The sequence below is a fragment of the Diadema setosum genome, chromosome 4 (assembly GCF_964275005.1).
Source record: "Diadema setosum chromosome 4, eeDiaSeto1, whole genome shotgun sequence".
NCBI classification, from domain to species: domain Eukaryota; kingdom Metazoa; phylum Echinodermata; class Echinoidea; order Diadematoida; family Diadematidae; genus Diadema; species Diadema setosum.
This window is the reverse complement of record NC_092688.1, coordinates 6,126,544-6,189,909: the sequence shown is the minus strand read 5'-3', so window position 1 is coordinate 6,189,909 and position 63,366 is coordinate 6,126,544. Positions and strand designations below refer to the sequence as shown.

At 39.4% G+C, this 63,366-nt stretch overlaps 1 protein-coding gene across 2 annotated transcripts; it reads right to left on the bottom strand.

Moving 5' to 3' along the window:
• Positions 1-8,921: 8,921 nt before the first annotated feature.
• On the bottom strand, positions 8,922-62,913 carry LOC140227534 (uncharacterized). 2 transcript variants are annotated; one of them, XM_072307937.1, is made up of 15 exons: positions 62,760-62,913; positions 45,695-46,102; positions 31,497-31,625; positions 29,093-29,247; positions 28,194-28,412; positions 26,172-26,247; positions 24,935-25,078; positions 22,957-23,108; positions 22,025-22,336; positions 17,504-17,624; positions 16,329-16,480; positions 15,602-15,763; positions 14,372-14,723; positions 12,406-12,929; positions 8,922-9,044 (listed from the first exon to the last, which is right to left on the bottom strand). In XM_072307937.1, the coding sequence occupies exons 1-15, from the start codon at positions 62,776-62,778 to the stop codon at positions 8,922-8,924; spliced, it is 3,048 nt and encodes a 1,015-aa protein (XP_072164038.1). In that variant the 5' UTR covers positions 62,779-62,913. The 2 variants fall into 2 exon arrangements, 1 of the variants encoding a protein (XP_072164038.1); XR_011901059.1 differs by lacking the exons at positions 14,372-14,723; positions 15,602-15,763; positions 16,329-16,480; ... (8 more) ...; positions 45,695-46,102; positions 62,760-62,913 and having other exon boundaries at positions 8,948-9,053; positions 12,406-12,473.
• Positions 62,914-63,366: the final 453 nt, after the last annotated feature.

The following is a 63,366-nucleotide window of genomic DNA, read 5'->3' as shown; positions in this document are numbered from 1 at the left end:
ATACACATGTACCAAACGAGATGTCATTTTCAAGATGATTAACGACGCTTTCATATGATGTCATAGTAGATAATGCCTGTATAAGATAACTATGATATATCAAACTTTTTGAACTTATTTTAAGGGGTTTAAATATACATGTATAAATTATACACACACACACACACACACACATACACATACAGGTGTAAATTGACAATATTTTCACACATTTCAGATGTAACTTTTTCATTCCCTCATATCAGATGCACAGAATGAAACTCCAGTTCATAGTTCACTATACTTTATTTCACTACATGTATTCTGTACATTTTTGCATTTTGCTGCAATTCAATGATTCAATGGTTCTAACACACCCCTCCAACATTTGTCAATTTACAAAATAGTACTCGTTGTACACATCTTAGATTACTATCAACAATCATTTCAGATGTTCTCAGTCCATTCCTTCAGTATGGTAAGACTATGCCTGTCGTCATTACATCGTTCACAAAGCTGATTCATAGTGAGACCAGCAGTTAAGACTGAAATAACACACAAACATACCAGCAGTGGACAGCAACGCAGATATTATAACATCACACTCCTATTATGACAGAATACTCCCAAAACTCGGGGGGGGGGGGGCATTTCATCAAGGAACTTGTCGGATAAAATATCTGATATGTCAATTATATCCAACAAGTTCTGAGAAATTCTTTAGTCTGATTGGCTGATTTCTCTGAACTTGTCGGATATAATTGACTTGTTGGACATTTTATCCGACAAGTTCCTTCATGAAATGCCCCCCCTGGGGGGCGTTTCATGAAGGAACTTGTCGGATAAAATATCTGACAAGTCAATTATATCCGACAAATTCAGAGAAATCAGCCAATCAGACTAAATAATTTCTCAAAACTTGTCGGATATAATTGACTTGTCAGATATTTTATCCGACAAGTTCTTTCATGAAACGCCCCCCTGGTCTTACTTGCATTTCTTTTCTGTTCATATATTTCTGCATCCTTAAAATGACGGCTGTAAGGCAAATGCAATGAAGACAGTCATAGAGCAGTACATGGTGTATGACGAACTTTGATATTACTTCACAAGAATTGATATTTTCAGTAACAATGCCTCAGTAACATTCCATTGACATTGAAGTTAAACAGCAGCTGACTGGCTGATGATGTTAACCAATGCTGCTGTTACTCAGGGGAAAAACTATATTTGTTACAAAATGTCCGATGCTATGGTTTAAGGGGAAACCTGATAATGTAGAGCACATAATTCGTACGATGATGATCACGTGGTAAAACATAAGCTCATCTCTGCATTTTAAGAAAAGGAATGTCAATAAACAACTAAGATGTGCAAATATAACATATTCAAAATCAATGTGTATTACTTAGATGTACACACACTAATAAATGAAGTATGTATTTTCTATCTGCAGGACAACAGGGTCATCAAATCAGAGTGCTGAGGTTTCCCAAGACCAAATCATCAGTTGAGAATGAGAAGGGAGTTAAGTTGTCTCGAACACTATGGTCCGAATTCATGAAGGTGGTACAATTGAAACCATGGTTTAAACCATGGACAATTTGTATGGAGCGCCAAGTGTTGCATGGCCTATTTCGTGACAAAATCAGTCATTTCGTCGATAAATGACCATTTCGTTGACGTTTTTGTTATGAAATGTTTTCGAACATTTTGTTAACGAAATGATCATTTCGTCGACAAAATATTGTCATTTCGTCAATGAAATGACTGATTTCGTAATGAAATAGGCCATGCGACACTTGGCTCTCCATACAAATTGTCCATGGTTTAAACCATAGTTTCAATTGTACCACCTTTGTGAATTTGGGCCTACGGGTTTAGTGGCAACCCTTCTCATTCTCACCCGACGAAATTTTGTCTTCTACATGAAAATCACTGTAACATATCATTCTGTAAACAGAAGTCTCAAGTCATTGAAAGTCTTATCAGTGCTGACAAATTTTCTGACCTACACTTGAAAATCTGATTCATTAACTTCATTCGATACACTGTGATTGAATTCTTTTGCTTTACTGGATTTTTTCCCCATTTTCAAGAGCACCAGGATTGTTGTGCTAAGCAAGTATCTATGGTGACCTTGATGCTAAAGTGCATTTACATTGAATCTACATCCACAAATCAGTGAAAGTAAACTACCACTTGTAAAGATCATTGAAAATGTGATGCTAACGGTTTGAAATCGGATGACTTTCCAACATCACAAGATTTTGCACATTACAATGTAATAATGGCCTCGATACCTCCTTTTGTATAACCTCTGCCAAAGGATTCTGTCAAAGCTGTTGTACGGTTCACTTGGCAATAATATCTCAGTCGCCGTGTATACATAAGCAACATATTTCATGGAATGATTCATGCAATATAAAGGAATGTTATTTTTTTGTGTGTAAGTACCCGACATATCAAATCACTGTACAAAATTCTACATTGATAGAAAAATATTTCAATAAGTCACATCACCATAATATTGTGGTGTAGTACCAACACGAACCATGACAAACATGAAAGGAATGTAACAGGTTCTTGGTGATGCTAATCAAAAACGTTGACTGTTTTTAATCATGTTACTTCTATGATCTTACTTTGACCGATTACAAACAGGTTCCACGTTTCTTGCAAGTACTTGATTTGAAAATAGGACGCATAAAACTTGTATCAAACTAAGATATAGAGACAATTACAACTGCATGTCTTATACAAGAAATTTGCAAGCAAATCTCTGTTTGACCAGACATCAAATACATCTGTATCTTCAAAGCTTAAAAGGAAATTCCAGACCAAATGAAAGTTAGCCTGAAAGGAAATATAAGCATAACAGAGTAAATGTGATCAAAATCACATAAGAATTAGTGAATTTATGAGATTGTAAAGTTTCACTAGTTTATTGAAAAACAGTTCTCAAACAGTCGATATGAATATGCAAATTAGCAAGTGCATGATACCATCACCGCACCATCTTCCACTGATTGTGTATTACAAAAAAGTTTTAAAAATTCAAATTTCCTGCAATAAAAGTGTATATTATAAACTTGTTACCTAGGTGAATGACTTTAAAATGAAGTCCAATATATTGTGATTCAAGATTGGGGCACAACTGCATTTGACAAAAAAAAAAAAAAAAAGAAAGAAAAGAAAAAAAGAAAAAAAGCTGGATATTTCAAAATTTTATGTAAAAACTATATGGTGAGTTGTGAGGTGACAACATCATCAACTCAATCATTTGGAAATTCATATTAATTGTTCAGGAAGCATTTTGTGAAATTAGCACAACTTTACAATTACATAACTTCCTTAATTTATGTCCGATTTTGATCAAATATTTACTATTGTCCTTATAAAATTATATTCATATCAGATTTTATATGTAACTCTTAACTAGTCCAGAATTCACTTCCAATAGTTCCATGCCAAATAAATACTTTTGTGCAAATTGCACACGTTAACATGATGGCAAATATGCACAGCTTTACATATTCACCCTTGTTGGAATCTTTTTTCCGGTTCTCTCAACAATAAGTGAAAGCAAGCAAGGGTAATTCTGGGGGTGTTTCATCAATTTAGTCAGTGCTGACAAGTTGTCAGTATCTGACAATTTCAGCAAAATCCTTGGTTATGATTGGCTGAGATGCTCTGGTCACGGACTGTTACTATGGTTATTGTCAGAGACTGATGACAACTTGTCAGCGCCGACAACTTTCATGAAACGGTACCCAGGTCGAGCTCTTGTTGGCATCTATATAGAAATGACAACAGGAGGAATAGATTCATGATTTATTCCAAAATTGAATGCATTTAAAAAAAGTCAAAAATTGTGTATTTTTTTATTGGTGTATCTCCACAACAGGATAATCCAGCATAAGAGAGTGACACTGATGTATCAATATGTTTCTTATTTCAAAGTTTAGGCTTGTTTTAAAGTTTATACCAGTCGAGCATTTGGGGAAAATTCACTGTGCTACCAGTGTTTTTTCTCGCTGATTTGAACATCCCCCATTCAATACACAATTCTCAGATGTCTCTAAAAATAGCACAGTACCACAGAACTTCATGTAAGTATTGGGCAGGTCTCAAGAAATGCAAGTGTCCATTGATTACTTCACAAGCACAACTTATGATAAACATAGAGTTCAACAGGGTGTTGAAGAAAGACTATAAAACTTCAGCTGAATTTACATGCACACACAACAAAATTTTCAGAATATGTTTACAAGTAGAAGAAAAGTATGAAGATATTATGTACATCTGCATTATATTTACATCACTCCACAGTTTTCATGATGACTTTACATACATGTGAACACTGACTGTATCATTCTAAAAACTGTCTTGTTCTCAATTGCACTTTAAATTCTCATATACATAAATAATAGTCAAGGTGATACGGTTTAAGGCTCAGTGTGGTAAATACAAAGAATACAATTGACATTTCTCTAAAAAGCTGAATGAAATCAAAGATATACAACAAGACTTGGAAATAACTCAGTCTAATATCTGCACATTAAATAATTTTAAATAAAATATTTTCCACATACACAGATTTATTGTTCATAGTCATCCTGATTATCTTTGTGTTTCGTGTCAGGAAAAGAAGAACAATCAATTAGAAAAGGTTTCACTTATCATTGCTTCTAAATAAACCACAAACAATCTGGTGGAAGGGCACACATTTGGACGAAGTAAAAAACTTTTTCCTCTCCAAACAGAATCTAAACTTCTATGCAAGCTGGCTATCAACAGTTGTTAATGCAGATCCAACAATTATGATTTCTTTCAAGACTATCACCTGAGTCGTTTGATTTGATATGATTTAATTTGATTCAATTTGTGAGGCTATAGTAGGAATTATGTTGTTGCCTGAGCTACATTACCTGCATGCAGGCTACACATATATTTATCACGCACTCATTAATGGGTCCTCAAATATTTCAGAAGCTTTTCCATGAAGTTCAAAATCTCTAGTTGACAAGCATCACAGAGGGTACAAGCACATGAACAATTAGCAGTTCATACAATTAGCAATTATCACCATATCTCATGTGCGTGATGTAAGTGTCAAAATTGCAGCAAAGAAACAGATGGAGAGTCTTGCAGCATCACATCCAATATACCAGGCTGTCAAACTTCATTCTGATCCTAAATAACAACATATTTGTGAGTTTATCAATGCATTAACAGACATTTTTCTTTTTCATGCATATATATATATATATATATATATATATATATATATATATATATATATTTGTTGTTGTTGTTGTGGGGGGGGGGGGATAGCATTGTGCCCAACAACCAGAAAGATCGCTACAGTCTTGCCAAACATAGCATCATCTACTGCCTGCACACTGATTCCAACTTTTCCAAGAACTGAAATGCAATGGGTATGTTAAGGTCGATGGAATAACTTGCTAAAAAGTCAGCAGAGTGAATAGTGTGCAAAAATTTGAGTACTGTAAAAGTGGAAATTTTCGAGGTGTTGAAATTTTCGTGCATTTCGCGCAACCAGAAACCAGTGGGAAGATAAAAGCAAGCAAATATTTTTGCCTGCTATATGTTCCAGTAGTCTGTGTCTTGAATTCGCGGAATTAAAAACATGCGAAACTTGCCTTTATCACCTGACCGAGCTCGAAAAATTTCTCGTGCCAAAATATCCACTTTTTCAGTACATTACTGAACTGACCTACTGAAGATGCACACACTTTTAAAACTTCAAATTACTTCTGATAACACTTACTGGGAGAAATATGGTTGGTCACTGTTTTGAATAATGATTAATGCGCACAAATGAAAATAGCAAAACATATAAAGGAATCAACAAAATGTGAATAGATGATAATCAGACATTTTTCTCAGCCTCTATCATAAACCCATTGGCCATGGTCATTAGGTGGTTCCTGTACAATGTCATTGGAAATTTGAGAATCCTGAGAAAACAAATGAATAAACCACACTCATAATATTGCATGAAAGGTGGAAGTTTTCAAGAATGGGAGGAGGGGACAGCCAGCCCAAGAAGCTTGTAATTGTTGCAAAGCCATTACCAGTGTTTGAAATATTCCCATAAATGACTTTCTTTGAGCAGGAATGCATCACATATTTTGAGATTGCTTTTGTGTGTGTGTGTGTGTGTGTCTTCTTTTTAAAGGAATTTCTGCTAAAAAAAAAAAGTTCTACAAGTACAACTATGTCTTCTCCCGACCCTCACCTTTTAATCCCTGCTGCCTTTTACACTAAATACATCTTAAATGTATACATCTATTTCTTATGGATACCTACCAATGAATTGGGCACAGAACAAGACTTTGCACAAACTAAAGAACACAGTCCATTAAATCTAGGACATTCCATTTTGCAAGGTAATCTCTAGTACAGTATGTCAAAAAAAAAAAAATTACGATCGAATTTTCACATTACTTACCACCAATATGATAAAACTGTCAAAATGCTACGTCAGGGTCTTAAAACATAACATCTTAGCTCTATTTTCCAGAAAACCCCATTCAATTTGGTTAAGCGGTCACAGAGAAATGTGAATTGTTGTAAAGCATGTCATGAGTCTGATTCTTCCAAATTTAGCACTTGGATTCTCTTGGAACTGCAAATTAATGTGTGAACACATAAAACAGAACTTGGAGGGAAGAGATTCCTGACATGCTCTACAAAATTTCTTATTTCTCTTTGACCACTGAAGCAAATCAAATGGGATTTTCTGTAAGATGTGGGCAATGAGTTATAGTTTCATACCCTGAAATTTTATTTGGATTGATTCACTATTTCTATAGTTATTCTTGTGGAGGGTACTGTTGTATTTTTTTTTTTTTTTTGGGGGGGGGGAGGGGACATATGGTATAGGTAATTCCAACACAATTCATTAAATCTAGGACATTACATTTTGCAAGGCAATCTTTAGTATATAGGTAATCTCAACACAGTTCATTAAATCTAGAACATTACATTTTGCAAGGCAATACATTACATTTTGTAAGGCAATCTTTAATAAAAAAACAAGTGACATAAACTGAAAATAATGAATGTATCGATGTAGATTTTGATTCATCCAGGTAGTATGCTAAAAGCGTGTAAATTAAATCTGTTCGACTGGACTTACTTGTGAAAATCATCTTTGTCCTCAAAGTGGCACATGGGGCACCACTTTAAGGACAAAGAGGTCGACATCATTGACAAGAAGACCAGATGGTTTGAAAGAGGAGTCCGTGAAGCTGTGTACATGAATGCAGAAAATCCTTCACTCAACAGGGGAGGGGGACTCCGACACAACCTTTCACCAACATATGTACAAGTCGGTGATCCGCAAAATTCCTCGACGTACAGACAATAAAGGCAGTAACATCGCCCATTCACCCTCCACGGGTGAATGCTTGCCAGCCAGACAGAGCTGAAGAAGTGACTCGGACGAGTCACAAAACTGTTCTCTCCGTGATTTTAACAAGTCCAGTCAAACAGATTTAATTTACACGCTTTTTGAAAATAATGAAGCGAAGTCGCTAGGAACTGCATCTAGGTAGGAACCTGCATTGACTTTATGTGTACCACTCAAACAAACAAACAAAAAATAAAAATGGCACAAGTTGTTTGTAGATACAGAACACTGATTCTTATAACAAGGCCAACTTGTCACTGCTTGAAAGACATCCATGCACAACTTGATTAACTGTATGATCTACAAACCTCTAATCAGTATGTTACAAATTTTACAATCACAAGCTGAAAAAAACCTATCACGGATTTCCAAGCTTAACCTGAAAGACACTTACATCCACAGTGGAAAACCTTTTGAAATTTGATTGTAACATAGGATGTATTTCTCTCTTTGACACACAAGAAGTCTTGTTGAGTTGATTTTTCTATTTTCTACAACCATTCCTCGACCACTGTTTGGCAAAAACAAGCAAGCAAGCAAGCAAGAGAAAGTCGGTTTGGTTATGTGTCTACTCATCTTAGTTAAAAACAAATGCAATAATGTCAACAACGATACAGTCCATATGTGAAAACTGATGTAATCATGGCCGTATCTAAAAATAGATTCTTCATTATATTAAAAAATACCCTCTCTCATTTTGCATGAGCTTTCAACCGTATAACAGCAGCTTCACTGAGACTGATCTGAAAAGATTTTCAAGGATATCTAAACTTACGAAACTTTGAGTACTGAAATGAATGTCTTATATTTATCTTCACATGTGACAAATGTATACAAACATGCACATTCTCTCTCTCTCTCTGCATTTTTCCTTTTTTATTTAACTGATATCTCACAAGTATATGTTATCCTTGCTGCAGTACTACATTCTTCATATCTTAACATTCACATCTTTGTGTGCTTTGAGTAATCACTGGTAGAGAAGACTCTGTAGCACTGTACACACTGTCCAAATTTCTGGGTACAAAAATGGTTAAGCCAGACCTATAGTCACTCTCCAGTGCATTTGACTGTTTGAAACTGATGAGACTTTCAAGGTACGCACTAAACTGTAACACCAACAAGTACCCTATCCTATTTCACTGCACGTTGTGAAACCTACTTCACATCCAGGCCCCTAAGATAAGTTATGTAAGAGATCCAATTGTCCTTTTCACAACTCACTTTGCTCACTTGTAGGACTGATAGTGAATATGACAGTGAACAAACCTAAGACATCCACATCAAGGATGTGAACTCAATCTTCTATACTGTTGTCTTCCATGAATGTCAGTGCTAAAATCACAGCATCACAGAATCATGTCATCTGAATGAATGCATATTTGCTCTCATCAGTCTTTCTTGAAAGCAGTGGTGTGTAGTCCATTGAATGACATGTGAAAAGAGATTCATACCCTGTGTTGCTCTCTCTTTTTTTTTTTTTTTTTTGCTCACTCTTTCTTTATGGCCTTCCTGGAGGAGGATGAGCGGGTAAAGAGCCTGGCTGACGCCCTCTAGTGTCGGGAAACCTTGAGGTCACAGGCATCTGGGGTGTTCGTGGTCTCTGGAGGTCTGTCAGCCCTCCCTGTTTGTTCTGCACATGTGGAAAAGGATGGGAAACAGGAAAGAGCTAGGACATAGATGATGATTGGTATTGCAGCACGGCAACTGAAAATTTCTGAGGAGGAATAGATCCAAACATATCCACCAAAGTCCCTTGCATTAACAATACCAGTAAGCTCGCAGTTCAGTGGTCGCAAAGTACTGTAAAAACCAGAAATATTCACAGCATGAAACTTTTGCAAGTTGGAGTCGACAACCATTTTGTTGTTGTTGTTTTTTTTTGTGGCAGAAACTTTTGCAAATCGCCACTAGTGTCAAATGGATTGTGTAATGTAACTGTTCATAGCTTTTTTATTTTGCTGGACAGGGAATGAGCAAAATGCAAATTTTATGATAAATCTATGATTATTTTTCATTTAAATGACCAGTAGCTACATCATTGTCAAAGCATGACTTTTGCACACAAAACAGTGACAGAAACTTTTAGAATTTACTTGAAAAGCCAATAGGGAACACCGCTAAATATTTAATCACCACACCATGCAAGATACACGTGAAAGGTATGGGATCGCGAGTGAAGCTTTCATCATAATGCTGCATTTGGAGATTTATCGATTGGCTTGATTGGGTTTGCGCACATGCGCAAAATGTGTTAACTGGCATGATGTCAACTGAGTAGAGCGTACGAACGTGGTGCATAAAGAGTTAAACACCTTGTCCTGCTCTAGCAAACTTTCACCAACTATATATGACATCAAAAACTTAGTTTTAAAAGTGCACTTATCCTACTTTTTTGAGGGACATGTATATAAAGCAATAATTTCATCACATCATGTTATGAATGATTCAGAATCCTCTGATATATCACCTGCCAAGTTCATGCCATTTTCAGCAAGTGTCATTACAAATCCATGTATCACATAATATTCAAGCAATATCAACCTTTACTCTGCTTTGTTTACCCAATGGCATGGCCTCTGGAAAGCTTTCTTTGAGAATTGGCACAGATGTCTGGAGACTAATTGTGACCCGCGACAACAGTTTCAGGCAAAAGTCGCAAGAGCAAATTCCCTCCTAGGCAGGGTACACAAAATTTGACCATTATTTTTGTTGATTTTGGGTTTTTGCAGAAATAGAATCTTTAATATGTTTTCTACATCTACACTTAATTTCATAGCATTAGACTAAGTGTTTCCTACCGAAAATGAAATTAAACACCCTATGATGGATCGCACTTGTAAGTTTCGATCGTCTTTCGAACGCCCCGCCAATATGCCCAGTGTTGCTACAGCTCAGCACCTCACATGTGATTAGCTAGTGCGTCGCACACATTTACATAGTTTGACTTTCGGAGACATGTCTCGCAGCGTTTCGGGAATGTTTTGTTCACACATGCATGCCTCATTGTTGTTGCTACAATAGATATGCTCGCTCTGTGATTTGTAGTGTACTAGTAAGTGTGCTCTTCATTTGGCTTTCTATCCGGGCTTTTCTACCGCAGTGTTCGACAACGGAAGTGAAACAAAAAGTGAACAGCAGCACTAGCCGGTACTAACTTCCGACGTGAAAACAAATACGACAAGGAACATGGTTTGAACGCATCAGAGTCGCAAATCGCCACACAAATTGGGAAACATGCGACCAGAAACTCACTTGCCAAATGCAGCAAAATGACATAATCATGTGAGAAGAAAGCTTACAACATTCTCAAAACTGTGTGCTTGTATTAAATATGACAGCAGATTGACACAAAAGACAGCAGAGGAGAGGAAGGGAGTGGTCACAAATGACCAATATTCAAATACTGAACGTCAAAATTGGACCGAACTATTAAGTAGTTGTGTTTGTTTGTTTTATCAATACACTAAATACCACCACACAATACAACACGGGCACGGCTTGAAAAACAAAACAAAACAACAGAAAGCGTGACCCTCGCCAGCTCTAGCAATTTTTCTGCCCTAAAGGGTCACCAATGATGAAAAGACCAATCAACAACTAAGAAAACGTGAAGATGTGGATACAAATGCGTCACTCGCTCCTGTTACGTGTACACACGGGCATGGCGTGTGGATGCCATTGGGTAATACGTGCACCATACACATGTACATCAGCAAGCTTGCAATAATCGTATCCGCCATCTTGACAGACGTACCAGTAAACATGCAAACCCCAGCGAAACGCATTGTGTATTTCAGCTCCATACGCAGAATTCCAAGAAAGGTGCACGGGAAATTTGACTCTCTCTGTGGACTAATCAGAAGGCACTGTGGTTGCTAGAGGCGGAGCTTAATCTCGATTGTCACTATCGTACTGATGGGTGATTCTCACCTCACATCACCGCTAGGACATTGTCTTCAAGCATGAGGTGAATCTTCAAAGCCTGTTTTCTTGCAATTCTGTCAGGCTAACAAATTAAAAAGTGCATTATATTTCGCTTTATATGACCACTTACGCTGCCGGAGACTACAAGTGTTTTATATCAATGCAAAGCTTAGGAAATGGGCAAAGTGATTCAATGAAAAAATGCATTTTCAAAATTCCCGACTTTTGCCTAAAACCGTTGTCGCCGGTCACAATTGTTCATGAACAGAGATTACTTAAAGGGGCATAGTCCCGGTAGTGTAGATGGCGCTGTTGATGATACTGCCGATCATCGTTAGCATTGATACGAAGATTACCGAAGTTGAGCTGTCATCAAGAGTAAAGTGCGTAGGTGTTGCTAAGTAACGTTGCCTTTGTTGTCTTCTTTGCGCATTGCGCAGTCTGTAGTAATGCCAGGGTGCGTGCATATGTGCTTGTTATTGTGACATCACAAAAGAAGTTTGCTAAAGCTGTCATCCCCCTCAGCCGATTCATGAGCCAAACTGTGATCGGACCACTGACTACACTGAATCGGACTTCTTCGGACTCGGGAAAGTGGGCCAAAGCGTAAGCGCCAAAGAGAAGTCGATAGCGTAGGTCTCTATAGGAAACTTGCACCGTGCGCCCGCGTACGCATTTGACTAAAACACCGGGACCATGCACCTTTAATTCTCCTAATCCCCATTGTGTTACCATGGCCTTCCCACTGGGCAGAGGCATGCTGCCACGTCATAATAGTGGGCTTGCTAATTTAAGTAGGTTAAGTTTGACTTGCTGCATGCTGATCAAAAAGAATGGCAAGTTTAGTTACTTGCCTGACCATATAAAGAGTTAAATCCCTCCACTGTACAAAACTACTCTACAGTCAGCTCTTTCTGTGCTGACTGAGAAGTCATTTTTGGTATGACCAACTTTTGCATTAAGTAGTTTTTGCAGGACACTCCTCTGTTCTATTGCATAGCTTGTGATATCAATATGAGATTAATGTAAGCCGAGAGAAAGACCACATAATCTCCTACCTGACTATGCAGAGGGCCTGGACTGTGGCCCCCTCTGGGACTGGAGCCCGGCTGTGGCGATGAGCCCCTTGGAGACAACGGTTTACTACTTCCAGTATTCCCTCTATCAAGCAACAAACCTCCCTGAGTGTTGGCCTGAGGGAGAAGGGGTGAGGGGGAGGGGGAGGTGCCTCCCCGACCGTCCCGAGGGGTGATGGGAGGGGCCGGCATACCGGGACGCTTGGGTTCCCACGACACCTCCCAGGCCCCATTCCGATTCTGCTGCTGCTGCTGCTGCTGCTGCTGCTGTTGGTGTTGGTGTTGGTGAGCCTTGGGCCCCGGTCCTCCCCCTCCATGGAGAGGGGCCACCTGGGCGATTTCCTGGGGATGGTGGAGGTGGAGGGGCGGGGGTTGAGGAGATCTGCTGAGACTGCGAGGGGTAGGTGTCGGCGGCGTTGGATGGGCACTGTTAGGGGCAGGCAGGTGGTTGTGGTTTGGGTGCAGGCCTGATGGTGGTAAGAAGCCAGGACTTGGTGGTCTTAGAGCTGTAAATAACAATCAAATAGTCATTTGAATGAATAGTCCCATATTGACTTCCCTAGTGAGGCCTTATATGATATGGTCTTTGGTACCCTGGGGTACCAAACAGAAATCACCATTTTGTTTATTTTTTATGTCATTTTGTTTAATTACTTATTTCATCCTAAGCACTGTCCTTTACGAATGGGTGAGAGTGAATTTGTAGTGCTTTATGGAAGGAAACTTTGTCGCAGTAATGAGCTCAACAGTGCAGCAAAACCATAAAATCAGCGTCGATGACATACTACACCAGTGATCTTGATGTCACACACAGACAGCAGCGCTGCAATACCAATCCATGCAAGGCATAAAATGAGTAATCATAGGACAAATTCATGGATTGAAATGATCTCATTCTGAAATACTGTTCAAAATTGTACTAACACCTTTGAAAACATCACAACTTATCATTATTATGATCATTATTGCAAATACGCTAAAAGAACAAACTTTATGATACAGTGGGCACTGGGCAATATTTCCCATTGTATAGGAGCCCTAGCCTCCAGACTGACCCTTGTCTAAACTAGAAATGTCGCTACAGCGACTGGTTATACCCCCCCGCCAAACAACATTTCATAAGCTTTGGTCAAAAAACTGAGGAAGTAGTTAAATCCGCAAGATCTTTCCTTGATCTTCTGCCATTAATATGCCGTTACCATGGCAACGTACTTTCGGGTACTGTCGAAAAATGCGTCTTGCACATCTACAACCAAAGGCACACATCTGTACCAAGTTTCATGGAAATTGGGCAAAAACTGAGGAAGTAGTTTGCAACACAAAATTTTCCATCATTTTGGCTCATAATATGTGAGCTGTTACCATGGCAACATACTTTTTGTCACTGTCAAGAAATGTGTCATGCTGACCTATATCCTAAGACAAACATTCAATATGAATTCCATGAGAATTGGAAGATCACTGATGAAGCAGTTTTGCCATGAAGCATTTTGCCCTATATTTTACAAATAACATGCCGTTACCATGGCAACGCACTTTTTGCCACTGCGGAAATATGTGTCTTGCACATTAACATATTCAGACGAACATCTGTACCTAATTTCATAAAAATTGATCAAAAACTGTGGGAGGAGTTCGCGACGCAAGATTTGTACCCATTTTTGCCCATAATATGCCGTTACCATGGCAACGTACTTTTGGGTACTGTCAAAAAATACGTCTTGCACATCTACAACCCAAGGCACACATCTGTGCCAAGTTTTATGGGAATCGGTTGAAAACTGAGGAAGTAGTTCGCGACGCAAGATTTGCAACGGACCAACCGCCCGACCGACCGCCCGACCGACCGCCCGACCGTCCGCTGATTCCTATATACCCCCTTCAAACTTCGTTTGGCGGGGGTATAATAATCCATTGATAAATTCCCATACTTTTTGCCAAGACTTACCAAAATCAGGTTCTGGAGGACCGATGGGAGACCTGGCTATTGGCTGGACAGGTTGGATTGCATTCAGGGACGTCTCAACACTACCAACACTACCACTGCTCCCTTTCCTTTTCTTCTTCTTCTTCCCCTTCCCCAGCCCCGCCCCTTCAGGTAGTGGGCGGGGCAGTGCCTGCCCACCAAAGGGGGAATCCCCTAGTGGCATCAGTCGCCGAGGCGATGCTGCCGGCAAGGACTGCTGGGGTGCTGGCTGTGCTCCGGCCGTCGGGGGCGGGGGTGGCGGATGATTGATGGGAGTCGGCTGTGGCTGCTGGGATGGCGGGGACTGAATGGGTCCTTTGGTGAATGGTGATATCTGTGGGGCAGGGAAGGGGTGTGGTCAAACACAGTGGATGTGTGTTCTTGGAAGAGAGTTTATAAGACAAAGGAAACTGACACAACAATCTCTAATCACAAGATAACAATTTTATCGTTTCCTTTCAGGTCAATGAAGAATGATATCTCATATAATAAAGTAGTATCACGGGTATTAAAGACATCAAGGTCAAAGTGAAAGGGTTTTTGAATGCATCTGAAAAATAATGGTGACATGAACACAGAACATAAGTGTGAATTCATACATGTGTACAAAACTCTGTGACAGGATCTGCACTGAGCTTACACCTGTTTTGCTAGGTGGGAAGTACATCTCTGTATATCTCACAGGGAATTTACAAGTCCCACTAAACTAATGTAACATAATGAAGGTAACACTTTCTTGTCGCAAAAATATTTCCAGAATTTGACTTTCTGATGGTTTCAAGAATACCCTCTGGGACAATGGCATAACAACATTTAGCACTTTAAACAAAACTTTGTAATGTATAATTCTGGAAAACAAAACTACAAAATCCATATCAGATGCATAGAGTGTCTGAACCTCATCATACTGGATGTGAGGGCTTCAAGAGTAGTAATATTCTTGAACTGCTAGTAATAACATTTTATGTCGTTTAAGCAAGTCTAACTTATCTAATTTTCATTAATGATTCCTGAAAAAAAAAGGGAAAGTAAACTCTTGGTTCCTCAGAATTACTAGTCCAGATTTATGTTTTTGCACAGAGTCACTGATAAGAAACAATACCACAGTCATGAGAGATATATAACTTGAGTGGTACTCCTGACTGGAAAGGAAAATGATAGCCACAACAAACATTCAACAGGAGAACAGAGAGGATGCTCATAGCTACCGACCTGTGAGATGGGTGGAGCTGATGGTGATGGAGGGTGGTGGGATGGGGGATGGTGATTGGCTGGCACCAGGGCTGGGCTGGGTGGGCGTGGTGGCATGGGCAGCTTCTGATTGGCTGCAGAAGGAGCTGAGGGGAGTGGCATCTGCCTCATGGTGGTGACAGACTAGTGGTATGGATAATGTGTATGATGAATGAAAGATGCTGAAATGACTGGTACACTAACTGACAAAGTTCTCATGTCTAAGGGTGATATGGTTGATATCCAGTCATGCAATGGAAGAGGAGGAGGTGGTATAGTTCATTTCATCTTTTGTCAACATGAACTTACATTACATTACAAACCCAGCAACACATATAACCCTTATATGAAACCCAGTAAAGATAAAACTCACAAGGTTCCTAAACGATACATATTTCAATGTCATGTCTGCTGCTTTGTTCTTTCCCATCCTTCAAGTTAAGCATTACATCATTTCACATGCCAGAAGTTATTTTGCGGTTGAGATACGGAATGTTTCCAAACAATTTCTGAGTCCATATCAGAAGCAATTCTTGTGAAATTGTCCAATTTTGAGCAATCAGCCTCACTTACACTCTCCATGAAACTTGTCTGCTAAGATTTTCTTTTTTAAATGCTGTGGTGCATCACTTTTCTGCTGTCTTTTGTATCACAGCAATACTACACCCTTTTAAATCGCACACTAGTTATATCTTCCAGATGACCTTACCTCAGTCAGTCTCTCATTGATCCTTTCCTCCTGCTTGCTCCCTTCCTCACCCTCGATGTCAGAGACGTCCATCCCAAAGTTGATGCTCTGCTCGCTCATGTCACTGACCACGCTGCCGGAACGTCCCCTCGGTGTCCTAGGGCTGGACTCCACTACAAATAGCATGAAGTAAGAGGCAATCAAATTATGTACAAGGACTTTGATTCAGTCTCACAATGGGCAGAGAATCTCCTCCCCCTTTCACAATAACTCCACATTATTACAAACCTTTAGGACTGGCACGCTTTTAGATTTAGACAAATAATTCCCCTACATTCAAACAGTTCACCAAAGGCAGATATCCTATCATTATGGCTATTCAGATTCAATTGATCAATCAATCCTTTTGATGCCATTATTACCTCCACCAAGGAAGGAGGTTTGGTTATGTTTTCATTGCCGTTGGTTTGTTGATTTGTACGGGTGCAAAATAACTCAAAAAGTAGTAAACGGATTCGAATGAAACTTTAAAGGAAAGGCTGAGAACGACATAAGTAACAGATGTAAATTTGGTAGTGATCGGGGAATTTTTATGGATTTTATGAAGGATTTTTTATATTTTGGTAGGTAGGGTCAATGAACTTGGGAGTTAAAGCTGTGCGTATTTGAGGTTTGCATGTGTGCACTACTGTGAGTGCTCTTGTTTCTGCTTGCGCAGGGTGCCAAGCAGCTGAAAGGTGATGACGTAACAAAAGGCTTCTATATTGGGAAAGTGGGCTACTTTCAGAATGCGAGTGTGAGTGGATCTCACCAATCTCTTATCATATGGAAGAACAAGATCAGTGGTGGGGAAACCTGCTTTGGTGGAGGTCTGCGCTCTCAGAGTGCTTTCCAGTTATATAAATGATATGCAAACGAATGGTCAAACTGCACATACTGGTAATTGATGTTAACTCGTTGAGGACGAGTCCCGAGTATACTCGGGCAGGTGTCTACGGGAAATGCGTCTTGTAGCAAAATCAAACCGTCCTCAACGGGTTAACTACAGGGTGATCCCATGTGAATTTCAAGCACTCCAATGTGACAGCACTCTGGATCGTGATGAAAGAGAAGACAAAACTTGCAGTACAGATAAAGTGTGAAAAACAGTGTGAAATGAAGTGTGAAAAGGGTCGTGGAGATGGGCAGGTACATACCTTGCTCCACTGTCTGACTGGAGGGTTGCATCTCGCTGTCAATTATGGCACCCTCCTGGGATTGCACAAATTCCCCTGATGCTGATGGTTGGTATTGCACAGCCTCCTGGTCCTCGGGACTCTGACAGAGGAAAGGGTAAGGGTGCGTTTATAAGATTCTTCTTCTGGCCAGAAACAGTGTTTTGAAACACTGTTTCTGGCCAAACAGTGTTTCTAGCAAGAAAAAGATCTTATAAACGCTGGCTGTGATTTGAAACAATGTTTTGAAACACTGTTTTGAAATGCACAAAATAGTGTGTTTCAAAACAGTGTTTCTGTAGAAACAGTGTTTCAAAAATCTTATAAACGCAACTGCGATCTCAAACACTGTTTAAATGACGTCACAATGCCTTGCGCGCGCCTTGTTTGACCTTTTGCCGAGGAACAAACTGTGCAGAGTGAGTTGTGCAATGGCACAGTCTGAGCGAGAGCCCCAACACGCTCAGGGAAAAAACCTTATAAATGCTCTCCTGACAAAACCATGTTTCAAATCAGTGTTCCGAATCCGTGTTTCAAAACAGTGATTCTTGGCACGCAAAATCTTACAAACGCGGCCTACGATGCATCAGTGAAGCAAAGATTAACAACATGTGACCACCCAGTTCAAAACCACAAAAAATGGCCAAAATTAATTTCTACCTTTCTACATAGTACAAAAGAGTAAGTTCTGAGATTTGAAATGATACAACTTGTTAGAATAAGACCATCCTAACCCATCCAAAATGTGATTGATGTAAGAGAGAGTAAGGGGATGCAGTTTCATAGAAAAGGGAGAAAAGATGGAAAGTTGATGGTCATTCAGGCATGTTGTGCGGAAGTATTAATTTGATATATTTTATTTCCCAGTAAAAGCAGCGCCTGCCCAAAAAAAGTATGGTTGAGAAAAACTGCCCATATCTCCATTTCAGATTTGTTTTAAAGGGAAGATAAATCCCAAGAGCAATGTGGATTGAGTGAAAGCAGCAACATTAGTAGAACACATCAGTGAAAGTTTGAAGAAAATCGGACAATCGATGCAAAAGTTATGAATTTTTAAAGTTTTGGTGTTGGAACCGCTGGACAAGGAGACTACTAGAGGTTATGACGTATTAGTGGACAACAATACCTAGAAAATATAAGGAAAATTCTACAAAAATCAATTTTTCATGAAAATTACAAATTCCATCAACTTGATATTGACATATGTTAGGGGTAGCAATTATTCCCCCTGCTTTCTGAAAGAGGTTGGTCCATTGCTCTTTCATAATTCTAGAAAAGTGAATTTTTGTTGAATTTCCTTTATATTTTCTTTGTATTGTTGTCCACTCATACGTCATATCCTCTAGTAGTCTCCTCATCCAGCGGTTTCAACACCAAAACTTTAAAAATTCATAACTTTTGCATCGATTGTCCGATTTTCCTCAAACTTTCACTGATGTGTTCTACTAATGTTGCTGCTTTCACTCAATCCACATTGCTTTTTGGGTTTACCTTCCCTTTAAGCCGCAAAATTTTGACAGAAAGCACAGAAAAGATTACTCTCCTAGGTTAAGACAAATTTAAACAATTTGATTTGATCAACACAGTGATATACTTTGGTTCATTACAGTCAATCCTAATCTGTGACTTCGTAGGGATTTTGAGCTGGGCGGTCAAATACAATGTTCTAGAGTATTGTGGTCAACCACAATGCGCATGGTAAGAAATGCAAGAGCAGCAGAGCAGTATTCTGGAAAAGTTGAACATAGAGATCACTCTTGACGAAGCACAATTGCTGAAATTCACAAAGGCAGTTTAAATTTAGTCCATCCATTAAGCAAATACTGACTGTATGAACACACATGTCATATTACAAACGCCAACAGACATCTACTTAGGCACGCATTTTAACTGGGCTATTTGAGAATGGTTAAAAGTTGAAATAATCTAATTTATATCAATTAAACCAAAAAACACAATTTGCATTGGATTTGCACACGCTATCATGAATTTGAGCTGTTTTCGGGTTGACATGCATATGCAAAACATTGCATAACTTCAGAACGGTGTACCCGGACGTCGCAAATTTGGTCTCAAAATATCGTCTGTTGAGAATGAGAAGGGCGTTAAGTTGTCCCAAACACTATGGGTTTAGAGGCAATTTAACGCCCTTATCATTCTCGACCGACGATATGCGGGAGACTTCAAAGAAACAAGAGACCCGCGGGTCTAGCGCTCACCTGAGTATCGCAAGTTCACCTTTCACGCAGTCACTAATCTAAATTATTCACAGCTCTACTAAAATTTGACCAGGCATTCTCAAGAAGAAGATGAAAATGTACAATAAGGGCCCAAATTTTTTGAAGATTCCTTAATTTGGGGGGATTGGGGGCCCCCTGGGGCCCTCTGGGTGGGGCATGGTGCCCATTTTGATAAATTGAGATTTTGATAAATTGAGGTTTTCAGGAAGAAGATGAAAATGTACAATTCAGGCCCCCATTTGGACCTTCCCAACCCCCACCCCCTGCCCCCAAGAGGGGCACCCCTGGATTTGCTATGAACAAACTTGAAACTACAGTCATTAATGTACTCACTCATAGTATTATCTTAGCTCTATAACTTCTGATTCTAGAGAAGATTTTTAAAGATTCCTTCATTTTGGGGGGGTTCCCCCCCCCCCTGGGGCCCCTGGGTGGGGAATGGTGCCCATTTTAATAAATTGAGATCCTAACCCCCCTACGGATGCTACCTGCCAAGTTTGGTGAAAATTGGTCATGGGGTTCTCAAGAAGAAGATGAAAATGTATAATTATGGCCCCATTAGGACTCCTCCCCACCCCCCTCCCCTGGGTCCCACAGGGGGCACCCCTGATTCTGCCATGAACAAACTTGAAACTACAATCATCAATGTACTAACTCATAGTATCAACTTAGCTCTATCACTTCTGGTTCTAGAGAAGAAGATTTTTACAGATTCCTTAATTTGGGGGGATTTGGGCCCCCCTGGGGCCCCTGGGTGGGGCATGGTGCCCATTTTAACAAATTGAGATCCTAACCCCCTAGGGATGCTACCTGCCAAGTTTGGTGAAAATTGGTCATGGGGTTCTCAAGAAGAAGATGAAAATGTATAATTTAGGCCCCATTAGGACCCCTCCCCACCCCCCTCCCCTGGGTCCCAAGGGAGGCACCCCTGATTCTGCCATGAACAAACTTGAAACTACAGTCATCAATGTACTAACTCATAGTATTAAATTAGCTCTATCACTTCTGGTTCTAGAGAAGAAGATTTTTACAGATTCCTTTATTTTGGGGGGTTTGGGCCCCCCTGGGGGCCCCCTGGGTGGGGCATGGTGCCCATTTTAACAAATTGAGTTCCTAACCCCCTAGGGATGCTACCTGCCAAGTCTGATGAAAATCGGTCTTGGGGTTTTCAAGAAGAAGATGAAAATGTAAAAAATTTACGCACGACGGACGACGCACGACGGACGCCGGACGAAGGGCGATCGCAATAGCTCACTTGAGCCTTTGGCTCAGGTGAGCTAAAAAGTCATGAAGCGACGCGGCAAAATCTTTGCGCGTTGCGGAATCATGGCGCGAAATGTCGAGGGGGGTCAATTTGACCTCCCCAGTTAAAGTAGGGTTTTTTTTAAACATGTGTGTGAAGGGTACACCTATTCCATGCATTTTTTTTTTTTTTTTATAAGTCAATGGACTTAATTCATATGAATTTGATTTATAGTACCTCTATAGAGGGCAAAAGTGGTAAAAGCAATCTTGCAAACCTCAAGTGAGCTTTCAGGGCAACTGTGACAGGCTATATTGCAAGGATATTTGAATGCTCGGTACTGACGTCATCCATCAGCCCAAAGTCAAAATCTGACTTTGGGCTGATACTACAAACCGTGTCTCATCACAGAATCAAAGGTCTGCATAAAAAGACATATCTCAGGGCTGCACACTATCCTATTATTTCTACTGGTCTGACCTGACTGTCAGACCAGTAGGTACCCAGGGGGCATTTCATGAAGCATTTTGTCCGACACCTTTGTAGGACAAATTTGCTCTCAGCCAATCAGATGCAAGGATTTCAGTAGCTTTTAACAGTTTGTCAGACAAAATATCTGACAAAAAGCTTCACGAAATGCCCCCCATTTCGCTGCTCCATTCAGAAAAAAGTTACTGGTCCAACAGTGATTTTTACTGGTCAGGGACCGTCAGCCCAGTGCCAGTGTTCAGCACGTCACTGCATATCTAATAAAAGAAGACAAGACCTTCTCACGGCAGATATCAAACATATTTCACAGATTGTTAGAAAGAAAATTAACAGTCAGAATTATTCATAGAAGTCTTGATACAGGATGTGAATGATATTCAATTTGGATGATGATGCAAAAACTCATCGCTTGATCTGGTCAAGGGTAAAATGTAACAGTGACTGGATTATATAGGTTGCAATGTGATTCATTGTGTAACTTGTGAGATGTGAGATTTCTAAATGCCCTTGTCCAAAATTTGAAACATTTACCATTGGACTTATGACAACATCATCCGCAACAGTGCCACCAACCCCACCCTGCTCATTGTAGACTGGTCCACTAGATGAGCTCTCTGTTGGCTGTGTGTGGCTACCGGTGTCATCCACTGCCATAGCTGGGGGTGACAGCCTCTTGTTCGTGGAGGGACGCCTTGGACTGTGACCTCGCTTTGGCTGGGGGGCACCCTGCATGAAGAGTCTGGGAGGGTGGGGCGGGGAGGGGAGTCTTGCTTGGGAGAGGTCCTCTGTGAGTTGTGGTGATGTAGCTTTGGTACCAGAGGATGGTATCGTGTTATTGTTCTCCTCCTGTTCAATCAAGATGACAAACAAAGCAATGCACCATTATTTCTTCTTTCTGACGTACATTCACATCTCTGGTATGCACATATGTTTACACATGTTCATGCACATATGAACACATAGGCCCGAATTCATGAAGGTGGTACAAATGAAACCATGGTTTAAACCATGGACAAAAACCATAGAGCGCCAAGTGTCGCACGGAATATTTCGTTACGAAATTGGTCATTTTGTCGACCAAATGACCGAAATTTTCATTTCGTGGAAGAAATGTTCATTTAGTTACAAAATGTTGTAATTTCGTTACAAAATAATCATTTCATCGACGAAATGACTGATTTCGTAACGAAAATATTCCATACACTTGGCGTTCCATGTTTTTTGTCCACGGTTTAAACCATGGTTTCATTTGTCCCACCTTCATTAATTCGGGCCATAATGAGGGACGAACGCTGATTCATATGAGTGTGGGAAGGGCGTGGTCACATAGCAGCACAATGCTACTGGGATACAGGAATGAAAGACTGCCAGAAAAAGAAGAAAATGATCACATCACTCACAAGGGAAGAGATTCCCATGGCAAAGGTAAATCTCCAACCACATACTCTCGCTGGTCATCATACCTGTTTGGTGCGGTGCCGACGTCTTCCCCTGCTATGGGGTCTCTCGTTGTGTGGCTGGTACGAGTTGATGATCATTTGACAGTAGTGGAGATCCTTCTCCTCTGCATAGTCCCAAGCAGTCTTTTCTGCGCTGTCTATCCTGTTGGCATCGGCTAGGGTGTCAATGAAAGAAATGATTAGATACACCATTTCAGAAAACTTACTAGTAGTAGAACATAAAATCAATGCATGATTTGAATGCATGTTGCTCAATAATCTTAAAGGAAATACCATTAAACCAAAAGCAGTCACTCTGAAATGAAGTGGGTTTGCTGGATTGGAATCTTGCGCGACTCTCAATGCTTTTAATTAGGCTAAAATAGGATCTTGAGCTTAATTTGCATAATTAATTAATTAGAATTAGAAATTGATTGTTTCAGAAAATCTTATAACCCTATCTTGTAGATTATGACGTGGGTCTCACGCATGCAAAATTTCATCGCGATCGCACCACCGATGGCCGAGATCTGGGGGGGGGGGGGATCCATCCCCCCCCCCCCCATTAAAGGGGAAGGCTAGTAACTGATCAGTGGGAATCAGTGGAAATGCTGGGAGTTGATTGTTCCAGTCCTTATGGGATTCATTCAAGAGTTCATTGTATATCTATTGTTGTGTGAAAATGATTTGCTTCAGAATGGTCTCATATTCAAGTAATGTGCAGTTTAATGCTTCCAGGTTAGCGTCCCTGGTCAGTGACGGCCGTGGATCGCGCGATCCTCGCGAAAATTTGCAACAAAGGTAGAGGCCAATGTAATCTACAAGACTGTATAGTTAGATTTTTCACATTTTAATTTATGTATTTTATATTAATTAATTTATGCTAATTTATGCAAATATAAATTTTTGCCTATAAATCAAAAAATAAAGCTCCAAGACTTCTAATTTTTGGTGAATATATTCTTTTCAATATCCTTAACAATAATATGGAAGCAACAATTCAGATTCATAATTATTTCTTATGTATTTTATTGTTCATTTAATTTCTTATGTATTTCTTTGTTTTTTTAATTTTTGTTTTTCTTGTTTTTTTCGTCAACATTTGTCGCAGAATATTTTTAAAGCATAATCAGGCTGAAACAAATCATTATCAGCTATTGAAAGTAAAAATATTTATTATTATGTCAATTAATTGCAAAAACACAATTTACATTGGATTTGTACACAAAATCATGTTTTTGAGCAATTTTGGGGTGGACAAATTTTTTTCAAAGGGGCGTGGCTTCAAAACGGTATGCGCGGGAGTGACAAATTTGGTCTCAAAAGTTGCAAGATACTTGAAAGAAAGAAGTCATAAAATGTCGCGGTGAGAGCATTACGCGTTGCGGAATAATCACGCAAAACGTCGAAGGAAGGGGGCCAAAATGCCCCCCCCCCCCCGGTGGGAATAGGGTTAATAACATATTGCAAATTTTCTGCGAATAGCAGGAGCCAAATAGGGTAGAAGAAATTAGCAACAACAAAATATTGCCTCCCATCAAAATAATTCAATGTTTGTTGTTCTAAGTAGGGAAATCTCTAAGTGATAATACTTTTTTTTTCTCATTCCATCATTGTGATTCTTGATCCTGCGAGTAACCAGTCACAAATTTGGGTGACAAGTCCCAACTGAAAAAATTCAATGCTTCTAATGGCATACAGAGTACTTGTATGTATACAGTTACAGACCTCCCAACCTTTCTGACTGAAAAATAGAGAAGATTTGGCTCAAACTTAGGGAAGAAAGAGCAGTTCCCATAAGAGTGGTTAGTACAATTATCAACCAAAAAAAAAAAGAAGAAGATCATATTGAAACAAGAGCTAGAAATAGTCAAAATTCAGATTCTGTCCTCCAAATTCAGAGTGGATAGGAGGTCTGCCTGTTACATAGAAGGATCTGTGACAATGTATTAAACTTATCCAAATCACAAACATCAACTGTATGTTGGAGGCATTCCCTCACCTCCGTGATCAAGAAGAAAATTGACCACTTCGCCATGGCCACCCATCGTGGCGAGATGGAGGCAGGTCCGGTTATGATTGTCCGTCTCATGGAGACAATCCGGCCCAACCCTGGACACTATCAGCCGGCAGGCATCCAGGGCCCCTTTAAGGGAAGAGCAAGACAATTTTGAAAATGGGTGATTACAAATGTACAAGAACTGATCTCCCAAGCTCTCACACTGTACATGAACAATCAATACATAAAAAAACATTGTATAACTGAACCCTATTTCACTATCTTTACAGGCTTCTGACAAATAACAAATGTGACCCGGCACAACAAAAGGATCCTGCAGTCGCTGACGGCTGAGCCGAAAAAATTCAGTTTGAAGTCAGATCATCGAAATCGGTCAAAACGATCAGATTTCTCTTTTGGGCATTATTTTGTAGTCTAATGTATGGTCTATATCTGCCGAAAATTTGAAGCTAAAATATCAAAGAAAAGGCAAGGAATTAGTGTTTTTCTGGGCCACGATTTTCTGACTTTCAACGGAACAGAAACGTGTCTGACGATTTAAATTTAGCACCGCAGATAGACTCCACCCCTAGCAACGAGGGAGTGATCTTATTGGTCAGTGCGTGGCACCCTGGTTACTGTTTGGTTGTGCATAGATTGCTGGCAATAAGCTTGAATGAACATCATGGAAGTTGCTAAGAGCAGACCCTATACTGTCAAGAGGTGAAAACTGTCTTACCTCCCCTTGATCACGATTGTGTCGGAAAGAAAACTTTGAAAGCGGTTTTCTCAAAATGCTGATTTCCAAGACTACTCAACATGGTCTCATAAAATCACCAATATCTCCGCCAGCCACTACTTTTATAAGTCGTGTTATAAACAAAATTAAAGCAGAAGAGTAAGGGAATAATGTTATGTCATTTTCAGAAAAATCGTCCTCCCCGACTTTCAGATCCTTTTGTTGTGGTGGATTACATGTATTGAGGAACTCGTGAATTCTCGAACTGCGGTGATTTGCACCTATCTTTCTTTCTCTCACCTTTACGATTGCACTATAACCTATGTTCCTAGTGCATACACATGAACACAACAGAAAATACAGACATACATCCATATCACCATGCATCCACATCAAATTAAACCCAAGTTTGTTTGACAGCCTAATAATAACACAAAACAAGATTGAATTTATTCTTGCTAAAAACAATTAAATGTTAAACTGCTTTTCAGCACTGCTTACCTAACGTGGCAGCTAAGTGAATGACTGTGCGCCCCTCTTTGTCCTTTATTGCAGCAGTTTCTGGGCTCAGAAGGCTCTGATATAGAACAGAGTAGAGAGGAAACAGACTTTTCATTAAAATTAAGTTTTTCTTGCATACAATCTTAACCTGTTCCTTCTGCAATTCTCTGAGAACCTTCAACGCACCCAAACGAGATTGTTTTGCTGGTCCTCAGAGAACGGACAGGTTGGTAATCCACCTGTGCGAAAGCAGGCAAGCGATGCATGTATCCCCCCTTCCACGGTCAAGTACATGTGCTATCAAACAATGAGAGTATTGATCGAGGTATGAATAGAGTATGCGCTGATGAGCTCACTGACTCTTTTGTTCCACACAAAACCTGGCACCTGAGGGGTGACTGAGGTCAGCGAACACAGAAATCTACTGAGGTCAGCGAACACAGAAATCTACTGAGCTCAGCTTTGATTGCTATGTACATGTTCATACAAGTTTTTATAGCCGCACAAGCACAAAACTAAATCAGAAAAAAGGGTAAATATTACTGTATGCATTTTCCAACAGCAAGAGAACATAATGGTGATAGAATAAACTCTGATCTTTTTATCAAACCCATTTTTTAGGCATTATAACACAAATAAACATGAATTTAGGCCACAAAAGCAGGCACTCTTGTCTTCATCTTGGGAACCTGGTATACCGGGTTCCCGTTTATCAGTTGCTCCCATGGGCACCTGGTATACCAGGTTCCCTTAAGAAACGGGTTAATAGATTTGACCAAAAGAGAAAAGAAATTCAGCACCTACAAGCAACATTCTTGTATTTCAGAACTAACCGCAAGATAAATCAGAATTATTTTCAAAACCCTAACATTGCAGTCAAAATGGGATGCACACTAGAGCAGGCTGTCTAGAAATGATCCATAATCTCAAATTTTGTGTAAACAAAGCCAAATACTGAGAAATGCTTTCAAAGCACCTGTTAAAGGAATGATAGCCAGAATGCAATGGGAGACATGATATCTAATTTCCCATCACTAGGACCTACTAACTAATCTGTTAGACACCTGATCATTTGTGATTTCAGTCAGGGTACAATATTTGTGACTGTGCATCACGAACAAAAACAATGGGAGACATGATATCTAATTTCCCATCACTAGGACCTACTAACTAATCTGTTAGACACCTGATCATTTGTGATGTCAGTCAGGGTACAATATTTGTGACTGTGCATCACGAACAAAAAGTTGTACGACTCGATTTTACGTGAGGACTCAGAAAAGGTGAAATATGTCAATTGAGTTAATCTTGAGTTTTTCATATTTTCTGAAAGAGCTTTCCTTCTATATTATTCTTCAGTTTTGGATCATAACATGAATGGGAAAGTGTGTTTTCAGTAGTTTTTCTACAACCCTTTTTGGGGGGAGAATAGAATGATCACGTATGTCTGAGAGTCCCCTTTTCATGTCTTGAAACCCTATACACACTCTTCACTTTCAAGTCAAATAACTTTTGAAAGGATGTTTCTACTGCTTTGAAACTTTGCATTAATCATGAACAGAATGTGTTAATAGAACATGCTCAATTTCAGCATAATCTGATAATCCCTTCATTGTTGTTCCTCCGGTGGTTTACATCCTGTGTCTTGTCCTTTTTAATGCACAGCTAGTGCGGTTTGGTAAAGATGTACTTCAGAGCCTCTTTTCTCAGTTCACACTTTTCCAGAGTGTGTGCTTTCTTTTTATTATTTAGATAGGTTAGGGGAGTCCATTTGAATTGAGCTATATATCATTTTAAAGCTTAGAGTCTGCTCTTTAAGAATCTGCCTTTAACTAAAAATCCATGTCTGGCGACTTTTTGTTGGTTTTGTGATGCATAGTGACATTTCATGAAACTTTATCTCAACCCTGTGTCTGGTGCCTTTATGTGTACAATGCAAAATTGAAAACACTTGCAAAGTTTCTCTGAGGTGGATTGGCAACAGTTACATATACATGCCTTCTCAATGAGAGGAAAACTTACACTCAGGCATTCCAGGGATTCAGATCGTTTGACTGCCCAGTGAATCCACGTCCTACCCATCATGTCTCGCTCAATCCCATCCGTCTCCTCGACATGATGCTGACCCTGTGCTGTGATCATGTCAAAGTGTGTCTTGTTGTCCACATGACACGCCCACATGGCTGGGGTGAGGCCGTCGCGGTCGCGGGGGCTCCGGTTAGCTTTGTACTTCAGTAGCATCTGTTAAATAAAACAAGCAATGGAAAATTTTTGACAAATATCAGCCAAAAGGAATCTGTCTTCATTCTTTTCGTTTTTTCTCATTGCATTGCAGATTCTGCATAAATATACTTTCTTAATCAGAGACACCTTTTCCTTCTATTGTGTATATTTTTGCTGTTGATTTTGAATTTTTGAATCATTTGCACAACATTATCCAGATTTTCATCTTGTTTTGCCCAGAAATGTGGGACAAATGTGACAAACATATTGATGATGATCCCTATTACCTCAAACATGAACAGGAGTAGGACAACATGCCTTAATAAATGATGCAAACCACTCACTCAGGATTGCTTTTACTGGTCAGCATTTGATATCTGAGTTAAGAAATCTCAGACAAATAGGCACTATCATTTGGGCAGGTGACATACCAAAAGATAGAAATATTGAATAAAGAAATTTTAAAAGATCTTTCTAAAGTTTCTACAGGTTGGGAAAAAGACATGGATTACCCAGTCATGGCAGTTGATGTCTAGAAAGATGATTCAATCAATGCATAGTATATGCAGAATATTCTTCTGTTTCTAGATCAGGAAGTATTAACCCGTTTCATACAGGAACCTGGTAGCCTGTATATATATTAAGTCTATGGGCATTTCAGAATTCAGTATGGAAGGGATTATACAAAGACAACTCACATCCAGGCAGTCGACATCCGGTAAGATGGCAGCCCAGTGGAGGGGTGCCCTTCCTACTGAGTCTTGAACCCCGGTTTCCGCACTGTGCGCCAGAAGCTTTTCCAGAGCATCCCAGTTCCCACCATGTACTGCTACATGACATGCTGTGTAGTTATCTGAAAAAGAGGAAAAGTGGAATATCTTTAATGTAAATCTGATGCTATATCCATGATTTTTGACCACACAGGTGCCACAAAAGAGTCATCAATGAACTGAAATTGAAACATATTTTGCAGTGATTTTATTGTATTAGTCAGTTGAAGAGCCTACCTCACTCAAGGAGACATCACTATGACTGCCACAACTGATCAGTCATCGGGACTTCAATCACCCAACTCTAAAGATCAAGAAATGGCTTGCGCTCTCACCAAGAAGGCCACTCCAGAACGAAATCTGAGACATCTACAAACAGGGTAAAACCCTATTTGCCTGGAAGTTGCGGAGATGTCTCCACGACATCTTCTTGGTTTTGGAGACATTGGCTCAAAATCTCTGGCAGGTCGCTAAGAACTCACTGACAAAATTAAACTTCATGACGAGGCCACAATTAAGGAGACATCGCAGAGATGTCTCAGAAAAAGGATGTTTTGTGTATTTCATTGTCTGTTTCATCTTTGTGGTTCTTGATAGCAAACTGAACCAATGACTGACAACAAGTTCTTGATCAACAACATTTCATGCTCACAAAATATATGGTGTATAAATCGTTGGGTGAGAATGATAAGGGTGTTAAAGCCATAGTGTTCGAGGCAGCTTAATGCCCTTATCATTCTCAATAGACAAGATAATTATGTAGTATATACTACACTGACTATATTCATAACGGTACATACGAATGCTTACCTTGATACTCCCCCCTCCCCCCCCCCACCCACCCACGCCACCCACATACACATACATCACAGCCTCTGCTGGAAAAACAAAACAAAACAAAATAGAATCTTTTAATGTGTAACTTAAAGGGGATGGCAAGTAACTGATCAGTGGGAATCAGTGGGAATGCTGGAGGATGATTGTTCCAATCCTTGTGGGATTCATTTAAGAGTACATTTCATATCTATTGTTGTGTGAAAATTATTTGCTTCAGAATGGTCTCATATTCAAGTAATGTGCAGTTTAATGATTCCAGGTTAGCGTGCCTGGTCAGTGACGAAGCATTAATCTGCACATTACTTGAATATGAGACCGTTCTGAAGCAAATAATTTTCACACAACAGCAGATATATAATGTACTCTTAAATGAATCCCACAAGGATTGGAACAATCATTCCTCAGCATTCCCACTGATTCCCACTGATCGGTTACTAGCCATCCCCTTTAAAATTAAAGATAATAAAAAGTTTTGGTACCTCAAAAGCTTCCCTAAATTTCCTTGTCTTGGTTTGTGTTTCGGGTTAAAGTACGTTGTCTGTGAGAATTACTCGCCCCAAAGTGCTCTCATGTCTTAGTAATCATGCAATAATGGTTTCGTACCAGAGCCGACGCTGACCAGCGTCGATAAATATTGTACGAAACCACTGACTGCGACCAGCAGCGTGCAGCCCATTGTACGCATAGCTAACTGCGACCAGCAGCCCCATACGCAGAGCGTAATGGGGCTTCGCATTGTAGCATTCAGGATCATGACAGATTTAGTATCGTGGGTAAATGTCAACTTAAAATCCAAAAATTTCTTCGATTTGAAGACTTACCAATTAAGTTGAAGTATTGAAAACAGGCTTCGAACAACGTTTGGTTCTGCCAATAGTCCCTTTCTGTTCGAATTGATGACTGAATGTGACTCGGTCGAGAGGACCTTGGGAGAGCTACATACACTGGATACTATGGCCAGCGCATGCGCACACAAACATCTTATCCGTTCATGGATTTGAAATTTGTGTGCGGGCTGCATATGATGTGTTCGCAGCCACTGGCTGTAGTATTCAGTGTACTGTATGTAGCTCTCCTAAGGTCCTGTCGACCAAGTCACATTCAGTCATCAATGCGAACAGAAAGGGACTATAGGCAGAACCAAACGTTGCCCGAAGCCTGTTTTCAATACTTCAACTTAATTGGTAAGTCTTCAAATTGAAGAATTTATGGGATTTGAAGTTGACATTTACCCTGCGATACTAAATCTGTCATGATCCTGAATGCCGAAGCCCGATTACGCTATGCGTATGGGACTGCGGGTCGCTATGCGTATGGGGCTGCTGGTCGCAGTTAATTGCATGATTACTAAGACATTAGAGCACTTTGGGGCGAGTAAGTCTCACAGTGTTAGTCATATGAAAGGTACTTTAACCTGAAACACAGACTAAGGCAAGGAAATTCAAGGACACTTTTGAGGTACCAAAACTTTTTATTATCTTTAAAGCTCACGCACCTTTTGATCTGACATTAGGATCAGCATGTGACTCCAGCAAGAGATCAAGACAGTCCAGCCGGTCGTACTGAGCTGCATACATCACGGGGTCCCTACCCAGGTCATCTACCGCATGCACACAAGAGGCCTCTGAATGTGGCAAAAACAAATAGTAATTGACAAAGCAATTGAGTTACCTTCAAAGAACTTTTGAACTATCAAAGTATCACAATGAATGGTTTATTCTGAATCGCTAAGCAAGGCAATGGCAACTCATAACTGTACCATATGTCAAAAAAACAAAAACAAACAAACATTACAACGGGACCCTCCACAATGATATCTTTAAAAATAGTGAATCAATCCAAATACAAATTCAGGGTATGAAGCTATAACTCATAGCCCACATCTTACAGAAAAGCCATTTGATTTGCTTCAGTGGTCAAAGAGAAATGAGGAATTCTGTAAACGATGTCAGGAATCTCTTCCCTCCAAGTTCTGCCTATTGTATTCACCTTGGAAGAATCAGACTCATGACCTGCTTTACAACATTCCACATTTCTCTGTGACCGCTTAACCAAATTGAATGGGGTTTTCTGCAAAATAGAGCTAAGATGTTATATTTTAAGACCTTGAAGTAGCATTCAGACAGTTTCATCATATTGGGTGTAATCAATGCAAAAATTTGATTGTATTTTCTTTTTCTTTTTCTTTCTTTTTTTTTTTGGGGGGGGGGGGGACATACTGTACAATGTATGTGTACTAAGTAAATACAAAAGAGAGTGTATTTATACATCCATACATGTGTGGATTATAGAGCCAGAGCCTGAGGGGAAAAGATGATCAATCTTTAGCTATTTAGTGCAGTAACTGGACTCATAATTGAAAGAAGCCATATAAAGTATGAGTATAGAAGATGCAGCCTCCGTTATCTTAAAATGCCAGGGAGGGGAATGAAAAATATTCCTGTCCTCAGTAATTCCTGGCTGTTTGAAAATCTGGATAATAATACGAGTATCATTAGATATCACAAAAGTTATTTTGCTATTCAACAGCAGTCTCTTTTCTCTCCCTATTGATAATTTCATGATTTTTTTTTCAATTCTTAAAAGAAAAATTCTTCATGATGTTAATGTGAGAAGGTCATAACTTCAAGGCTACAAATGGGTATCATGATGCCATCAGATGGCTATCATTCAACAAATCTACACAAAACTTACAGTCAGATTAATGACATCTGATATTTTACAGCTATACCAAAGCCTGTTCTTACATATTAATATGGAGACTGGTTGAACAGACTACTGTATAAGTTGTTATTTTCGTACATACAGATATTTTCTCGAATTAGGAGGTCACAGACATTTTCACAAGGTGTTGTTTTCACAAATTGACACCAAAGCTATCACAAATGCATTGCTACCATAGCATATGGCAACATTTTTGCGTGTTGTTAAATTTGCGATCCAATGGTGATTCGCAAAATTCACAAAAATGAAACCCTCGCAATAATAACAGCTTAAATACAGTAATTCCTCCTCTACCACAGGAAGCTTGTGAACTGTACTGTACATCAAGTACATGAAAGTCTGATCATTTATCTCACGTAATGGAAAAAAAGTGACTCAATATAATTTACAGTCTGGTCTGGTTTAGAATCTGTAGGATGTATACGGTAATGGAGGTATTTAAAATCAATTCCACCCTGCAAGTCTACAGCTCTGCACTAATAATTGTGAAGATACTCCCGTATTAAAGTGTCATTTTGCCAGTTGCAAGAATGTTGTTGACTTTGTTGACTCAGAAGTGGCTGTGAACAGCATCAAGTCAAATGTACAAAGTGTACATATACTTATGCACAAAGCACAAGTACAGTTATGAGGACTGAGGTCTCATAGTCAGGTAATGTGCAGTTTAATGCCCCATCACTGTACAGGCATGCTAGCCTGGAACCATTAAACTGCACATTACTTGAATATGAGAGACAATTCTGAAGCAAATAATTTTCACACAACAATAGATATATAACATACTCTTGAATGAATCCCACAAGAATTGGAACAAACATCCCCAAGCATTCCCACTAAATCCCTCTGATCAGTTACCAGCCATCCCCTTTAAAGGTATAGGGGATACCTTTTACAGACCTCCCAAAATGCAGCAAAACATTAAATATGAACCTCAGGGGACTTGTTCAGGCCACTGCTGAGAAATTTGGAAGTCAACAGTTATCTACAATTTGAATAATGCACAAAACTCAACTACTCAGTAGTTCTGTGTGTCAGCCACACTTAAGCCTTTTTGTTGCAGTCTTCTGTATTTCTTTTATCTATAAACACAAATCTTTAAGTATAAGAGCTGATGTAATAACATATAGAGTGTGTGGCAAGAATGTCTATAGAAATGTTTGTAAGTTTTGATGAACTTTCTTCACAAAATATACATGATGGACACACATGCAACTGGTGCATGGGTCTGCAAAGGTAGCCTAGTAATGTTCTGGAATTTACGGTGAGCCCCGAAAAAAATTCAATTCAAAATCTAACGGTCAATAAAAGTGTACTAAATGTTACCTTCCACTTTCAATACTTAATGGGAGTTTCTAAAATGATACTCTCTTCAACATACCACTGTATTTATACAACTCTTCATTTAGAGACAATATAAGGTTTTGGTATTACCTCAAAAGTTTCCCTGAATTTCCTTATCTTAGTTTGTGTTTCAGGTTTAAGTACCTTTCATATAACTGACACTGTGAGAATTACTCGCCCCAAAGTGCTCTCATGTCTTAGTAATCATGCAATAATGGTTTCATACCAGAGCCGCCGCCGTACGGCGGCGAGGTAGTACACGTATTGTACGAACCCATTATTGCATGATAACTGCAACCAGCAGCGTGCAGCCCCATACGCATACGACTGAGTAGCTAACTGCGACCAGCAGCCCCATACGCATAGCTAAATGGGGCTTCGCATTGTAGCTTACAGGATCATGACAGATTTAGTATCGCGGGTAAATATCAACTTAAAATCCAAAAATTTCTTCAATTTGAAGACTTACCAGTTAAGTTGAAGTATTGAAAACAGGCTTCGGGCAACGTTTGGTTTTGCCAATAGTCCCTTTCTGTTCGAATTGATGACTGAATGTGACTCGGTCGAGAGGACCTTGGGAGAGCTACACTGAATTGACGGCCAGCGCATGCGCACACAAACATCTTATCCGTTCATGGATTTGAAATTTGTTCGCATGTGATGTGTGTGTATGCGCTGGCCGTAGTAATCAGTGTATGTAGCTCTGCCAAGGTCCTCTCGACAGAGTCACATTCAGTCATCAATTCGAACAGAAAGGGATTATTGGCAGAACCAAACGTTTGCCCGAAGCCTGTTTTCAAGACTTCAACTTAATTGGTAAGTCTTCAAATTGAAGAATTTTTTTGATTTTAAGTTGATATTTACCCGCGATACTAAATCTGTCATGATCCTGAATGCTACAATGCGAAGCCCCATTACACTATGCATATGGGGCTGCTGGTCGCAGTTAATTGCATGATTACTAAGAAATGAGAGCACTTTGGGGCGAGTAAGTCTCACAATGTTAGTTATATGAAAGGTACTTTAACCTGAAACACGGAAATTCAGGGAAACTTTTGAGGTACCAAAACTTTTTATTATCTTTAAGGCATGCAAATGGATTCCCTACCTTTAAATAGGCATGACATGAGTTTTCTTGTTTATGTACACTGTCTATCGGTACGTATACCTTACCTGAATCAGAGCCCAGACAGTATGAAACATGGAAGACATACGTACTACAGACTGTATGGCCACCACCTGCTCCTTGCCTCAATGTACATTGGGTGATCTTTTCAATAGCCACCTGTATTCTTGGAGAGTCTGTGTTTGCTCTTTCCATAATATATGATCACTGGTTTTTACATGAGGTTCCTTTGATAATAAAATCCCTTTAATTGAAAATTACTGAAAAGTTAATTTCGTGTCTAATATATCCCTTAATCTAGGGGGGAAAAAAGCATAACACTCTACCCACAAATAGTTCAAATCATACTAAAAGAGAGCAGAGTACCGTAAGCTACAGTACATGTAGAACAATTTTTTTTTTTAAATTCAATTCTGTCCATTCCTCTCAATACATATGTGCATTTTAAATTACATTGTGTGTGTATGTGTGTGTGTGTAGGTGTGTGTGTGTGTAACCATGTAAAAAATTGACAAAGCAATACTACTGGTAAATGACATACACTAAGAATACAAAAGAATGAAGCACTGTCATGAAGATTGTGAAGACATTCTGTTGACAAGATGTACTGGACATCAGTGATAGCTTTGGGTAAAAATAAAAGTTAAAAAAAAAAACAGAAAACACAAAAACAACTCACAAAATTAGATGTTTAGCAAACTTGACAAGCCAGAGAGAGGCTTGTTATAAATGATCCCACGGAGTTCAGACATCATTGCTGACAAGTGTCACTATACTCATCCCAGTGTACAGAATTCAGTGTATAGATGGCATAGTTGACACCGGTTTCCCATATTGTACAGACGTATCAATTTTCAAATACCTCAAAGAATTTACCTCTCTCAGGTTTCCCTCCTAGCAAAGAATTTTTTATTTTTTGGTTTAACCTTCCTCATATCCTATGAAATTGACATTCAGTCACCTTCACATTAACCGCCCCCCCCCCCATAGCTACTGTACACGTCATCAGGGAATCTAATACACTTGTCATCACTTCAATCATGCCAGCCACCCACTTGGTAGATGGAGTAATTACGCATGTTCTCAGGCTTCCACACTCAGGCTTGTGTACGTTGCCATGCCAACGGCCAGTACGGCCCTGGCCTTTCTGATTCAATGAAGAGCCTTGTCCTCTGCAGTATATAATGGATGTCATGACAATTGCAAGCAGACTTGACATTGGCCGGGATGCTGACGATTCAATTTGTCAATGGTGTCATTAGGTGCACTATCTACTTTCTCATCTACAATCACTTATCAATTTCCCATTCAGACAACCATCAATGGCACTTAATGACCAAAATGTTCAAACATATATATAAATGGGTAATAAAACTGCAACATTCATCTACACACTCTGCATGGAGGAGAATGAAATTCTAACTAAGGCCAAAAAAAAAAAATTGTTGCATTGGCGTAACCCGCCCGACCCTAAAAATTCCGCCGACCCCATGTTTTTTTTATTATTTGTTTGCTATCGATATCAAATATCTTGTTGATTGCGATCGCGATCGCACAAACCCGGAAGTGGAAACGGCTCTGGGGATATCGGATGTACGAGGGAGAAATCTAGCGGCTCGCATAAGCCTTCCTTGATCAGTACGTCATCTGTTTCCAACACGGACACGTACTCTTACAAGATTTATTCAGTGTATACGTAGCATTCAGACTGCGATGTATTGTGCACAGTTTTGCCATAGGTTTCTTGTGTGGAGAACTTACACGAATCTGTATATGTGGGACTGTAATAGAGATCGCCGTGTGCGATGAAAAGATCGTACATATGGGTCAATTTGCATCTATCTTATCGAAGTCAAAATAGTAAAATATGAAGTGAAAACATTCAGGATAGGGATTTCAACATCTTTAAATTCTGTGAAGGGGTATAATTCCAGTAATATCGGCCTCATAAATGATTTGTAGAATAGATGAACACAGCACATTCGGTGCAGCAGTTGTAACTGTTTACTGAGCTGAGCACGAGTTTTACACGTAAAATGCAGGTAGCAAAAAAAAAAAAAAAAAAATCCGCCCGACCGACCCTATTTGAAAATCTCATGTTACGCCAATGCAACAATTTTTTTTTTTTGGCCTAATTGTTTCATTTTCCCTTTCTGAAGTTGATCCATAACTGCAATCATTCTGATCCATTAGAAATAAAGGTGGGAATTACTAAAAGAGTGGAATGCTGCATCACATATATGCGAAAATCTAGACAGATGCATTAACTGCCAAGCATTTATAAAATCTTTGGCTTGGAACTACAGTGCACATGTACTTCACACTCAATTCTCTCACTATTATAGTTTTGTTTGGTACGATGCAATGCATGACTCTCTTACAATGTTTTAAAGCCAGGGTCTATTTTTTCTGCTTTCTTCGTGTGTTGATGGCAATATGAGACAAGGCCTCAATCAATGCAAACAATCGATGTCAACTTTACGACCCATCATGAAACAGACAAAGCTTACTATGAATCTGGCATTATTATTTTCCTTCAAAAATAACTGTGATCAGGAGAGCTAGCTTTTAATAGATTTATGAGAAATGAACTGTGAAAGGGAGCTGGACATGGATAGATAAATGGATAGATAGATAGAGACAGAGAGAGAAAGAGAGAGAGAGTGGGAGAGAGAGGGAGCGGGAGAGAGAACAGAAAAGAGAACAAGAGATAACAGAAAATCAATAACACCCTGAAGCGGTTAGCAAAATGCACCATGGCTCACTTGATTCAAATTTCACACACATGCACATAATGTAGTAGCCTGCTGTATTGTGCAGATTACTGGCCAGTCGTAAGCAGGTCAGTGAGCGCATCATGCATCCCCCTCACTGAGCTGTTTTTCTGTACTCCTCACTTTCATATCTTTACCATGGTCTTCTCTTTCTTTGCATTTTAATGGGCTGGTATAGTTTTGGTTGAGCGTTGTGGTGAACTTACATTTAATTAAGTTAACTTTTTTGGTGAGATAATTAGAAACCACTCATAAAATATAAAAAACCATACACTTCTAGGAAGAATCAAAAGCTCACTTCATGAAAATTGGTTTTGAAATGTCCGAGATATATCCAAAACAAATTAAACGTAATCCTAATCCACCTTTTAATTACGGGACCTCTTTGTTTTGGGATATTTCAGCCATTTCACAACCAATTTTCATCAAATAAACTTTCAGTTCCGCTTACAATCATTTATGCTCATTAATATTTCATAAGAGGTTTGTCATTATCTCACACAAAAAAAAAAAATGAAAACCCGAAACCCCATCTCAACCAAAGCTACAATATACATGTAATATGCCATCCCTTTATTTATAAGGGTAGAGGTTCGAACTTCTCCTTCTTCATCATCTTTCCTATTTTCTTCAATCGTATCATGTTAATTTTGTATTTTCTTCATCATACTTACACTTTTTACATCATCATGGTTTTGAAATCTGGTTCTTTCTTCCCTTCTTCAACTTCCTCGTCTTCCTTCTTGATATGAATACTGATTTTTGCATATCGCCTCAGGTTGCCATTGCATCAAGTACATCTTATGATTGTCTTTGTATGCACCATAGGGTCTTGATATAAAGCCAAAAAAAAAAAAAGATATAGATAAAGAGGATGTCTGAATTAGAAAGGCAATGTTACCCTAGAGAAGTGTTTCACATCCATTGCATGGAGAAATTTAAATCCATATGACCATTAACTTTAATACCTTCAACACTGCAGGATTTTTTTTTCACTGTGTATAAATGTATCAGATACAGGATACACCCAAGCACGTTGTACATGTTTTACACACTTTAACACATTTATTGTGGTGAAGTCAAAGTCGGACACTGGCGATAGACGATGCTTTACTGTTACCCTCACTCTTTTTTTTCCCCCTTTTTCTAGCAGTTTGATGGTTCATAACTCTGACAGTCTGAATATTTCTGACTAACTGAGAGATAAGGATAACATTTAATGGTAATGTTTACATTAGAGGCTTTTCCCTTCATTTCAGAGCTCAAAGCACCAGCACAAAACGAGCAATGGTAGTTGATGCACATCTTACGACAATGCACAATATGGCACCAAGGTTCTTTACCATGTCCACTTATACTTCTGTGCATGTAATCTTGAGTTAAGAGAATCTTAGCATGGAAGCTCTCTATACAAAGATGTCTCAGAGCAGCTTCCTCACTGCCTTCCATGATTTGAATTGGATTTGGTGTCCGACAGTAATCATCTGTGAGGGATCAGTACAAAGACACCGTACCTGTGGAATCCCTTCCCCATTCAGACCTGACTCCAAATCCCTCCTTTGTTCTCCTCCCCTTAGCCTCGGTCCCAGTCTTCTCTGGCTTCTCCAGCAGCACTAGGCTACCACCTGTCTCAGAGGAGGGGATCCAAGAGGGGTGGCCTTTGCGCCCCGTGCCATGTGACAAGAAGTAGTCTATAACTACTGTAAAACGAGGAATGTTCGCATGCATTTTGATTTCGCGAATGTCGCGAGCGCCAAGATTCGTGAAATTAGAATGCACGCGAAAGTTCTTGTCTACACTATGTACATTGAATGCCAGTGGCAATTCGCGAACATTTCATGCCACAAAAAAGGCCGTCGGCTCCAATTCGCGGAAAATTCACGCCGCGAATATATCATGTTTAACAGTAGTTTGCAGGCACAAACCCTTGTTGGTCATACAGTAGTCTGCGTGCACCAAGACTAATACATGCACCACTGCACAGGGCCTATGGGACAGTGCCGGAGTGGTGCATGTAGTAGGCTTGGCGCAGACTCCTTTGCGACCAACAAGGGTTTGTGCCTGCAAACTACTAGTAGTCTATACCCTCCTTGAGGGTTCTCCTTCTCCTTGAGGAACCAAAAGATCTACCGGCATCCATCCTCCCTGTGGCAACTAGTTCTTTTTTCTTTTTTTTTTAACATCCTACTGACACAGATCTGTGAAGGACCTTTAGTTGGCAAGGGTGTGAAAAAAGGAGATAATGAGTAGTACCACATAGAGAAATAGGGATGGCAGAATTTGCTTTGCTTTCTAGAATATTTTCAACTGGTATTTGACTGTCACTTGTTCAATCACACCAGATTCACCATGATTAACCTCTTGCTATATGTATGCTGCAAAATCCGCCAAATTTTGTCAATATCATCTATCATTTTCCTAATCAGGTGACATTTAGCCTTCTATCACAACCAATCTAACAGCTGATTTTTCCCACTCTTCCCAAATGGTTTGAAGTTAAAATCAAAGTGAGCTCACAATTTAAGTTGGATTCTTATGCATGAATTACATACATTTCAAAAAATGAAGGAACTTTCAACACTTGCACTCTGAGGCACCAGAAACAATGGCAGTGATGTTTTATGAACAAAACATGAGTACAACATTTTATCTTTAAGGAGGCTACTTTGCTTTGCATTATTCATGGAGCACAATATGTCTTTGATTTCACTCTGAAATCTTTCAGGGCAGGTGCTTTTATCCTCTGGATATTGTCATGGTATAACATTTCAACAGTTTGACTTGTTTCCAAAACAAACTATTCTAAACACATTGGAATAGACCTGAGTTCCTTTGTGCATTCTGTAAGACATGCTAATGATACAATGCATTTATATCTTTATAGTACTTACGACAAATCTGCTATAATAAAGAAAAATAGCAAGCATGACAAAGTTGGAGATTGATGTGAGTTGTGGCAAGAGTTGTACATTATTTCGAACTTGACTTAAGTGTGGTTAGAGTAAGTAATTCAATCAAAGATATGTACCTGAACATAGAACACACTCTGCTTTGCCCTCTATTCATGGCAGGTTACCCACTGCCAACAAAGGCAGAACCCTCCAAAGTGGCAAAGAAACAGCCATTTAAGCCATGTCTCATAATAGCTCGCATTGAAAGCAATCAATACCCTTTTGGGTCTTCCTTCTGTGATCAAGCATACCCTCATTTGCATAAGTACACTGTTACAGCAAATATAAGGCCAAACACATCCCTTCACTCGGCTGGTGATGGCTGGCAGCACTCAATATTGCTTTCAAAACATGTGCTTAGTATTGGGATTACTTGACTACTGCGCAGGTGAGAAAAACCCACCTTCAGTGTTTGTAGTGTACAATGAGTACACTTAACACTCCCGGATCCTGGAAGTATCAAGATGTACATTGTACCTTGAAACTGTACACTGAAAGTGCTGATCACACTTTGGAAAGATTGCAATGAATTAGTAATCTTCACATTGTATCAGGTCCAGATCCGAAATAAAATTCTAAAGTGATATGCAAATATAATTTTGTATATTTATGTAGCATAAGTCCACTAGAAAAAAAAAAAAAAACCCAATCAATTATCTGTTTTAAACAATGGCCATAATCTTACAAATCATACCATTATTACACATATGTACACATGTACTGAGACTGGTTATGAGGAATTAAACTAAAGTTGAGAATATTGAACACACCATCAGCAAATAATGAGATTCTCCTTTTTTCCCTCTATAATGTATTCATATTTGTCCAGTCCTTGCTCCAGTGAACATTTTAGCTATCAGATACCATTCTCAAGACATCTGGTCAGGCTAGACTACACATTATTCTCGTTGCATCCCAGTATGGACAGCATCCAAGTTTTGTTATGGCCAATTACAGGCTGTTATGCTTTGTTGGGTTTACCTGTTTTAGTATGTCCTATGAGGTTTCTCATAAGCACCAATGACTGCAATGGCAGCTTTTATGATAGTTTGAAAATCTCAAACGGCATTCATGGCAATCACAGTCTGTCACGTTTGCTCACCCGTTTTGTCCATGGTGGCCTGAAATGGGACTGCACTGGCCATTGGAAACTTGGTGTAAATGAAGCATTAGTTCTTGTAAGGATAAAGATACTGTAAAAGTGGAAATTTTCGCGGGGTTGAAATTTTCGCGCATTTCGCGCAACCTGAAACTAGCGCGAAAATAAAAGCACGCGAATATTTTTGCTTGCCATGTGTTCCTGTGCGTGATGTCTTGATTCTGCGGAATTAAAAACATGCGAAACTCTTCTCACCCCGCCGAGCACGAAAAATTAGTCGCGCGAAAATATCCACTTTTACAGTACTCATTATGCAGCTGTCATTTGTATGACGCACCTCTTGACCCCCGGGAAATGTGCGTCATGGTCGCGTCAAGTACCACCAATTTGATGACGCGTGGTGCCGTCACGGGAGCAAAATGTCCGTCACAATACTGACCCATTATGTGCGTCATAGTCGGTCATTTAACCAGAGTGTGTCAAAAGGTTCGTTAATGGGACCGTCATGGTATAATTTTGCGAGGCTTCTTGCATGGGGCATGGTATCCCTCCGTAACATCTAAAACAAACTCGCGATCGCGAGTCGGCCGAATTCACCGGCTCCTGGAAACGCGAAAATGACACAATTTTCAATCAGTTTTATTATAACATACTGATACTCACTTCATTCTCGTATGTCTTCTTTTTCTATCTGACGTCAGACTAAAGGTCTTTTCAGAAAGTTTGAGTACAAATTTGCTCCAAAACCACACTACCAAACACGATTTGTGATTAAAATCATCACATACAGCCCGCGGCATCGCGAAGCTCGCTATCCTTCAATCGCATTCACTGTAGTGTAGCATCGACCGTGGAACATGCAGCAAAACCACGTGCGTGATGTCGACCATGTGGTACATGTATACATACAGTACACGCGTACATACGTATACAGAAGGCGAGGCATATGGCAGAGGCCAGGCCCCAAAACACATACAAACGATTATGGAACTAACATTACTGAGAGTCTATTAAAACCTGCATTAACTTAAAATAGTAAATTCTATTTAAACACTAGCCATATAAACCATGTACCTAACTTGGGTTTAATAAGGTTCGTGTTTAAATAGGCAGGGGCTTCAATCAAGCTGTTTTCGAATCGGGGAAGGGGAGGCGGGAGGTTACGGAAAAAATTACTGTGGCCAGGCCGTAGTTTCGCGAAACTAGATAGTTTGCCATAGCAACGTGTATATCAAAACACGCGTTTCTATGGGATGTCCATGAACTAGGGAACGGTTTAGAGAAATTCGAAGTCATTCGAGGTTGAAGTGGTTTTTTCCTACGCATTTTTTTTTTTTTTTTGTTGTTGTTGTTCATATCTACAAAATTCGATTTCTTAATTTTTTTCAACTGGTATTTGGGAGTCTTGTAATATATTTAAAATGTTGATAGAAATTTCTGAATATATTCAGAAAGTACGCCTAGGCGCCTACTGTTTGGATAAACGATAAACATGCAGTCTACGTTCGATACGAAGAAATCATTACGTCTTTCACGAGGAAAAACATACAAAACAAACAAAAAACACCTACGAACGAATGTTGATAGCCAAAACTTTGATAAGTAATAAGCAGTTATCATGAGCGTGAACTGAAATTAATTGTCATGATTTTGTTGTCTAACCAGGTGATGACTGCATCTCATTGAACCTACTCGTAGTGAATTTCTCTGGGCATACGAGACCTTTTAAGTATTTCTGGCTCAGTTGCATTTTTAATTGACTGATTAATCGATCTTTTTTTTTTTATTGTTCAGGGAACATAAGATATTCGATCAAGTACATTATATTCGACTGTTTGATGTTTCCTACTATGCGCCAAAAGAAAGGCTATAGAATCACGATATCTTTGCAATGATTCCTTTAATTCAACTAATGAGCTGGTTCTTCGATCGATATTTCCATGATATTTACACGCTGTTTGTTCCAGTGCGCGCATTCTTCCGTCTGGCACGCACCTGGGTGTGGCACCTGCTTTTGTGGAAATTTCCACAAGGGGAGAGGGGTGGGGTGTCAAGTTTCTTCGAGCCGAAGAGACTGCATGTAAAACAATCTCTTCGCTCTAATTTATTGTCATTCGTGCTTTCCCCTTATTCTTTGCTGATATTGAACATTTAGATTTAACTTTACGAAGGTTGGTAGCACGTGGTTCTATTTTGTTGTGAGGTGTATGTAATTTCTTTTTTTTATCATTCTTGGAAAGGAAAAGAAGAGTAAGGGGGAAAGAAGAATAAGAGGGAAAGTAAAATGGAACGAACGGCACGTACGCTCAGCATTCACAGTAAGCCGTCTTTTTACACCAGCATAGTATCATCACCATCAGACATCACTCAGACCATTTTAGCCTTTTCCTATCAACATTAAGAAAAATAAATAACAAATACAAAGTATCAACACCTCCCAACAACACAAATATTTAGAAAAGACAACACACGGCACACTACAGCGGCTGGTATCAAACTTCGTCGCTTCGATTCGAAAAAGTATTGCAGCAAAGCGGAGAAATCGCCGTTACGAAAATAGCAGTGCGAGACACTTGAAAGAATTACGTCAAATACTTCAAAGTATAAAGGGAACGGATAAAGTGATATAAAATGGAAGAAATCGTACCAAACGATGTGTGAGAAACGACAGTGAAAAACGTTAAGTTTAGTAGTAGGCTTAGGCCCTAGCAACAGTTTACAGCACCGAAAGCTACGCGAAAATAAGGTGAAAATAAATACACATTGGAAACTCGGTATTGCGACAAGATCCTTAGGATCAAGTCAATAAACGATACAAAACAAAGGAAATCAATTCATTTTGACCGGAAAATAGTTTGTTATAAGTATTCTGTTGTATGAGATCTCCTTTGATAGGCCGAGAAATACATCGAGCTTCCACGATACTCGGGAAAGACAGTTCGAACGCTTTTCACCTGCACATACTGCAGTGCACATCAATACACGAACAGAAACTCACCTCTTCCTTGCAGAAAAATGATGCAATAACGTTACAAAAAACACACACAACACTCTAAAAATCATTTCATACTTGGGAGGCAAGGGACAAGCGGATGAAGAAGAAGAGAAAAAGAAGCAGACATTGCACAACGGAACGCTTCTACCCCGATTCGAATCGAAACAGGGTACTGTCGTGGCAGCTGGCTACAGTGTGCAGCTAAGCTACTATACTAACGCTCCCCAGCCGCCCACAGCATGGGGATACAGTACCACGGCGATCGAAGTAAACATCCAGGGTCCGTAGGCGACAGGGATTCACGCGGGCGAAGTTCCGTTCGGTGTACACAGTTCGCAGGCAGCGAATTGCGTGAGCGCACACAGAGCTCTGCAGCATTCCAGTCTGGCACGTACTGCGAATAACATGTGCGTCAAGGGTCAGTCATTTTCACGAAGAGGTGCGTCACCATTTTGACTGGTTAATGCGTCAATGTCTCATAGAGGTGGGTCACTTTTTGTGACGGAGGGTACGTCATGGTACCTAAAAGGTATGACGCACATTGGTACTTTGACGCACCTATCCCGGGGGTCAAGAGGTGCGTCATACAAATGACAGCTGCATTAGGTATTGGTAGCATAAAATCTAATACTTTACTACATCATGTATGTCAGGCACAATGTACATGTGTCTGATTCTCCTACCTTTCTCAATCAGCTGTTCCACCAGCTCCTTGTCACCTTCCTTGACAGCCTGTAGAATGAGGGGCATCACTGGGAGCTCTTTCCCATCCAGCGGTAGGCTTCCCCGCAGCACTTTGGCAGGGTCTGAGTTCACCCACTTCCAGTGGAAACGGTCCGGATCGTCCTGGTAGAGGGAGGACGGACCGCAACCCCTAGGCAGCGACTGGGCCAACTTGTCGCCACCTCCCCCGCCCCCTCCGGCTCCATGCTGGCTACTGCTACGCTCCTTTTCCTGCAGCCAGACGGTCTTGAAGTACTTCTTCATGTGCAGGAGGGCCAGATTGAGGCTGTCGCGCAGCTCTGCACATTCTGGGTCTTCAGGTAGCTTCAGCAGAAACTCTTTGATAAAAGACACTGCCTTCTTGAAATCTAAAATGAGAAAGAAATTAGACAATTTCTTTATTGTTTGTGAACATACCATGTAATACATGTGTATACATGTGTATATTATTGTGTGTGTGTGTGTGTGTGTGTGTACAATAAAAGTCTTCTGTATCTGTGCATTAAATCTGTACATGGAAGGCCATTAAAGATGGCTACCTTTCCTTGCAGCATCGGCATTTAATCCAGATCACATTCTCCCTTAATACCATTTTGTACATGCTCACTGAGAATATCTGTGCATGTATGGAACATCTGTGTATGTATGTTTATGGAATGCTAAATTACAGTTCTGATAAAAAAAGGAATGTACCGGTATGTCTGAATGTGTTACACGTGATAAATGTGTACGATATATTCTTTATCATGGCAGTGTACCAGTACTTACAGCCAAACCAACTTCACAATCACATGTTACTTCAGGAAGACATGTCAGAAGAGAAGAGCTTTTCTCACCGAAAAGTGTGAGAAAAATAGTATTGGTTGAGGTGAGGATTCAGCTTTTAACTTTTTGTGAGATCCTTAGAATTCACTTTATGAAATAAAGAGCATGCAATTCTAATCAGTCAGTCAGGCAAGATTTATTCAGCACTCTCGTTGACGATCTTTGTGTTCGAAAGGTGTCTCGTCGTGCGAGATTTTGCGAGACTTTGATAGGGCTATGGTTTTCACAGTGTAGCGACTTGTACATACATTCATCATGGCTACAAGTCACGGTAAATTGTTCTCCAGACTTTGATCTTTATTTTGATACTAAATTTGCGTATAACATCGGATCTTATCATGACTATATAATCAGTTAAATTTGTGTAAATTTTACCTGCTTTTCACGGAAGATTTTATCGTCTAAAGTTCTTTTTTGGTTCCTGACCGGATTAAGAAACTGTTGTTTCTGATTTTGGCTTTTTCGTAGAGAGGAAACTTAGATGCTCATCATATATTGGAGTCAAGGAGACGCAAGCATGATTTATACTAGTTTTTCCGTTTTGAAATGTCTGTAAAATTCACTCCTAAGCCGGAAGTATGCTCCACACAAAGTGTACAGTGGTGCGAAAGAGCTCTCTCATTGGACAGTGCTTGCATTCAGCGCTTGAACTACACGCGTGCCAAGAAACCGTTATGTAGCAGCGTAATGACATAATGTAAGCGCTGAATGCAAACGCTGTCCAATGAGAGAGCTTACTCTTGAGATTGCACGGTTTCAAGCTGATCAGCACTGACATCGATGTATATTTTACTGGTTCCTGACCGGATTAAGCAACAAATTGTCAAGATATTTACATGGATACAAAGATTAGGAGATGGACTACCAAACAAAGCATTTTCATTGAGACACAAGGTGAATTTCATATTTTTTTGACGTCTTGAACGTGTACTGCACGAATTACTTTTTTCATCATTTTTCAAGCTCAAATTACGCTATGATATTTTTCATTTACAATGATTTGAGTAACATGTGACGATAGTTTACATATTTTCCTTGAATTTCATACCAAATTTGTGAACATAAGGTGTATTTTTGTTGCCGAAGGCCCAAGGACAAAATCCCCTTACGCAGCTCATTACGTATGCAAGCCTAGAGCAGGCTTGCATATGAGTTGAATAAATACGAGCGAATTATCGGGTGCTGCGGACTGACTGTAATCAGAAGAATGCAAATTCAATAAAAATTGATGAAAATTTGATGAATTTAATGAAAATCTGTTATGAAAAGGCTGAGATATCCAAAAACAAAGTGAATTTAAAGCAATCCCCATAGAGGTGGTTCTCGCGTTTTATTAGGATCACTTTGTTTTTGATATTTCAGTCATTTCAAAACCAATTTTCATGAAATTAACTGTAAATTACTCTTCTCATTATCTCCCAAATTCATCATGAAAAAAATGTTGAAAACCTGGAGCCCCATCTCAACTGAAACTGTACCATCCCTTCAAGTGAAACTGAAGCCCAAGTATAAAATAATGTGGATTGATTGAAAGCAGCAATGTTATCACTGGATAAGGTGTAGACTGTACTGTAAGTAAACTTCATGATGTTATTATGGACAATGATATACCGGTCCCTAAAAGAAAATAGAAAGGAAAATCATCACTTCATATTTACATTTGACACTTTCACTTTTCCTGCATTAAATGAAATAGGGCTCACTTGACTTGCCTCTTTCAGAAAGCAGGGGGGGGGGGAGTGATAATATTATCTGATAACACATGTCAGTAAGAAGTCAATGGAATGGGTACTTGCTATGAAAAATGAAATTTTGTACAATTCTCCTTATATTTTCTTTGTTATCCAAAATGACACCATGAACTGTAGTCTTCTTTTCCAGCAATGGCAGCACCAAAATTTCAAAAATTCATACTTTTTTCATTAAATGTTTTTTTAATTGATTGGACTATCCAATTTTCCTCTGTAAAGGGACTGTACAGTTCTGGTTGAGGTGAGGATTTAGCTTTTAACGTTTTGTGAGATATTCAGAAACCACTCTACGAGATGTCAAAGAGCATGCAATTCTAAGGGGAATCAAAAGTTTATTTGATGAAAATCAGTTTTGAAATGGCTGAGATATCCAAAAACAAGGTGAAACAAAGAGATCCTAATAAAAGATGTGGCCTGTCGCCTTTTATCATTATCACTTTTTTATATATCTCTGCCATTTGAAAACCAATTTTCATCAAATAAATGTTGAATCCTTCTTAAAATTACATGATCTTTCATATTTCAGAAGAGGTTTCTCATTATCTCACTTAGGAATGTTATAAACCTGAATCCTCACCTCAACCAGTACTGTACAGCCCCTTTAACTTTCACTTGATATGTTTTACTCATATTGCTGGTTTCACTCAATTCCCATTAATTCGTATCTGAACTTTGGTTTCCTTTAACAAAAGTATGAGAATGCTTGCATACTTCAAGCCCTCATTTGATTCACTTTAAAAAGCAAAACATGCTTGTATGTATGCAGAACTTTTACACAAAGGCTCAGAATTCATTTTAGAAAATACCATTAAGGGCTTTTTACACTTGTAGGGGGGGGGGGGCCTTAGCCCCACCGTTGGTACGGGACTATCCTTAGCCCACTTTCTGTTTACACTCGTTTTTGCCAAAGTGGGTTAGCCCCACCGATAGTACGGTACTATCTGGCCCTGCAAAATAGCAGGGGTTAGCACCGCAATTGCGGTGCCAAGCAAGTGAGTGTAAACAGAACGAAAAAATAATCCTGGGCTAAGCGACGGAGACGAAGTCCGACCCTCACTGACCAATCAGAAATGAGGTAATCAAGTGCTGCCGGTGCATGCGTGTACGTGTACAGTACACAGCGTAATTATGAATATTCATGTGGTTTGGAAAGTCCGGGGCTAAGAAATACAAGTGTAAAAAGGTCAGTTTTCTCCTTAGCCCCGGACAAGAGATAGTACGGGACTAATTGGCGAGTGTAAAAAGCTGAAAAAATTGGTACGGGACTAACGATAGTCCTGGGTCAGAGAAAGTCCAGGGTTAAGAAACACAAGTGTAAAAAGCCCTTTAGTTGGAGTTTGCTTGTGGCAAACTGAAATGGTCTACCAAGAAATCTGTCTGGCTGTTGCAATTTGCCAGGATAGTGAGTTGTTTATGGAGTATTTTGAAATATATTAGTGTAACGTAATTTAAATCATATGACTTTTATTCCTTAAGCGCCCTCCCCATCCCAGTACATTGCACTATCTCGTGTGGAGGTAAAATAATAATGTGATGATCGATCGTGGCCAAACAGTACAGAGAAGGGTGGTCATGAGGGGTTTGAGCATGTCACTGCAACATGCTATGCAACATCCTTAATTGGCAACATGCTCAGAATAAAATGTACACATACAAACATGTATTCAAACATGTGGAGGAGCATGAAAAAAAAAATCAGAAAATTTGTGAGCAAAGCATGAGACAGAACATCTAATGTTCTGCAAGCAGCAAAATGAGAAAGACTGCAAAAAATTGCATACTACTGTACGAGCTGAAATTTTCGCGGTGGTTTTATTTTCGCGAATTTCACGAATCGCCTTTGAACCGCGAAAATAACAACACGCGAAAATAACAACGCGCAAATAACTAAGTTCAGTTAGACCCTCGAAACCGCGAAATTAACGACAAGCGAAAATGTCCTCCAAGTAGCAATTCGCGAAAATATCTGTACGCGAAAATTTCAGCTCGTACAGTATGCTTGTGATGTGCACTCCCTGCAAACAATTTCCACAATACCATGTTACGGTATTCTCACATTCAAGGCTTGCAACATGCTCAAATTTCAAATTTTGGACCACCCTGAAGTATTTTCCAACAAGCTGCATGCAATACACTCTAGTGCGGAAGATGTACAATATGTAATTAAAATATGCATTTTGGTAACTGTACTAGCTCATTGTGAAGTAGATTAAGACATTACATAGCTATTGCAACTGATTGATAAATTGCCCTACATCGACGTAAATAAGCACCGACTTGATCAGTGTTTTTTTTTCTAGTAGTAGTAATGATAAAAATATCATAGCGTACACGTTTGGCGTACATTTTTTTTTTTTTTTTTTATCATGGTTACTACTAGTACTACTAAAACACTGATCAAGTCAGCGCTTATTTATATCGATGTAGGGCAATTTGTCAATCAGTTGCGATGAAAACATCTCGACGGAAGAATTTCATGAATTTGAATTACATAGCTACTATGACCGGACAAGCTCTGTCTGAGATGGCAATACCATTGCCTTACCCTTTTGACTGATATTTAACAATTTCGTCAATTTTGTTTTTTTCATCCTAGTATGGGCAATTCCAGGCGCTAGTGTACTTTCGCACCTCCTCATCAAACGATATCAAAACATGCACAAACTCACCGTAGTAACCTATTATTGTAGTTTTATCTCAGTCTCCAAAGTCTAGAAGTTTGAACACTTTTACAAGTGTCGGAAAATCTTGATCGCTTAAAATGCTGCTCCGTACACAAGAAATCGAAGTTGAACACTTTTACAAGTGTCGGAAAATCTTGATCGCTTAAAATGCTGCTCCGTACACAAGCAATCGGCACAGTACGAACACATTTGATTACTAATAGTAAGTGCATGCAGTAAGGGTCAATCGTTTAATCTGAATAAGGATCACAGCAGCTTTTTCTATGGTGTCTTTGAAAAGCTAAAATGTGTTTTTCCCATTCCATCAGCTATTAAAGTCTTGCGGTAACGGTTGTAGCTTTTATACAAAAGGGCTCATTATGTGAAGCCCTTATATATAATCTTTCTCTTCCTTTTCTATTTTTTTCTTTCATTTTCTGGTTTTCCTAACTTTGCCTTTCCTTCCTATCAATCATTACTTTGTGGGTCTCATCTTGACTAACTTTTTTCAATTTCCTATGCAATCTTACTTTCTGCTTAATTCTTTGTTTCCTTCATGGGTTATCTTTCCTTCCATCTACCCTTTCTTTCTTTTCTCCAATATCTTTTTCTTATGTTTTGTTCTGATGTTTCCCTTTCTTTATTTCCTTTTCAACCTGTATAATTCTTTGTTTCCTTACTATTCATCTTTGCTTGAAATCATCCAGTTTTGATTCATCTCTCATTATATTATTCTACTACCTACATGTAGTACTTTTTTTTTCAATCTTTAATTCTTATTTGCTTTCTACTTTTCTTTTCAAGCATATCCATCTCTCCCTTGCTTTCCTGTATAGTGAAAGTTGCCCTTCTCTCTTTCCTTCCATTGTTTTTTATTTTCATCTTAACCCTAACTGCCCCCTCCATACTTTTGGCGATTGCATCGCGACCGCTGGGAATTTCGGATTCTCGCTTCATGACTTTTTCCCCTGAAGTCTTGCGCACATTTTGATATCACATTTGTCCATATCGGACCTACCTAGGGGGTGTTATGGGCCAATTAGTATGCGCATGTCATTAAAACGGCTAATCGCTGCATATATTTGTGTACAGTTACATTGTACATACTGTCAATAGACCATGGCTTGCATTACTTTATAAATTTTGCTCAGGAATTGGTTTTCCACTTGGTTCATGCTTCTATATTGTTCTGAAATAAATTGGGCAAAGTTTAGAAGCAATGATATACATAAGGAATATAAAACACTAGAAAACAGAAGAAATAAAAACAATACAAAACATAACAAAAAAGTTGTTTTTTTTTCTTTTTTTTTTCTCTCTGAGGGGGAAATTGAGTTTTTATCCACATAGATGATTCAAATAACTCTTATCCTTCCACATGATTTACTGGGCACTCTTAGAAAACAATGAAATACATAACAAATGTAAACAGTAAAAACAAAAGAAATAAAAACATTGGAAAAACAAAATAACAGTGATATTTTCACTTTTTGAGACAAAAAACATGATTCTGCAAAGCTAATTTCAAAGATGTTTTATGAGTATGGCAAATACTTGTTTGATTTTTCTCACATTTCTATACTTCTTGTATTCATTGATTTTTCTTATATTTTGCAAGCAAAATCACATAGAAGCTAATTTTTATTTAAAAAATCATAAATTTACATAAATTTGCATAAATTATACTTCAAGTTTACAATATCAGGGACATTAGAATACAGTTGAAAAGTATGGTAGTGCCCATGGGTCCTGTAAAAGGATAATTTTACTTCCAGTTTCATTTTAGTATGTTATACATTTCAAAAGTATGCAAATATTCATAAGTAGTAAATTTGCAGATTAATAGTTGATCAATGCAAATCTGCTGTACTTAGAAAATTGATGAGAATTGATTTATTTCACATTTGGGAAACATTATTCTTCATTATTACACAGTTTTCATGCAATTTTGTACTTGTTTAGGCTGAAATTATGAAAATATCCCCAAAATGCATAAAATATGCATTATGAATAATTAATTATGAAAAAAATTTGCATAATTGATTAAAATAAATTACACCATCAGGGGTCGCGCTTAAATTTTTCTTTAAACTAGCCAGGCGGACCAGTTAGATTCAATTTTGGCTAGTCCGCAAAATTTTTGACTGGCCAACAGAAATTTTTGACTAGTCCGTCTTGTTTTTTAATCGCATGACTAATGTCAATTTGGGGAGGGCCCCAAGTACATTTAAATTATTATATTATATATCGTATTCATTATCATTACTTCATTATCATCATTCATCATCACTATGTTTTGTAACTGTTGCGTGACAGGTTAAATTGTCTTCCGGGTCAGGGGCAAGACATACAGCCTACAGGCCTTCTCGGAAATGTCGATGTTTATTTACGAACGCACACACGCCGTAATCACACCAACACATTCACAATTAGTGAAAAAAAGGTTGATTATTCATTCTTTTTTTATCTCCACACAAACGTTTCAGTAGTGACAAATACAGGCCTAATTAATGGTCAATTCGTTTTAAGCTAAGCATTTTTTTGAGGCACCATTATAAACCAGGGTGCTACACAACTTTTTTTAATCACTTGCCCGATCAGGCAAGCAGATTTGCAAATTAGTGTAAAAAACTTGCCCGAACAGAAAAAAACAAACAAGGAAAAGTAGAAATTACGTGGTGCGTAATATATGTCCCCGCCGGAAGTAGCATTTTGTAGCAAAATGTGCAATATAGGTAAAAAATCAAGGTCAAGGGTCAAAGAAGTCAAAGGTCAAAATTCTGTGTAAAAGTTTTGAAGCCCTCACCTAGTGCCATCACATAAAGCAAACGGAATCGAAATCGGGTTAGAAATGGCGAAGGAGTAGCATTTTGTAGCCAAAGTACAATACAGGTCAAAAATCAAGGTTAAAGGTCAAAGAAGGCAAAGGTCAAAATTCCGTGTAGAAATTTTGAAGCCCTCACCTAGTGCCATCACATAAAGCAAACGGAATCGAAATCGGGTTAGAAATGGTGAAGGAGTAGCATTTTGTAGCAAAATGTACAATATAGGTAAAAAATCAAGGTCAAAGGTCAAAGAAGGCAAAGGTCAAAATTCTGTGTAGAATTTTGAAGCCCTCACCTAGTGCCATCACATAAAGCAAACAGAATCGAAATTGGGTTAGAAATGGCGAAGGAGTAGCATTTTGTAGCAAAATGTACAATATACGTCAAAAATCAAGGTCAAAGGTCAAAGAAGTCAAAGGTCAAAATTCTGTGTAGAAGTTTTGAAGCCCTCACCTAGTGCCATCACATAAAGCAAACGGAATCGAAATCAGGTTAGAAATGGCGAAGGAGTAGCATTTTGTAGCAAATTGTACAATATAGGTCAAAGGTCAAGGTCAAAGGTCACAACTGAAATTCTGTGTAGAAGTTTCAAAGCTCCCATGTAGTGCTATCATATAAAGCAAACAGAATCAAAATTGGCTCATAAATGACAGAGAAGTAGCAAATTTAACATTTTGATCACACACGGACGCACGCACGGACGCACGCACGCACGCACGCACGCACGGACGCACGCACGCACAGACACACACACGTACGGAGCACGTTTCATAGTCCCCTGCTCGAACTTGTTCGGCGGGGACAAAAAATCAGAAAATATAAATAATTGAAAAAAAAATCACTTGCATGTCAAGGTTTTAATGAAAAAGAAAAAAGAAAGTGAAGTTGATAAACAGCTGAGGTTGAGAAAAAGAGAGAAATAGCATATTTGAGGCCAATTATCAGGGTTTCCTTTTTGAGGAGGACTATTACCACGTTCCTTACGCCTTGTCAGGAGCACTAAAATAGGTGTAGCACTCCTTTTTTTTCACATAATATATATTTAAAATGCTTCTGGTAATTGGTTATTCCATCTCCCCTCTACCTGACTCCTTTCACTGTGTACTTGTACTCATTTCACTCTGATCTTTCCACACCTTGGCCTTGATCCCATTGGAAAAAAAGAAGAAAAATCAGCGAGAAAACACACACAAACACACACATATTGCAACACACAACAAAAACCTCTTCCCTACACCTTCCTGATTTCTGTGTTTCTGTCAGGTGAAAGAATAAAACAACAGTAGATGTTGATTGAAACTCGACACCCATTCATGCCAGCCAGGCCAGGCTGCCATGTAACTTCAAAGCACATTCCGACAGCTGGGTGGCAAAACCACATGGCAGAATTTGCGCGCGCGCGTGTAAGTTGCTGGATTGGGTGGAGCTAGGGCCTGGGAACAGGCAAGGGTGATTAGTCTGTGAGTTATCAAAAGCAGACCTTTTGAACAATTGAAACGTCATGATACTATTTTGTCTTCCTTTTGGACTGAAAGAAAAACATCACAAAGACGAGTTGAGTATCATAAGTTTTTACCTAGTAATGCAAAAAGATTACTACACTCATGTCATGACAAGAAATGAATCAATATTCCAAGCAAAAACAAAGCAGCCTCGGGTACCTGACAGTGACATCGAGACGCCATGCGCCATGGGAGCAACATGTTGGAGTTGGCAGGGGGAGGGGTGATCCTGGAGCTTGTGAAAACTTCCCGACACCCAGGGAGGTTAGAATCTCTTCCCGCTGTCTAACCGGGTAGTGAATTTGTCTCAGCATACAAGACCTTTCATATATTTCTGTGATTTAGTTTTTAATCGAGTGATTAATCAATCCCTTTCTACAGTTCAGTAAACATTTAAAATACTCGATCAAGCACACTATTATAATTTATAGTGTAATCGACTGTTCGATATTTCTACTATGGGTCAAAAGAAAGGCTATGGAAGCATGTGTTGCTTATAGAATCATGATCTTTGTGATGATTCCTTGAACTCACGTCACAAGCTAGTTCTTTGATCGCTATTTCCAGGCTATATTTACACGCTGTTTAGTTCAGTGCGCGCATTCTTTCGTCTGGCACCTGGGGTCTGGCACCTGGTTTTGTGGAAATTTCCACAAGGGGAGAGGGGGTGGGGTGTCAAGTTTCTCATAAGACCAGAGACTGCATACACAATCTCTCGCTTGTATTTACTGTCATGTTTTTCCCCTTTGCTGGTAATGAACATTTAGATTTAACTATACGAAGGTTACTATCTAGCACGTGGTTGTTGTTGTGAGGTGTATGTATATTTTTTTTTTTCATCATTCATGGGCCGGAGGGGAAAGAAGAAGTATGCTCAGCAAGCTGTCTTTTACACCAGCATCAGTAATTATCATCACCATCACACAGATCATTCGGCCCTTGTCCTATTAACATTCACAAACATGATCAACATGATCACTCGAGATAAACTGCACCTAAGCAAACAACAACATCCCCGATAACACAAACTCTACAAAAGATCACACACAGCTGGGATCAAACTTCCTTCGAAATACTGCAGCAAAGCAGAGAAATCGCCGTTACGAAAATGCATGTACAGTGCCAGACACTTAAAATAATCACTTTTAAATACTTGGAAATATAAAGGGAACGAATAAAGTGACATTAAACGAAAGAAATTGTACCAAACTAGTAATATGAGGAACCATGCAAGAGAATAAGCCCCAGCGGAAGTTTGCAGCACCGAACGCCAAGCGAAATACAGTGGAAACTCGGTATGACGAACTCCTTGGGACCGAGACAATTTGTTCTTTGTAATGTTTATATCAGTAGTCAATAAACAATACAAAACAAAGGAAATTAATTCATTGGGACCGGAGAAATCAGTTAGTTTTTCAGGTATTTTGATATATTATCAGATCTCCGAAGGAGAATGAAGGTCTAGTCACTGTATATTACAACTGTATATTGAGTTTCTACGGTACACGGGAAACAAAGTTCGAACACTTTTCACCTGCACATCCTCAAACAAAGTATGCAACACATGAACAGAAACTCACCTCTTAATTGCAGTAAAAATGATGCAATAACATCGTAAAGATCACACAGACAACACTCTAAAAAGTCAGTTCGTACTTGGGAGATAGGGGAATAAGCGGATGAAGAAGCAAAGAAAAGAGCGAGAGAAAAGAAACAGACATTGGACAAAATACATGTAGCTGCATGTGCATGTGGTATACACGCAGATACCACGGCGATCGATGTAAACACCAGGGTCCATGGGCGTCCGCTAGTTTGCAGGCACGTGGAAAAAGTCAGCGTGCGCCAAGATTACTGTGCAACTGGCACTGCTGCCTCCCCAGAGAAGCTACACAGGGCCTATACCGTGCCAGGGTGGTGCATGTACAACTGTAGTAGTCTTGGCGCAGACAAACGAACTAGCTCCATTCGCGCGCTGCACAAGGAGTACGCATATATTCATATATTCATATATATTCATCATATATTTATATATTCATATATTCCTACATGTAGTATGGACCTGTTGATTATTTGTGATTATTTGTGATTATTTGTAATTATTTGTAATTATGCAGGTACAGACAAGCTTGGTTTCACATAGACCATGTACAATGTACAGCCGGGCCAAAGGCGGGGCCTAAGGCCGGACCCAAGGCCACGGGCCTTAGCCCAGAACTAGGGGTCCAGAGCCCAAGTGGGCCCAGGCCCAGGGGCCCATAGCCCAACTGGGCCCTGGCCCAGGGGCCCGGTGGTCCAGGGGCCCGGTGGCTCAGGGGCCCAGGGGCTCACGGGGTCCAAGGCTGGGCCGAGGCCAGGAGCCTAAGTGCAGGCCCAAGGCAGGGGGCCCAGGAGGCTGGGGGTACAGGATGCCAGGGGCCACCAGACTGAGACCACAAAGAGTACCAGTCATGACCTGCTGTGATAATGATGTGACAGGGCTGTCCATACACATACTGTATTATGTAAATACACTGTACAGGGCTGTGCATATTATGTAAATACACTGTACACTAACTATACACAGCCCAGTCTCTGTATATAAATCGCAACAGAGCTGTACCTGAGCAGCCCACAATACAGAGCAAACACAAAGCGAATTTAACGCTTGCATTTAGTTTTGATACTTGACATCCTTTTTTGTCACCTCAAACTCATTAAAAGACAATCTTTATTAATGAGACTTCATACCATACCTGTTTTCCTGGGGTTATTTTTGGGAATTCTGCGATCTGGGTAATAATCGCAAATCTAACAACATGTGAAAATATCAACTCCTGATCATGTAACATGCATGTGTACATTTCTGTGTTCACTGCTGTACTCCATGAACATGAATTCAATAACTACTGTTATATCCTGTAATATGAGCTACCAGGACAAAACTCACGTACGCTCTGATTCTGTATAGCAATCATTTTCAAAGCAAGGTATTGATACATTTCTGCCAGCTAAAAATTCTTAAATGTTGGTTCACCCATGTGAACGGGTACAGAAACTGAAGCCCTGGACCCCGTTTACAGTGAGGTCGCCGTTTAAAGTGAGGTCGCCGTTCGGGCAAAGACCTTTGCCGAAGGAAAAATCCTTTGAAGGACAAAACCACCTTAAACTATACTAGTTTTCGACGTTGAGGAGGTTGATATCCTGAATAGCGAAATAGTACGGGTAGAGGGTTTGGAAGCCAGACTAAAATTGGCCGCGCATTTGGCCCAGTTTGCGTTTACACTGAGAAAAGGCTAGGCAAATATGGTAAATATAGCTGTGCACATTATTCACACATACATGTACATACAATGTATGACAGTAGTACATAATATTATTCACTCACAAAAAACAAACAAACACTGATACATGTAAAGGAGTTAAAAGAATCGGCAGACATAGTTTTGGAAGATTTATTGCAGAGTTAAAATTAGTAGTACAGTAGTAGTAGTAGTAGTAGTCGTAGTAGTAGTAGAAGTAACAATGATAATGATAATAATAATAATAATGATAATAATAATAATAATAATAATAATAATAATAATAAAAATAATAACTAGAAAAGAACTCTGAGAGCGCAGACCTCCGCCAAGCATGCAGCTCATTTCCATCACTGATCTTGTTCTTCCATAGAGATATCAGTGATTTCCTCCCATACGTACTTATAGCATTGTGTGCTGAAAGTCGCCCGATTTCCCAATATACACTCAGCAAAAAAAAAAAAGAAAGTAAACACTTTTCCAAGATCGTACTTTTCATAGAAGATTATGTTGAAAATCAATGCTGTCCATCAGATTCAGCACGCGAAGATCTATCAGCATGCAAATTTTCAAGTTCATCGGACATTGCGTTTCCGAGATCAATGGGGGGGGGGGGGCCTCCCAGGCCCCCCCCCCCCCCCCAGTATTTTCATGGAGCCAAATAGCCCAGTACAGTAAGGGTTAAAGGACAAGTTCACCGTCATACACATGTAGGTTGAGTGAATGCAGCAATATTAGTAGAACACATCAGTGAGAGTTTAAGCGAAATCGGACAATCCGTTCAAAAGTTATGAATTTTTGAAGTTTCTGCTCAGTCACAGCTGGATGAAAAGACTACTATAGCTTGTGATGTCACATGAGTACAACGATATAAAGAAAGAATAAAGAAAATTCAACATATTTCCATTTTTCTCGCATAACAAAAGAACACTTTATTCAAAAAGTAAAGTTTTGTGAAATTCTCTTATTTTCCTATATAGTTGTACGCATGTGAAATCATAAACTCTAGTAGTCTTCTCTTCCAGCAGTGACTGCGCAGATAATTAAAATATTCGTAACTTTTGAACGGATTGTCCAATTTTCCTCAAACTTTCATTGATGTGTTCTACTAATATTGCTGCATTCTCTCAATCCTTATGTATGAATGTGGACTTGTCCTTTAAGTGTACTTTCAGGTTTATAAACCTTTTGTTTCATTTTTTCCAGGTTTACCTCTTTAGTATCTTTTCATTCATTTCCTACATTTGTATCCCCCTTTTCTTATCCTTCCTCTGTATAATTCTTTCACCCTTATCTGTAAACCACTCTTCTTTTATTCACACACACACACACACACACACACACACACTCACACACATACACAGCACGAACAACATCAACCCTTAATTAATCACTACTGCAAGATTCGGTACAAGCTGAGGGAAAGAGTGAAAAACAGGTTTAGTTGTTTTAAAGATACTGTAGCAAAACTTGCTGTGATCACTATGCAATAGCTACATTCAGATTAGCCTGACCAGACCGCTGTGCGAAGCATAGCAGTCTGACATACTAGTGTTTAAACGTTGTAAACGACCGTCGCTATTGATGGCAAAATCACATAAAATGTCTTTTATTTTGTTTGATTTTAACATACAACGTTGTAAAGATAATTTTTACCACTCACCTACATCGTATTTTGCTGATGGTGGAGTTGTTTTCGTTGGTATCCAGACCTTATTGTTGAATTTTTCGGAGTAGATTGTGCGGTGGCATCTTTTTCTTCAAGAGCTTCACAAAATCAATGAACTACCACGCATGCGCAACCGGAAGTGGTAGCGTTTTACGCACGCCCGTGCGCCCGTGTGTTTTGTGTGTTACGCAAAGCACTCGTATCCGTGCGTGCTGCTCCGGCAATGGTTTGACGTTTGCATGTGTCACTTCCGCTCTCCGACTAGCTCATGAATACTTCCGACTAGCTCATGAATATTTCCGACTCGCTACGTTGTAGTTATAGAGAGTGACTGCCATTCAAATAACACGCAGAAGATGAGGAGTGAGCAATACGGACGCTTACAGACCTGATTTTAGTCACAGATTTCGGTGAGTTTTTGACATAGTTAAAAAAAAAAAAAAATCGCATATCCCGATTATTGAATGAATATCATAGATTATGGGGATTCCTTATATTTTAGTTTTCTACAATTAATAAAGATATTCATGAAGGAAACGTACACCCACCGCTGAAAATGACAATGTATACGAATAGGGTAGACGTGCATGTGTTACATTCAGATCAGTTGCTGCGCTCGCCTCCTTGCCATGGACGTGTTTTGTATACCATGCTGCGTCGTCTGCTCCTGTGCAACGCAGTTATCACAGAGCGAACTAGCTGCGATCAACATAGTGTACATTGTATATTATTCAGATCTATGTGTAACAGTGTCAAAATGGCAAAAATTCCATTTCTTCTGGAATTGGGTCTCACTCAGATGCAAATATTTGTGGTTGTTGGATATTTGGAGTGATTTTGTGCATGTTTGGAAATTGATTGACAAGGAGGTGCGAAAGTACACTAGCGCCCAATTCCATGTTACTCACATTACACATTTTAGGTGTCTCTGCATATTGTAATTATCACTTTTTTTTTTTGAAAGGGAAAGAGTTTAAATGCATTTTCACAATTAATATCTTTATGTCCAATGACAGCAATGTCGAGCATCCTTTCAGAGCGTTTTGCATGTAAACCATTGCAAAGCAGCAAAGAAAAAATCTTAAAAGGAATATATTGTTTGTTCCTGGCATCATTTTTTATATATGGTCATCTTTGAGGCATCTAAATGCCACAAGACACTGTGAGTTGAGTGTGATGAACACCATCTGAATTAGCTTACAATCATAGATTTGCTGACACACAGTGAAGCACTGCCACTGGAGAGTTATTAATATATAAAAAAAAAAAAAAAAAAAAAAAAAAAAAAACGAACCAGAACTTGCAGAAGATAGATAGATAGACCCTAGACAGAAAGATCCGTCTGTCAGGAGGACTCTTTTATATTTTGCCATTAACGCTGTCCTCCGTAGACAGACGGAAGGTATCAGTACCCATTGCTGTGTGGATGTTCTTAACCACTGTCTCTATGGAAAATTGGGTGAGGTACCTCACCCTTCTCGATTGCGTCTAATTCACGGCCCTAGGTCGGCAAATTTAAGCTTGTATTGTGAAATTAGCTTTTTAAGAATACATTACACTCACCAGATTAATGAATAATCCAATATTTTAGTCGAATTTTCAACGTAAAACACAGCCTGTCGCGTCGTTACGTTCAAACTGCAGAAACATACACTATGAATCTATTAGCCAATCACATGCGAGGTAGCTTCTACGAGTTTGTTTTACTAAAACACGTACCTCGCATGTGATTGGCTTTCAATGGCTTACAGATTCAAAATGGCGACTTACTGCTTGCGAACGGCGATGTTGCGATATCGATAAAATTTCTGCGTTATAGCCGAGTTACTGTGAGTATTTCGATTGCACAATGTGAGAAATTAACCCCAAATATTGCTGCATAATGTGTCATGTCATGTCAAACTTGTTTGAATGTAAAATAGCTGTCTGAAATTCGGTTAATCGTAACGTTTGATCTGTGCACTACTGCCACACAGGAGCTGGCATCATTGACTTCGGTCTGTATACGGAGGGGATCCGTGAAGCCAGACGTAGTCTCCGCGGAACATTCCCCGACGGACAGATACAGACCGATCTTTCGGTCAAGATAGACCCTTGCTGCTTTCCAAGAGGCTGCCCTTCCACGTTCCAGCTATTAGAAGGATGAAGCCTCCCATTGGTGACAGGATGTTGTAATTCAAGAGCATCTTTTACTTGCACATGCATCACGTTTTAATTGTACATATCCTGATATAATCACGTGCACCATCACATACTGCCACTGCATCAACTTGTATGTATTTGAACTATTTTCTCACTCAATCAACTAGAAAAACTCAACTCAAGCTCTTAAATTATCAGTCTCACGTCAAACGGTTCTCCGTGTGTTTTAGACACTGGGCTACAGAGCAGAGCTGCAGTACCTGTACATAGGGCCGTGTAGCGTCGTTGATAGGGCAGGGAAATACTGTATCCGATTTAGTTAGCATGTTGTTGGTATTTCGATGTTAATGTTTGCAATATTGCTCACCTTTGCCTTTGATAGTCATGATGTCACCCAGCTTATTCCATGATCGGCAAGCAGCGTAATGTATCTATTCGACAGCACTTTGCAAGCATTCCAAAAACTGACAAAAACAAGATGATACTAGCCATATTCCGCATGAAGATGATCCATCGTCAAGAAGTAGCGTCCCGTTGTGCGGCGGAGGCGCGGGACCTTTCAATAGGTACGTTATGCACACACAGCATGCAGCTTGCCGAAACGAGTGGATCGCGGAAACTGATCGGGCAAAAACACACTGCATCAGCTGTCATCGAATGGTGGCGCAAAACCTGAAATTAATTCCCGACTTTGGATAATAAACCAAAGATCTAGGATATATGGATCGTAGATACAGTGAAGAAAAAGAGTATATAAGCTCCAACACAAATTTTTCGTAATGTTAGGGCCCCCGGGTTTATGAACGATAAGGCCCCTAGAAATGACAGTCTTTTGCCTCCGCAATGATAAATAATCTCATGAACTCCACAAAGATTAAAGATCTCAAACTCCACCGACTTCCTGGAAGACGCAAACTCATTGAATAGTCTATCAACATTATTTTGGTTTTATAACATTGCGGTAAAGCTGATCT

Coding starts and splice junctions, on each gene's coding strand:
- LOC140227534 (XM_072307937.1), bottom strand. Junction 31,626..45,694: donor GGAACAGCTGATTGAGAAAG/GTAGGAGAATCA, acceptor TGCCACATTCAG/AGGCCTCTTGTGTGCATGCG. Junction 26,248..28,193: donor AATCCCTGGAATGCCTGAGT/GTAAGTTTTCCT, acceptor GTTCTATATCAG/AGCCTTCTGAGCCCAGAAAC.